At 38.0% G+C, this 71,501-nt stretch overlaps 5 protein-coding genes, 3 long non-coding RNA genes and 1 pseudogene across 9 annotated transcripts; 5 read left to right on the top strand and 4 right to left on the bottom strand.

Moving 5' to 3' along the window:
* The first annotated feature begins 10,525 nt into the window (after window positions 1-10,525).
* Window positions 10,526-11,902, top strand: LOC103400260 (probable glycosyltransferase At5g11130). The gene is made up of 2 exons (XM_029106368.2): window positions 10,526-10,872; window positions 11,240-11,902. The coding sequence occupies exons 1-2, from the start codon at window positions 10,528-10,530 to the stop codon at window positions 11,900-11,902; spliced, it is 1,008 nt and encodes a 335-aa protein (XP_028962201.2). The 5' UTR covers window positions 10,526-10,527.
* Window positions 11,903-22,597: 10,695 nt separating this feature from the next.
* On the top strand, window positions 22,598-24,362 carry LOC103441498 (probable glycosyltransferase At5g25310; annotated as a pseudogene).
* A 234-nt stretch (window positions 24,363-24,596) lies between these two features.
* Window positions 24,597-27,817, bottom strand: LOC103441484 (ACT domain-containing protein ACR2). The gene is made up of 7 exons (XM_008380171.4): window positions 27,679-27,817; window positions 27,144-27,215; window positions 26,884-27,050; window positions 26,672-26,739; window positions 25,720-26,463; window positions 25,344-25,448; window positions 24,597-25,214 (listed from the first exon to the last, which is right to left on the bottom strand). The coding sequence occupies exons 2-7, from the start codon at window positions 27,212-27,214 to the stop codon at window positions 24,858-24,860; spliced, it is 1,512 nt and encodes a 503-aa protein (XP_008378393.3). The 5' UTR covers window position 27,215; window positions 27,679-27,817; the 3' UTR covers window positions 24,597-24,857.
* A 1,420-nt stretch (window positions 27,818-29,237) lies between these two features.
* On the bottom strand, window positions 29,238-37,830 carry LOC103441483 (uncharacterized). 2 transcript variants are annotated; one of them, XM_008380170.4, is made up of 10 exons: window positions 36,273-37,830; window positions 35,255-35,728; window positions 34,860-35,161; window positions 33,254-33,976; window positions 32,896-33,174; window positions 32,552-32,713; window positions 31,499-32,437; window positions 31,186-31,401; window positions 30,234-30,494; window positions 29,238-30,035 (listed from the first exon to the last, which is right to left on the bottom strand). In XM_008380170.4, the coding sequence occupies exons 1-10, from the start codon at window positions 37,672-37,674 to the stop codon at window positions 29,688-29,690; spliced, it is 5,106 nt and encodes a 1,701-aa protein (XP_008378392.3). In that variant the 5' UTR covers window positions 37,675-37,830; the 3' UTR covers window positions 29,238-29,687. The 2 variants fall into 2 exon arrangements, with proteins under 2 accessions (XP_008378392.3, XP_008378391.3); XM_008380169.4 differs by having other exon boundaries at window positions 34,860-35,728; window positions 36,273-37,774.
* A 10,362-nt stretch (window positions 37,831-48,192) lies between these two features.
* LOC114826566 (uncharacterized) lies at window positions 48,193-49,005 on the bottom strand. The gene is made up of 2 exons (XR_003775482.2): window positions 48,824-49,005; window positions 48,193-48,378 (listed from the first exon to the last, which is right to left on the bottom strand). It is a non-coding gene; the product is annotated as an uncharacterized lncRNA (long non-coding RNA).
* Window positions 49,006-51,321: 2,316 nt separating this feature from the next.
* Window positions 51,322-52,341, top strand: LOC103441482 (uncharacterized). The gene is made up of 2 exons (XR_003775483.2): window positions 51,322-51,503; window positions 52,230-52,341. It is a non-coding gene; the product is annotated as an uncharacterized lncRNA (long non-coding RNA).
* Window positions 52,342-53,058: 717 nt separating this feature from the next.
* Window positions 53,059-53,338, top strand: LOC139198352 (uncharacterized). The gene is made up of 2 exons (XR_011583777.1): window positions 53,059-53,199; window positions 53,240-53,338. It is a non-coding gene; the product is annotated as an uncharacterized lncRNA (long non-coding RNA).
* Window positions 53,339-53,410: 72 nt separating this feature from the next.
* LOC139198050 (protein FAR1-RELATED SEQUENCE 6-like) lies at window positions 53,411-54,163 on the top strand. Its single transcript, XM_070826301.1, has one exon. The coding sequence runs from the start codon at window positions 53,411-53,413 to the stop codon at window positions 54,161-54,163; it is 753 nt and encodes a 250-aa protein (XP_070682402.1).
* A 128-nt stretch (window positions 54,164-54,291) lies between these two features.
* On the bottom strand, window positions 54,292-56,213 carry LOC103441481 (vesicle-associated membrane protein 711). Its single transcript, XM_008380168.4, has 4 exons — window positions 55,777-56,213; window positions 55,500-55,690; window positions 55,215-55,378; window positions 54,292-54,658 (listed from the first exon to the last, which is right to left on the bottom strand). The coding sequence occupies exons 1-4, from the start codon at window positions 55,991-55,993 to the stop codon at window positions 54,568-54,570; spliced, it is 663 nt and encodes a 220-aa protein (XP_008378390.1). The 5' UTR covers window positions 55,994-56,213; the 3' UTR covers window positions 54,292-54,567.
* Window positions 56,214-71,501: the final 15,288 nt, after the last annotated feature.

The raw sequence follows: 71,501 nt of genomic DNA, 5'->3' as shown, positions 1-71,501 counted from the left end.
ATGTGGCATCGTAAGTGCATGTTAGTTTTTCTAAGAGTAATGCTAGAGAGATTAAATTTGTAAACTAAATAAAATGGAAGTTGATGATTGTATTATTATTTAATCGTTGATAAACGTACTTATTTTTTATTGGTGATACTTCATTTGATTTGCTAATTTAGTTTTCCTACTATTATTATTTTTGTAATTATCAGTGCCTAGTATGGAAAGCAATTAATCCTTTTGATTATTCTAGTACAGGTTCTATTTATAGGCTAATTTATAATTTTGTTTAGCTACTTTACTACCTTAATGCCACGGCCACTCTTTTTTTTATTTTTTTATTTTTTTATTTTTATTTTTTATCTACATTAAGCGGATGAGGGAGTGGGCTAAACTTCGCAATGGGTTAGCAATAATGTAATTCAAATTCGTTTTTAGCGAAAATCGATCTTAAAATATCTCAGTTACAAGTAAAAAAGAATATCACTAGATCATAATACTAAGTGGTAATACCACCTTTAGACTTGGGCCAGCAAAATAGGTTTCCTTTTCGTCCCTAATCCCGATTGATCTTGTCGAGTTTGTTGCAGATATGGCCACGCGGTTAGGCTGTTTACAGATAAACGGGAACATATCGTGGATTTTTCTCTCACTCCATTCTTTGACAATATTCTAAAAGGATAATACTCGTTCAAAATCTCAACAAAGATAAAAATTAATGCATCTAGACTGTTAAATTTAAACTATAATATGTGTATATTTTTACAATCACAATACTAAAAGTGAAACATATCAATCGCAATACCGACCCATATTATAATGTATGAATACTTTGAATGCGGTCCATAGTCTCTAACATTCTTTGACTAAAACCTTAATAGTATTCAAAGTTTAATCAAAGTCCTTTGACTTTGTACACTTCATTATATTACTATTAATATTTATATTTTTATAGTTTTGACATTAATTGTTTGATATTTTATGAGATTTATAATCCTATAAATTTAAAATCCCTCATTATAATACTATTAGAAACGGCTACAATAAAAAAAATTCAAACATTTTAATTGAATAAATGGATAAAAACTATGTAACAATAAGATATAATAAATGGCAAAAGAGTGTATCCATAGTGTTAAAAAAATTGGTACATTTCACATATAACAAAGTGGTACATTAATAAAGAAGAATGTGTACATTATAAATAAATTAGGGTACAAATAAAAGATTAAAAAATTATGAGTACAAATGAAATTTTAAAAAATATGGGCGCAAAATGAAATTAATACATGGGTACAAATTAAAACTAAAAATAAAATACTACAAATTAAAAAAAAAAGGTTGCAAATTAAAAGTGGGTACAAACTAAAAATATAAATATATGATACAAAGTTTAGCCATAAAACATAAATATACCATATGTAAATTTTCTATCATTGATTAATTATACAATGTCACGTGACGGTAAAGACATGGGCACAAATACAAATAAAACTTTAAAAAATAAGGGCACAAAAAGAAATTAATATATGGGTACAAAACTACAAATTAAAACTGAAAAGAAAATTGGTACAAATTAAAAAAGGTTTGCAAATTAAAAATGGGTACAAACTAAAAATAAAAAAATATGATAACAAATTTAGCCATAAATATAAATATACTAATTGTAACATTTTTAACACTAAATGAATATTTTTAGGTAAAAATATTTTATTATTGAAATAATTAATTATGTTATTAATACTAAGGATCTTGATCAAAAATTGAAAAGAAATAAGGTTTTAATCAATGGAGTAGTAAAAAGAGGGATGAAAATCTAATTTCTCCTATAATGTATAAAGAAACATATAAAAAATTCTTCATCCGGTCCATTAATATTTGGCAGCAAAAGAGGGAAATTATGAAGAACAGAAAAAAAGAAAAGAAAATCATATTAGTTATCATACACGTGAAACCAAATCAATTTAGTCATTGCCGATGGGACTCATGGTAATTCACTCAACTTCCACTTCTTCTTTCCCTCCTCCTCATTCCACCATTGTTTTCCTATCAAAACCTAATGATTTAGGCTTTTAGCTTAGTATTCCCTTTTCTTTTCTCATTTTCTTTCAAAAGAGAACGTTATTTAAAGTTGGACAGAGTGAGCAGCCAGATTGTTTGGCCATGGCTGGCTCTGCTTACACCAACAATTGTTTGCTATACCCTTCTCTTTTTCTCATCCTTTTCTTCTCTTTCATGAACCACCAGCTCCACTATTTCCCATGTCCTCACAACTCCACAGTTCCAAACCACAGACAGGTCTCCGGCACGTACTGCAACGACGATCTCCAAAATGCCAGCAAAAATAGTACTATACTTGATCATGTGCCTACTGTAAGTTAGACAACTTGTATATATTCAGAAAGCTAGCTAGTGATCATATTCCTTGTGTGTGTGTGTGTGTCGGGTTTTCTGTAATGCGGGATAAATCTTGCGAGATGTAAGTAGCAGGTCGATCGCAGTGTGATTCTGCTTATTCCGCAATTATCCAGCAAGATTTATGTGCAGTGGGAGAATTTCCGAAATACATAAAAATGTGTGCTTCTACTCCATTGGTCTTATCACAGAGAATTAGCTATAATCTTGATTTTCGCTTACAAATGTATAGTGAGATCATTTATATGACATGGTGGGTTTAATCTTTGTTGGGTCTCTTGGCCAAAATTGAAAGAACAAAAATTTGGGTTTTGGAATTTTGTAAAGGATTTACACATGGTCTTTATAGATTTGGAAAAAGCGTATGATAAGGTCCCAAGAGACATTCTTTGGAGGATTTTAGAGAAGAAAGGAGTACGAGTAGCATATATCCAAGCTATAAAGGATATGTATGAAGGAGCAAGGACTGCCGTAAGAACTCATGAAGGACAAACCGAAAGCTTCCCCATAACTGTAGGATTACATCAAGGCTCATCCTTAAATCCTTACCTTTTTGCTTTGGTAATGGATGAGTTAACAGGACATATTCAAGATGATATTCCTTGGTGTATGCTTTTCGCAGACGATATAGTGTTGATAGATGAAACTCAAGAAGGGGTAAATGCGAAGCTTAACCTTTGGAGAGAAGTGTTGGAATCTAAAGGTCTTCGCCTAAGCCGATCAAAGACAGAATATATGGAGTGCAAGTTCAGTGCAAATGGAGGCCAAAATGAGTTAGGGGTAAGGATCGGAGATCAGGAAATACCAAAGAGCGATCGTTTTCGCTACTTAGGATCTATCTTGCAAAAGAACGGAGAATTAGATGGAGATCTTAACCATAGAATACAAGTTGGATGGATGAAGTGGAAGAGTGCATCCGGCGTGTTGTGTGACCGTCGTATGCCACTGAAGCTCAGGGGAAAATTTTATAGGACAGCAATAAGGCCGGCGATGCTGTATGGCACAAAATGTTGGGCGGTGAAGCATCAACACGTACACAAAATGGGTGTAGCGAAGATGAGGATGCTTCGTTGGATGTGTGGGCACACGAGAAAGGATAAGATTAGGAATGAGGATATCCGAGGTAAAGTAGGAGTAGCCGAAATTGTAGGAAAATTGAGAGAAAATCGGTTACGGTGGTTTGGACATGTGCAAAGAAGGCCTACTGACGCTCCGGTTAGAAGATGCGACTATGGGACAGAGGTTCAGGGCCGGAGGGGTAGAGGAAGACCTAGGAAAACTTTGGAAGAGACTCTAAGAAAAGACTTAGAGTATTTGGATCTAACGGAGGACATGACACAGGACCGAGCATAATGGCGTTCTAAGATTCATATAGCCGACCCCACTCTTTGAAGAAGGCTTTGGTGTATTTAACACAATACGTTGAAATGAAGCAAAACTTATTTATTGATATCTCCGATAAGTTACAAATATGTACATATACATGAGTCAAAATAAACAAACAAGAGGGAGCCTTCACAAAGGTTGCTTAGGAGAAGTCTCAGCAGTCGGTAGAGCCCCAGAAAGAGAAGGCACCGGAGGGGGATCATTCGGAGCCTCAGTACTGGACAGAACCCTAGAAGGATGAGGCATCAAAGGTTGATCATTTGGAGCTTCAGTACGCGGTACAGCCCCAGAAGACGAAGGCAATAAATGTCTTTGGAACAAACCCACAAACCGCTGATGATCAAGTAAAACCTGACCATCAGATTCCTTCATCTGGTCAAGCTTCCTTTTCATGTTTGTAGCATAGTCATGTGCGAGCCGGTGCAACTGTTTATTCTCATGCTTGAGCCCTCTAATCTCTTGTTTGAGACTCATCACTTCAGCCGCCAAATTCAACTTGGCGGGTTCGAGCAAATAGGCGTTGGGCCATATTAGACACAGAACCTGCACACTGAACACTTAGAGCCAGAGAATCCTTAACAGCCAACTCATCAGACCGTTTGGAAAGTAGTCTGTTATCTTTGGGAGTGAGAAGGTTCCTGGCCACCACCGCAGCAGTCATATCATTCTTCATCACGGAATCCCCAACGGTAAGCGGACCAGTAGGGGATAAGAAGGATGGGCGCCATATGTTGTCTGGAAAATGCGTGGCTGCCTCTTCAACGAGGTTCAAGTCAAAACGACGGTCGGAGGGGCCAGACATTTTCAAAGGTGTTGAAGAGAGAAGAGGTCGGACAAATCAAGATCTTAGAAGTGCAAGAAGGGAGCTTCTACTGGTGAAGATTCAAGTGTGCTTTGGAACTTAATGCCAGCCTCTATAAAAATCTGCACTCGACGGAGCTTCAGAAATCGAAGAGGCGCCGGCCCAGAAATCGAAGAGGCGTTTGCTTTCTCAAAAGCTGGGCTGCTCAGAGACCACGAGGGCCGATCTCAGAAATCGAAGAGGCGTTTGCTTTCTCAAAAGTTGGGTTGCTCAAAGACCACGAAGGCCGATCTCAGAAATCGAAGAGGCGCTTACTTTCTCAAAAGCTGGGCTGCTCAAAGACCACGAGGGCCGATCTCAGAAATCGAAGAGGCACCTGCTTTTTTCAGCCTTGTCAGCACCTGTCACATGCACACTCAACTTTGTTGAAATTACGGGCATTCTGTTGAAGATTTCTGGTGAAGTAGAAAGCACGTGAATCTTACTGTTCAATCATCCACTTTTCACGCGCACCATCAGCTCATGGATACCATAGATAACTTTGCCAAAGATCTCTGACAAAGTTTAGACACGTGAAGCTTGCAGCTCCCACTACATCGCTATGACCCAGAAGGGTAAAAGAATAGCAAAGAAACAGCACTAACAAAGTTTAGATACATAAATTTTGAAGGTATAGCTACCATATTATTACCTACAAGGGTAAAGGAACAGCACCACTGCTGGATAATTGGAAAGTCCTTGTGTGTCAACCTCTGTGCTCTGTGGCAAGGTAGACTAGCAAACATGCCAAACCTTTACTTACATTCGAGAAAACACTCCCAACAAGATTGCTTGCTCCAAAATCGAAGAGGCACCGTCATCCGAATCTCCAGAGCCAGACTCCCAACATGATTACTTTCTCAAAAATCGAAGAGACACCGCTCTCCGAATCTCGAGAGCTAGACTCCCAGCAGGATTGCTCTCTTAAAAATCGAAGAGGCACCGTTTTTCGAATTTCGAGAGCCAGATCTCCGACAGGATTGCTTGTACGAAAACCGAAGAGGCACCGCTTTCTCAACTTCGAGAGCCAGATCTCATTGGATAAAGCTTGTCTGTAATCTTCACACGCAACATCAGCTTTCCAGATACCACAGACCACTTTTTCAAAGTGCTCTGACACACGTGAAGCTGGCAGCTCCCACTACCGTGCTATGACCAAGCAGGGTAAAGGAATAGCATTACTACTTGTTGTTAGGGAAACTCCTATATATGTCGACCTCCATCCTCAACGAACAGGCAGACCTGCAAAAATGCTTAACCCTTCCTCATATCTGAGAGGGCACTCCCAACGAAGCCTCTCGAAATACTCAGCTTTCTTTCCCCCTGATAATACCTCTGCAAACAAGCTACACCAGAGCAAGAATATCTCATATCATCAGGGTTAAAAGCAAGAGTATCCCATATCATGCTTTTTCCCTGTATTTTCCTTTGGCCTTGTTCTTACCTGCAAGACAAGGAGAAAAAAAGAAATCAGTCAGCACTTGGAATCAAGCTTCCAGTCAGGAACTGACTGCCTGGAACCCCTGACCTGATTACTTACCTGGCATTGCTCTCGAGTACCCATCTTCAACATCTTATGCTTCCAGAGAAGATACCACATCTGCCTGAGGAATAGATAGGGAAAGTGAGAAGGATACAAGGAAGCATGTGGAGACAAGCGTAACAGAACACGTGCCGATACATCCACTACTTTGTCAACAGCAAAAGTATCCCATATCAGCAGGGTCGAACGTACTCTAGATTTGATGGACGTGTTTTGACCCTCAAATTCTTCAGTCGGCCTTATACTCTGGAGGAAACCAGAAAATCCTCCAGCCCAGTTCAAGAATAAGCCTGTGGAAAGTTACTTCTTCAAAAGCAAAAGTATCTCATATCATCTATTCTTCTTTTCTTCTCTTTATCCTTCATGCTGCCTGCAAGATAGGGAGAATGAGAACAATCAGCCGGAACTCGAAATCAAACTTCTGATCTGGGATTGATTGCTTGGAGCTCTGATTGCTTACCTTGTCTATCACCTCTTTCAGCAGATCCCCTAGCTCGGCGACTTGGGGGACTCCTACTACATGGTTTGTATCGCGCTTGACCAAGCCTGAAACTACAAGTAAGCTTCAAGTGAAATTGATACATTACCTTGTGCATCTCCACCAGTTAAAGATACCACCCCTGGATGGAGGAAGCGTACTTCCAGAGAAGATGCCACATCTACCTATGAGACAGTTAAGGCAAGTGAAGACGAGAGCCTGCACCTATGTCATTTGTACTAAATCATTCACTTGTACTCACTAAAGGAGAGCTTGAACCTATGTACTTGCGTAAACCCTTCACAATTAATGAGAACTCCTCTACTCCGTGGACGTAGCCAATCTGGGTGAACCACGTACATCTTGTGTTTGCTTTCCTATCTCTATCCATTTACATACTTATCCACACTAATAACCAGAGCAATCTAGTGAAGATCCCAAACTTAATACTCTCTATTGTACCAAAGTCCTCACTGATTTTGTGCATCAACAATCCTTAAGTCCTTACCTTTTTGCGTTGGTAATGGATAAGTTAACAGGACATATTCAAGATGATATTCCTTGGTGTATGCTTTTCGCAGACGATATAGTGTTGATAGATGAAACTCAGGAGGGGTAAATGCGAAGCTTAACTTTTGGAGAGAAGTGTTGGAATCTAAAGGTCTTCGCTTAAGCCGATCAAAGACATAATATATGGAGTGCAAGTTCATTGCAAATGGAGGCCAAAATGAGTTAGGGGTGAGGATCGGAGATCAGGAAATACCAAAGAGCGACCGTTTTCGCTACCTAGGATCTATCTTGCAAAAGAACGGAGAATTAGATGGAGATCTCAACCATAGAATACAAGCTGGATGGATGAAGTGGAAGAGTGCTTCCGGCGTGTTGTGTAACCGTCGTAGGCCACTAAAGCTTAAGGGAAAATTTTATAGGACGGCAATAAGGCCGGCGATGCTGTATGGCACAAAATGTTGGGCGGTGAAGCATCAACACGTACACAAAATGGGTTTGGACATGTACAAAGAAGGCCTACTGACGCTCCGGTTCGAAGATGGGACTACGGGATAGAGGTTCAGGGCCGAAGGGGTAGAGGTAGACCTAGGAAAACTTTGGAAGAGACCCTAAGAAAAGACTTAGAGTACTTGGATCTAACGGAGGATATGACACAAAACCGTGCGCAATGGCGTTCTAGGATTCATATAGCCGACCCCACTTAGTGGGAAAAGGCTTTGTTGTTGTTGTTGTATGTATACAGATGCAAGTGAAGAAGAACCAATTTGAGAAATTGGAAGATGGATTGGCAAGAGCAAGAGCTGCAATACGAGAAGCAGCTCGATCAAGGAGCTATATGTCATACAAGGAGGATTTTGTTCCAACAGGATCGGTTTACATCAACCCTTATTCCTTTCATCAGTTAAGTTTCTACCTCTAATTTGTTAGACTTGGTCTTTTGGGTTTAACCACTTTGGGTAAAATTCATGTACCAAATCTTCTCCTAATCAGTTGCTATAAAAATGCTTCATTTGTTTTTTTTCCCCTAAAAATGTTCCACTAGCCAAGAAACTAAGGAAAATTGAACGGAAACCCTAAGTAAGAATCCACTAGCAATCTGAAATCCATTAGGAATTGAGAAAATTTCAAAGTTCGTTGTTTAAATGATAATATGATAAAAACCTTAGCACCATGAAAGAATGTTTTATAATGTATCACAACTCTACGTGCTAGGAAACCTAATATAATTAATACGGAAATAACAAAATACTAGAAGTATCCTCGAATCTTAGAATGTTGTTTAGGGATTGTAAACGAAGGTATTCAATTGGCTAAAAATGCCCATGTTTCACGGCTATGTGGTGAGTTCAACTCGTAACGCCATTCTCTCCACGAAGCGACTGGTCACATGCCTAAATCACACTTCAGCCTAATTGCAATGCTTAAGCCTTGCTCTCGGTTTTACACTTGTCGAGCTGTTCCATTGATCCGTTAACTATCTCTTCCATATCAGAAACATTAAACTGGTTCACATATAATTCATGAAATTTTAAAATATCCTGCAGTTTTTGTTGGGTTGGTTGAAATTGACATTAACTTCAAAAAAAATTATGGATCAATATTTTCTGGCGCATGAAGACCTGGGCAGGGCTTATGAATTAGAGATGAACCGATTAATTGTAAATTTTGGAGTTTATGATCTATAGAGAGGCTAAAAAAAGTCGGATGAGAGTGATCCATTTTTGGGCTTTCCCTAGGTGTGCCATTGTTATTAGGGTGTGCAGAAACATAACGTGGGTGATGCATGGTGCACCATAGGCATTAAGTGAACGAGCTTTGCCTATTTTGTGCTTACACAGTTCTGGCAAACTTTCTTACAGACTGAAATCTTGCCCTATTTTGTTTCAAGGAATAAATATTTGATTTATAAGTGTTGTACTTAGATGTGGACTTATGAGCTGCAATTCTTCATCTGTCACAACCTTGGATTCTTCAGCCTAGTTCTGACTTGTGTACTGTATAGTACTCTAATTTATAGAGGTCCTGTTGAAATGTAATCTTGTCTTGGCCCAAGACAATTGATCCGGCCCATACACAAAGAAAGATCCATGCACATGCTAGAGAATTCTAGCAAAGTTCAAGTTGCTGGAAGAGTCTAGAAGAATTGTGAGGATTCCAACAACATACAAGATTAATGTAGATAATTCTAGCTTAGGAAGGTAGTGGAATTATCTAGATATCTCTAGCATGATGCTTCCATGCTTCTCCAAGGTTCCATCCATGCCTATAAAAGGAGAAGGCATCCACACCATTTGAAACAACAAAGAGAGCAAGAAGTGAGAAAAGAGTGAAGAAGTGTAAGAGTGTTTGAGTGTTTCCTCTTGTACTAGTTTGTGAGTGAATAAAAATTTTGTGTAAAAACTTTGAGTGTTCTTTCTTTTTCTTGCCTATCAATTCCGCTGCATTACATTCTTTTTTGTGAGATAAACGTCTTCAAAGTAGAGAAATCTTTTTAAGCCCCAACAGGTCCCCCATTCGGCTAGGCCTTTGACAATAGTCCTTAGCAAAACTGGGTACATCAGAGAGACATAAACATGCATAAATTGCAGTTGTAGACTCAATGGGTTCTAGGACAGGCACCAAAGTGGCAAAATGCTATCCTTAATTTGACCTGCTTTCAAATTGTTTATCTAGTAGGTCGATCCCTTCTTCAAGAATAGTTGATTCACATAAAAGGTTTTTCTATAATGTGTGTAACCACATTTTTTCCTAAATGTGGACATGTCTTGATATGGCTGACACCAAACAATTGTCGATATGTCACCAATAAAACTTGACCACAAGTGCAGTTTACTTTAAGTTACTGCACTGTAGAAGGAATGTGATTATAAATATCTACAATTGACTCAAATTCATGTGTGGATGTTCACAATTACGAACAAGATGTTGGCAGACTGGCAACATTGGTCATTTGAAAAGTTTATTAAATTTTAAGCGGTAAACTAACTACATCTGGGTTTTTACTGGAATTATTTGAGTTTAAACTCTAGGGTCTTGGGCGTAGCCAAAAACCCTAAGCACCAAGGTGATTTTACACCATAAGGTAATCAATCTTGTTAAACGGGATTAGAAATGATATAATTCACCATATGTATCCCACCGTGCTAACTTGGGTTGTGCTTAATTAGTAGGTAAAATAATGATGGACAAGCCTAGGGTTTATATGTGCAATATTTAAGCTTTTCGAATTGATGCGTTTAGGTTTTTTTGCAGGTATATCAGGTACCACATATAGTGTAATGTTTATTATTTAAACACATAAGCATCATCAATTAATATCTATAATTGATTCATTATCGTTTTGTGTATGTATGTTTTAGGAGCCACATAGAGATGGAAAAAAGATTTCGAATTTGGTCGTACGAGGAAGGAGAGCCACCACTCTTCCACAAAGGGCCGATGAACGACATTTACTCCATTGAAGGTCAGTTCATGGATGAGCTTGAGTTGAGTGGGAAAAGCCCATTTGTAGCGAAAGACCCCGACGAGGCTGTCGCGTTTTCTCTTCCAATCAGTGTTGTCAACGTTGTGAGATTCGTCTACAGGCCTTACACCACCTACTCTCGTGTCCGGCTCCAGAACATTGTCGAGGACTACATCAGCATCATATCGAAGAAATATCCATACTGGAATAGAAGTAATGGAGCTGACCATTTTCTGGTTTCTTGTCATGATTGGGTATGCCACTCTATTTTTGTCCACCTTTTCAGTTTGATTTTATAGTGCTACCACCAAAACTTCATTGTGATTCAGATTTCATCTCATAAATCTCTTAACCTAATCAATAAAACTATTTGCACCATATTTACTGATCACATCTAACACAAAGAAAAAACTCAAGTATGTACGTTAGTTTCACATGATTCTTGTACGTGTACAACATGTGATTAATGATCAGTTTGGTAAATGTAACATCACTCAAATGTGATTACTAACACATTTGAATTTGAAGACTTTTGTTAGTTATGACCTGAATTGTTGTCAACTTTAGGGCTTGGCCAAGTTGAATGAGTTAACGATTCTCCTTATTCGATTGCATTTTTAGGCACCTGATATTTCGGCTGGACACCCTAAGCCTTTCAAGAACTTCATTAGAGTACTCTGCAATGCAAATTGTTCAGAAGGTTTCCAACCAGTCCGAGATGTATCCCTGCCCGAAATCAAACTCCCTTTTGGAAAGTTAGGCCCTCCCCTCCTTACCCATTCCCCTAAAAACCGTTCAATCTTTGCTTTCTTCACTGGTGGTGGTCATGGCGACGTAAGAAAGATACTATTCAAGCACTGGAAAAACAAAGACAAGGAAATCCAAGTCCATAACTACCTCCCCAAAACCCTAAACTACACACACCTAATGGCGCAGAGCAAGTTTTGCTTGTGCCCTAGCGGGTATGAAGTTGCAAGCCCTAGAGTGGTTGAGGCCATATATGCAGGCTGTGTCCCAGTGATCATTTCTGATTCCTATGCGTTGCCGTTCAGTGACGTACATGATTGGTCTAAGTTTTCAGTTCATGTTCCGGTGGCAAGGATACCGGAACTGAAGGCAATTTTGCAATCAGTTTCCGACCATGAATATTTGAGAAAGCAAAAGAGGGTCATGCAAGTGCAGCGCCATTTTGTGATCAATAGGCCTGCTAAGCCATTTGATATGTTGCATATGGTGCTGCATTCAGTGTGGCTTCGGAGGCTTAATCTGAGGCTGTTGAAATGATGCCAAAGTGGGGGTTTTGTACAATTATGTAGAATTTATACAATTGTGTTTTTGAGTAAATAAATTTTGTATTATCTCAGAAACAACTGCGCTGTATTAGCCATTTAATTAGCAACGTGGAGAAACAAGAATTATTGATTACAATATTTGTTAACAATTTTTTGCGGAAAATTGAAATGTTAATATTGCAGCACGGTATGTGCATTTGTACGTTTTAGGTTATTTACCTACAATAATAGTGATTGAGCGAGTTTGGTGGCTACTTATTCCAATGAGTCCGATCATGTTTGGTAGAGCCTCTACTGTCGAGTACATATAAGTGGTGGTTTTAGTTCTTATCACACCATTAGGCGTGCAGAGAAGTGACGGAGTCGGGATTTCGTTGCAATGGAGCATAAAATATGAATTTCAATATATTGATTATTGTACTTTCATTTATTATATTTCGGTATGGGTTCTCATATTTTATATGCCAAGTGGGTCCTAGATATAAGTTTAATCTCGTCAAAGTTGAAAGTTATAAAATCATATATTTGACTCCAATTTGATGGTGAAGGTTGTACTAATTCCAACACGTACAGAGGCAAATTGGATCAGCTTTCGGGGCCAGCAATATTTGGTGGGGTTCGGGGAACGTGATCAGCTTTCCAAGTTTAAATTCGAGACGACCTTGTTTAGTATCGACTTGCAACTTTCTAATATACAACTCTATCACTCGATTCTTGTTCATGACAATCAGGAGGTGCACATGCGAGTTGATTATGGCAGCTCACAAAGAAGCAGAAGAAGAACAAGGAAAAAACCTATATGTGTGTATATACACACACACACACACACACACATATATATATACACACACACACACACATACATACATATATATATATATATATTATTAACTACATTGGAAGAGGCATGAAACTATCGAAATTACAAAGAAGAAGAAGATGAAGGTTTAGAAGGAAATCAAAGCTTGTATATCAAGTTGAACAGATTACAGAAAATGAGAGAGAATTTACAATTTATACTAGCCTACAAAGTAACTAACTCTAACCTTCTAACAAACTCTTACTAGACCAATCTCCACCATACATCTATTAATACTCCCCCTCAATCTCAACTGGGGTATCCCAGTTTGAGATTGCAGCATCTCAAATAACAAACACTAAAATATGGACTCATTGGAGAGTGTTCTTATTCCATTAAATGCATGCATAGGTACTGGAAGTGAAGTGATTTATGGGAGAGAGAAATTGCAGCTTTGGTGATGGTTTCTGATTAAAAGAATTCTTGTTGCCCTGAGATTGCAACAATGTGAGCTTGCTTTTGGTCCTCATTTTCTTCCCTAACTGTGGTCTCCCATATGTTAGACCCCCAAACCAAGCTCGTGGTCAATGGCCAAAATCAAAACGGATGTCCATTGCATATGTGGCACTTTGACTAGAGTTACCAACTTTTGGATTAGCCTGCTACAAACAAGAAAGCACCTTGTCTTCATCCCCAGTTTCTTCACACAACGATATGACATAGAGTAAGCACCCACAAAGCCTATCATCTGGTTTAACCCCTTTTTCAATTGCAATGCCAAATACTCGAACCATATCACAGAATCTTCCCAAAGAGTTTCAGCCGCTCAAACTGATTTCTACACCTCTGTAGCTACTGCAAACCAAATAGAAATTTGCACTACTAGCTTGAAGGCATTTTAAACCACAAAAATGTACATAACCAACTAGTGCTAAACAGAACCTTGTATCATCCTTTCAAACACAAAAACAGAATGAATTCTTCTAGGCAACAAGAGAATGATACTCTTGACAAAATCTAAGGCAACAAGAGAATGATACTCTTGACAAATTCTATGGAATTAAAGAAAGAATGATACTTTCTTAACCATCAAGAAAGAATGACACTTTCTTGAAATCTTGTAATTCAACAAAATCACTGAATGAAACAGTAGTTTATCTCATATATCTTCAACATAAACCCATATATCTTCAAGAAACTAACTATAAATTCCGAAACACAAAAATACAACAAAATCGCCAGAAAACCACACCAAGAATGTAGAGCAGATATCACCTGAGAAGATCCCATATCATAAGGCAGACACAACAGAGAATCAAGAAACTGACAACATCTTAAATTGCAAGATCTCTCCACACCAAAGAAGGGAACACGGAGCAGTGACAAATATACTCAGAGAGCTGATTTGCAAACACCACTAAGAAGAAAGAAATAGACCAATAATCTTGCACAATCTTACACCAAGAAACCAACAAAATCACTCTTTGACATTTCATCAAACAGATAATGTGCAAGAATGCACTTGCCAATTAAGGATGACATTTAAAGAAGTTCTTGATGCCGAATTTGATGCAGAGTCAATCATCATAAATTGGTGACCCAAATGTAATAACGACATTGTTGGGTGATCGTAAATTGGACACCAGAGCGCATTTAGTGTTCGAAGTTAGGAAGTTGATGATTGGAAACAAGATGAGTAGCAGCAGACACGGTTGAAGCACCCACCATAACAACACTCCAAAGAAAAACCAGTGCGAGTGGCTTCCCTGACTACGATCTGTGATCCGACATCTCAGTTCATAGCCCAGAAAAACCTTATCGGAATATATTGTTCACAACCCAGAAGTTACGAAACGATTGCGGAAGCACTAAGGAAATTAACGGAAGAAAAAAAAATGAAACTAATGAGAAGTGGAACCATCTGGTGGCTCTGATACCATATTAACTACATTGGAAGAGGCATGAAACTATCAAAATTACAGAGAAGAAGAAGATGAAGGTTTAATAGGAAATCAAAGCTTGTATTGATAGTTGAACAAATTACAGAAAATGAGAGAGAATTTACGATTTATACTAGCCTACAAAGTAACTAACTCTAACATTCTAACAAACTCTTACTAGACCAATCTCCACCATTCAATCATAAACCAATCTCCACCATACATCTATTAATAATATATATATATTTAACTCTTTATTTTATGAGAACTGTTATTAGCACTCCAAAAATCTTATTCTACACTCCTCACAGGTATATTTTTCTTTCTAATTAGAAAGTTTGGAGTGTCGAATGAGATTTTTAGAGTACTAATAACAATTCCCTATTCTATTCTTAAAAACATAATTAAAAAGCATTAAAGGGCTAGAATGTATGCTACACGCATAATGGTCGGCCAAGTTCTCGACAAAATACATCACCGTAAAAACTAGAATTTTTTTCCAGATAATTAGAGTTTAATCTTTACATAAGATATATTTTTTTATCATGCCTAGTTTTGTACTTTGTGATTTCAAGCCTAGTTTTAACTTGAATTTTTAAAATCTAATTTTTAGGTAGAGTCATATATGCACATAAAAGAAAAGCTTTATTGCATGTAAACGTACATACTCATGAATATGTTGATATGTCTAAAGAGCTAGATTTAATTATGTACTTACATACATACTGTGGATGCAAATTTCCACCTTCTTCTTCTTGGATGAAAATGCACTTGTAAAACAATTAACATCTTAGGTCAAGGCAAAGAGTCTCACTCACCCACTATGAATGGGGGGAGGGCTTTGGCCGAAGAACCTCTGATGCCAAAGTTAGAATTTGAGGGAAAAGTGTTTAGAAAAAATTGGAGAATTTTGCAAGAGAATTGGAATTAGGTTTTTGGGAGAAATGGGACCTATTTATAAGGCAATGTGGGCCTTGCCGAGGGTGTCTGCTACGGTTGCTTTCGTGGTGGCTGCCACAATGGAGCCTCTTGGTGGTGGTGCCGCTCCACTTTGTTAAACCCCACCCCCGAACTTATATGTAATTTTATATTTTCCCAAAGTTTTATTGAATTTATCATTTTGGTCCCCTAGCTTGACTAAATCTAGACCCTTTATCTAGATTCCTAAACTCCCTCAAACTGCCACGTGGCAGCACCCTAACAAACCTCATCTCTCTCTGTGTCCCCCCCCCCCCCGATGACTTCTTCTTCTTCTTCTTCTTTCTGTTTTTACTTTCGCTCCCTTCTCTCTTCTTTCCCTCTTTCACCGAGACACCCACACATACACCCACTCACACCCAACTGCATTCCCTGCTTGAGGAAGACACAACCATCATCATCATCAGAACCTCTTCAGTTCTCTCTCTCTCTCTCATGTTGTTGTAGGGATGACGAAACCCCAGAAACCTTCGGTAAGATTCCTTCATTGTTTCCGGTTAGGTAAGAATCGGGTCTCCTTCTATCCGTTATAGATCGATGTTTAGATGTGGTTGAGTGATTATATTTCATTATTTTCAAGGTTTAGACCGAAATCAATTCGGGAGAAAGCTTACCCAACTCCGGCGAGCCCGTGAGTGTCGAAGAGCTTTCCGTTCATCTCAGGCCGTTTCACGGTGAACCAAAGGTATAATCACATTCATCTCAACTTCCTCTTCTTGTTGGTAGCTAGATCGGACCCTAAAGGCTACGTTTACAGTCGGCTGGAGCTGTAGAAGCTCCAGCGTTCTTCTCTGTTGGTTCTCGTCAACACCAGGCCCTTCAGGCCACCCACGGGCCTTAGCCCGTATTTGGACCAGCCCAGCTTTCTTTGTTTTGGTTATTTGGCCTGCGGGCCGTGCCTTGCATGGGCTACGTGTGTGTGTATGTGTGTGTGTGCCGTGCATATGTGTGAGTGTGTGCATGTATGTGAGTGTGTGTGGCGCACGTGTGTGCACGTATGTGGTGTGTTGCGTGTGTGTGACGTGTGAGTGTGTGTGTGTGTGTGTGTTTAGTGCATGTGTATGTGTATATGTGTGAGTGCATGTGTCTGTGCATGTGTGCATGTGTGTTGTGCATGCATGTGTGTGTGCTGACGTGTGTGTATGTGTGTTGTGTGGGTTTGGGCTCAAGCCCAAACCACCCTCTTTGTTCCTAATCCGGATCCAAACCCAAGACCCATTTCCATTTCTTGAAATTCTATAGTTGGGTAGTTTGATAAATTGTACAATTTTGTGCTTAAGTGAACTTGCAAGTGGGGATTTCCCTAATCCTCTTCCGCACAATTGTGCTGCTACGGAGTACTGTGAGTGGACCCCTTCTAAAATTTACATGATTTCATAGTTTAATTGCATAAATGAATAGCATGTCTTACGAGTTTATGAACTGATTTTATGTTAAGCATGTTTATGGAATATGTTGTTTATCGTCTCGTTTTTTGTGAGGAATTAATTATTAGCCTATATTAAGCTATAGTTTGATATATCGTATTTTCTATAAAAACCATGAACTGGTAGACTATCTGATGGATGACGATAGGATGCTAGAACATGTTTTAGAAACCCCTATTTATAGTATAGACGATTAATGCCTTTATACTATGAAATGGTTATTTATGAGAGGCATAACTATTTGTGCGTACCTAGTGGACACTATGCCGCCTGGGGCGAGGATCTGGTGTTGGCAGATAGGCCGGGAGAAATAATCCCTAGCTACGGGCTGAGGGACACGGAGCAGGCATTGGCCCGAGAGTTGGTAATCTCTGGCTACGGGCACAGAGACCACGGTGTTAGCATAGGGCCGGGAGTTATATTTATTCAGTGATCTTTCTAGCAGCACATCGTGCTTACGAGACGATTTGTGAGACGATTGATGTTTTGATTTCCGCGATGTGTCATTAGAGATGTTTTTGGCATGCTAGGGTTTTCAGTAAAACTATTACTTATTATGTTAGTAGTTTTCTGTATATAAACTGTGGGGGTTAGTATCTTGATAACTGTTTTATTATTACTGTACATATGAACTTGGTCCACTCACCTTTGTTTTGCGCCCCCATTCAGGTCTTAGAAACAAGGATTACGACACAACGTACGAGGCATACAATCCCGGCATCCAAGCATTTCCGCATCGGTATCTTCGAGTCCTTTCGGTGTAGGACCCACTCCTTTGTTCAACCAATTTTTTATATTAATTCTTTTAGTGTTTTAGATTAGATGTGTGCTCTAAACACGTTCCTTAAATGCATATTCTTTATTCTTTTACATTTATAAACCTTATCTATTCCTTATTCTCAGCATCTGCATTCAATCAATGACTTTCATCACCTTCAGGTGTCGGCCAGCACGTGCCTATCCTGGTATTCAAGGAATATCGGGATCGGGGCATGTCACACTTGTTGTCACGTTTAGCCTCGTGGATCGTCATGGTCCAATTTCTTGAATGTTGGAATTTCCGTTCGTCGAGATTTCCGAATCTCTTGTCATTGTACTTCTCTTTTACATTTTATCTAAGAATTTTTATAAATAAAAATTCTAAGAGTAAGAACGTACGAAAAATCTACAATTGAACAAGAAAATGAAAAACCTTGAATGCGAGAGTCTTCTACGAGCGTGTGACTCAAGCTCTCAATGAAAGCACTAATTTGTGGATGCAAATTTCCACCTTCTTCTTCTTGAACGAAAATGCACCTGCAAAACAATTAACACCTTAGGTCAAGGCCAAGAGCCTCACGCACCCACGATGAATGGGTGGGGCTTTGGCCTAAGAACCTCCAATGCCAAAGTTAGAATTTAAGGAAAAAGTGTTTAGAGAATTTTGAAAAGAGTTGGAATTAGATTTCTGGGATAAATGGGAGCTATTTATAGGGGTGTGGCTGGCCCTATTTGGAGAAAAGGGGTCCGGCCACTTATGGTGGTTTTTGGGTGTAATTGCAAGGTATTATGTCAAAATAATATCTTGCAATCAATTAAGAAATTAATCAATTAATTTAGGTGATTAATCCTAATTTGAATGAATAATCGAGGGTTACCTTGTGGGGATGATTTGATGAGGATGGATGAAATAGGGTTATGCTCGTAAATTCGCTATTATATATTTAATAATTCTCCTTGTTTACACCTTTGTTTTACTATTCTATATAGAATTTACATTATATTTGTGTTTTGTAGGTTGTAACAAGCAAAGAGTGCAAAAGGAGCTAAAAAAGGCTTTTACAATCCTATGTCATCAGCACAGCCTGTGCAAAGCAGTCGAGTTCGTGAATTAAACTGTATTGACTCGGGAAGAACTAGGAGATGTTCCATATATGTTTGGAAAGCCACGGATGTCTATTTTCCGAAGAATTTTACGGTTCCTGAATATCATTTTTCTAGAGGGAGTTATGGCAGTTTTAGTACATGAAGATTAGGTTACGCGCGAATACGAAATTTTCTACATATGTGTTTCAATGTGGCATATTAAATGAAGATTAAAATTCCTATTCATTAGGAGTTTTAACTAGTTGGAAGAAGCTAAAAAGTCTGTAAGGAAATAAATAAGAAGACTAATAAGATGGGACTTTAAAGCCCATTGAATTAGAATTAAGAAAAGAAGGCTATTCAAGCCTTGGGCTGTTACAAATGAAAATGGGGGTTTTTATCCCTCTTCAGCGCAGCAGCAGGTTAGTGTGCAAAAACAATTAGAAGAAAATAAAAAAAGAGCAGCCATAATAGAAGAGAGAAAGAGGAAGGACCGGGGCACCATTCCACAATTCATCATTGAAGAGTTTTTTCTTCTCCTTTTACTTTATGTTTTGTTTGTCTTTGCTACCGATTTACATTATGAGTAACTAAATTTCATAGTTGAGACTTGGTTGAAGTCCTAATCATGTTTCCTTGAGTATTTTCGATACACTTTTGTTACAAGACAATTTATTGATGCTTTAGTGATTAATTCCAGTTTTAATTCCAATCTTATTGAGTTATTTTATGCTTGATCACCATAGAATAGCCTTGTAATTGAGTTTGTTACATGGGTAAATTTGGATGATCGAGTCTTATACCTATGCCGAGTAACAAGAGAACTAGTTACAGTTCTTGGAATTCATTATCACGGATAACCGGAATAGATACCATGTTCTAGGATTCGTGTGTTTGTCAATTTCCATTGTATTATGCTTTCTCGAAGTGCAACTTAGTAGATACCATGCTAAATACTTCAAGAATGAAAAGAGTTAGTGTAGACACCCATGCCTAATTCGTTGTTTACGGAAATCAATAGCTTAAGGAGTAGATACCATGCCTTTAGGTTGACAAACGTAAAGCATCAAAAATCTGTTTTGTATCATCGTGTGTATCGGTTGCTTAGGCGAAAAAGGTTAGAGATGGATACCAAAGTCCTAACCGTTCAAACATTATTTTCAAAACCCTTATTGCTAATTACTTTTATTTGCCTACGTTCTTTATATTGTGTTTTACTACTTAAACTTAAGACATCTCAAACTATTTGTTAAACCTTTATGTGCATATTTGCTAGTTTTTATGAATTAATTAATTTAAATTGTTAGAAATCATGCTCTAGATACATATTAGTGCAATCCTCGTGGGAATGATCTCGTACTTGCTTTCTATACTATGTGTTTGATCTTGTGCACTTGCGAGTTTAAAAGGTACGATTAGTAGCTTAATATTTAGGTTGTTAAACGCATAATAGCAATCAATTAGGAAATTAATCAATTAATTTAGGTAATTAATCCTAATTGGAATGAATAATTGAGGGTTACCTTGTAGGGATGATTTGATGAGGATGAATGAAATAGGTCTTGAATAAATACTTGTTTTGATCACTTTTGACCTTAATTGAGTCGTGATTGTCCGCTACTTGCTCGTGGGAGTTCCAGTGTGCATCAATGGTAATTTTGTCTTTTTAACCCAAGAATCCACGTGTCACCTCCATATTTTTCTTGATTATTTTTTGCTCCACACACACACACACAAGGCGTATCGGTGACACCACATTTTTGACACAAGTTTTGATATAAGTTCTAGGCCATTAGATTTGTAAACTTTTAATGGTTGAGATGTAATCCATTTAATTCAATTAATTTTTTATTAAAATAATTATGGATTAGGAATGAAATTCTAAAAGTCTTTTACTTAAGATTTTTTTTTATTCTCTCTCCATCTCATTAATTGTTTTTTATTAATTTTCTTCCTTTCTTCTTTGACCCTTTCTCTTCATTCTCCTTCTTCAAGGTTTTTTTTTAACTTTAATCCTTGAAGAAGATTGAAATTTAATAAAAAATTGGTGTTAGATTATATATTGATTATAGTCAGATTATATATTGATTATAGTCCCATGGTGAGTCCTTAATTCAAATTAATTAATGCGTATTTCATTCAATGTCTTCCATTAAATAATTAAATTTATTAATAGGGAAATGTTATTGGCACTCAAACAATCTCATTCTACACTCCTCACAAGTGCATTTTTCTGTCCAAATATGAAAGTTTGGACTGTAGAATGAGATTTTTGGAGTGTCAATAACAATTCCCTATTAATATACACATTTAAATTTATTTTTTGACCAAAAAAAATAGTTTTTTTAATTTATTAATTTTATTAAACATTCTTCAAACTTGAAAGACTCAACTAATGTACCTAAATGTTAGTATTGAAATGTATGTCCCAAAATATTAGTACCGGAATGTAATATACTCAATTAATGTACCTAAATGTTAGTACCAAAATGTGTCATATTAAATTAATGTACCTCAATGTGTGTACCGAAATGTATGCACTGAAAATGTATGCACCCAAAATGTATGTATCGAAATGTATTATAGAATTAATGTACCTACATGTTTGTATCGAAATGTATATACTGAAATGTGTGTACCTAAAAGTATGCACCGAAATGTATTATAATAAATTTAATGTACCTACATAAAGAAGACAAAGTGTATCAAAATATATTGTATAACAAAAATTAGTTTATTTAAAATGTGTAATATATTACGATGAATGAAATGAAAACTATAATTATAATGAAATATAATCAACACATTAAAATTAGAAAGAAAAAGAGAAATAATTAAAACATCAAAATATAATTAATAAATGAGGTGATTAATGTATCAAGGGACTAAAATTAGATTTTGATCTTACTCATGGTTTTAATCTAAATGTCATATTTGCCAAGATTTAGAATGAAGTTTCTTCTCTTTTCTTTCTTTTTAAAGTTCATCTCGAGTTTATTTTCCTTTTCAAATTAACTGGAATTTTAGTTATTAATCTTTTGTTTACAATCATATTCACGTCCTTTTCTTTTTTTTCAAAAGTGAACGACATAAGTCATACCCTAGTCTGGGAAGAAAGAAATTGATGAATGTTTGCACTGCAGATTTTTTTGGTTTGCAGAGACTTGAAACGAAAGAGACGAGTGGAGAGAGAAAGAGAGAAAACGAGATGAGGAAATAGGGACAAGGATTGTCTGCCCTCCATTTCCGGTGCCCTCTCCGTGCCCTCCTGTTTGTGTAGTCACAGTTAAGCCACGTCAACATTTTATATTACTATTCATTTTTGTCTTATTATCTCTATAAAAAAAACAATATAAAATGTTGACGTGGCTTAACCGTGACCACACAAAACAGGAGAGCACGGAGAGGGCACCAGAAGTGGAGGGCAGACAATCCTTGTCCAGGAAATAGAGGGGAGGAGAGAGAAAAATGTTTTCCTTTAATAATTTGTTTAAATCAATTTGGATTTAATAAAGAAAATTAATAGAATTACATCTCAACCATTTAAAGTATACAAATCTAATAGCCTAGAATTGTCAAAACTTGTGTAAAAAACTTATGTGCCTATGTATATATTTGCGCACCTATAATGCCTATACATATCTATTTGTGTAGCTATATATTTTTCTTTTTTGAAAATAATTTTTGTACCTATATGTATGTATGTGTATGAAAGTTACATTTGTGGCGCCCTTGACCTAGCTCATCCTCTGAGGGACTTTGTGTCCGATTATTTGAGGGTGGTTTCTGTGAGGCACAGTTTTGGAATAGGACTCTTGGGGCGGACCACTTCATGCTCGCCTGTCGTGACTGGGTTAGTTTCTCTCTCAAGCCCTCTCTCTCTCATCTCTTCCTTTAATCGATTTGTTTTGCTTGTGTAATATGCTTTGGTGATCAGAACTTTCTTGGCATGCTTGAATATATAGTTATGGGGTAGGATGTAAAATGACGTCGTACTTTGAAGTTTCTGAGTTTGTAACTCGAAGCATGGGAAAGTTTTTAAGTGGAATGGTCATCTAATTAGTAGGGCTCTGCAATGGGGCCGAAAAGTCTTGCGCCCTTCCATATTATCATTAAAAATACTGAAACTAAATTAACCAAAATTGTTTGAAACTAAAAAAAGGGAGGAAAAAAAAAAGAAATTTGGTATACCACTCTCACATGATCATAAGTAATTATTAGTACTGTGTGAGATGCTTGAAGCTCATGTATTTAAGAATATTTATTCATACATTCAACGTCATTATTTTATTTCTCTTTCTAATATCGCTCATATAAAATAAAATAAAAAGGGGTACGTTATCTAGTGGAAAATTATTATTTACAACCAAAACTAGTCGTTATGTACATCATTATTGAAAATTGCGTCATTGAAAAGATTAAGTGCAATGAGGACTATCTTAGGTCATATAGTAACTTATGGAACGCGCTTACAACCATTGTGATATTCTGTTACAATAATAATTTGTCATATGAAGAGAAACTACACATAAAAATGTATTATTGGAAAAACGTCACATGGCGATGAATTTGTTGCATATAATTATGTCATTCTTTTATCTTAGATTGTCAATCATAGCTTTCCATTTTGATTTTGATTAATTGGGTAAAAGATAAAAAATCAAATCGAGCCAAAGATAAAAGACTTGGAGGGGGATGGGAGGGATAAAGGGTTTGCTATTGGTTCTCATGAAATGAAACTATTTTACAAGAGATTAAATGAAAATTTTCCAACTAAATTTCAGGCACCGCAGCAGGAAACCCACTCCTCTACGACACATCAATCCGAGTCCTCTGCAACGCCAACACCTCCGAAGGCTTAACCCTCAAAAGGACGTTTCCTTCCCTGAAATTACGGCAGCAAAGTCTCCTTCAAACTCATCTCACCGCCGCCGCTCCACACTCCGCCACCCTACCTGGCCTTCTTCGCCCGCGGCCTCCACGGCCCGATAAGACCAATCCTCCTGGTCCACTGGAAAAACCGCGGCAAAGACCTTCAAGTTCCCGATAAGACCCATAGGCCTCGACTACGACTCCATGATGCTCAAGTCCAAGTTTTGCCTGTGCCCTAGCGGGCATGAAGTGGCCAGCCGTAGAATTGTTGAGGCCATTAATGCCGAGTGCGTGCTGGTGATTGTATCGGAGCACTATGCGCTGCCGTTTAGCGAGGTGCTGAGGTGGGAGGTGTTTTCGGTTAAGGTTGAGGTTTCAGACATTTGGCGGCTGAAGGAGGTGCTGATGGGTGTTCAGGAGAAGTATAAGTGGCTGGTGGAGAATTTGAGGGTTGTGAGGAGACATTTTGAGTTGAACCAATCGGCTAAGAGGTTTGATGTCTTTCATATGACATTGCACTCCGTTTGGCTTTGGAGAATTAACATTGGACTTGCCGAGATAATTATCTTCTTTTGTTTATATATATGGTAATTGAGTACTGAATAACATCACATGCATATAGGTGCACGAATTAAAAGATATAGATTTTTACTTTCCTATATAAATCCGACATGTATTCAAATTTACTAATTACTTAGGGTTGTAAATAATGCTCTTAGGATATTGAAGGATAATGCTTCCCTTAGGATATGCTCAATATTCACATTTACTAGTTACAACCCTAATAAGAGCATTATCCTTCAATATCCTTCAATTATCCTTCAATAATTTGAAGGGTTGTATACAATTTTCACTATTGATAAAGAAAAAAGGTTTGTACAAACCTTTGACATAAAAAAAAAATTAAAAAATTAAAAAATAAAAAAAATTAAAAAAAAAAACTGTTTTTGTACAAACCACATATTCAACCTAAGAGCCTAGAAATAATGCTTCCCTTAACACGTAATGTATATACAATCCTTGGAAATGGCCTGAGATGGTGATTTTGTACGTATATACATCGTGTATTCAATAGTTCAACTCCTCCTATTTGATCTTGACAAACTTGTACGAAAATCGCTCAATCTGAGATTTTAGCATGTCTCCAAAATTAGAGAGAGGGGACGACCCTTTTTCAAGTGAGTTCGGTCTCATCCATGTGTCATTCTTGACTTGAAAATCTATTGGATTTTCACCCACTAATTCTCTCTTCATCGACTCGATCAAATCCATGTCTACTACTTCTTTGCCTGAAATATCCCTGACGTAGAAGGCGTTTACGGCCTTTTTTCCTTGCGTTGCTACATCTGCTCGAACAACCGCAAGTCCATTCTCCCGTAGAACCCTAGTTATATCCGAGAGCAACCCTATCCTATTGTCTGCGCATAGTTCTAGCCGAACACCCTGTTAAGTTATATACATAGAAATCAGTGCTGCTTCTAATCAGTATTACTAGCTACTATCACATAGCGCATATATATATATATATATATATATCATCTCTTATCTCGTAAATGCGAGCTCCGTACTCACCTCACAAACCCGACGCTCAATAGCAGCCTCTAAGCATTTTATTACTCTTTCCTTCTCACTTTCAGTACACAGGGCATCCCCGTCGATGTGTCGAATAAAATACTCCTATACAAAGAACATTCGTTAGTTAATTAGTCTCCATTAACATACTACATTGTGGTCAATTTACAAGTAAAAGTACGAATTCAAGTGCATAGGGTATACGAAACTATTTGAACAACATATATCGACCACAATATTGCTGATCACTTTTCTAATTGAAGTCAGACTCAACTTCTACTAATTAGGTTGGCTGTGAGGAACGCGGTTATTAGTAAATGTGGTACAAATAGCAACACTTGCTTGTAGTGCAGGAATCGTGATGATATGAATTTACCTGAAAGGAATAACCTTCTTGGGCACTAGCAGAAGCATGGAAAATTACATATTGCATGTCAGTGAGAGTGCACACAGTATCAAACATGAGCCTCGGCCGATCCTTGCACTCGATAGTCACCATTGAATACCCTTTTTCCTTACAACTCTCAATCCAAACCACTGTCTTCCGACTCTCCTCCTTACTATCCAACCCCAAGGGCGTCCTTGGCGAGCTTGCAGGCCTCAAGTGAGGCCCATCAAAGTCCCTCACAGAGAGCATGAGCTGGTGCAACCTACGGTCCACATTAGTACTCATGCTGCCTTGGTGAATATTATGATTACTATCTCCTCCTCCCATAAGCCCAGAGGTCTTCACTTCTTGTTGACAATTGGGTTCCTTCCCAAACGGGCTGAGGGCTGTGGTGGCACGGAGGACGGTGATGAGGTGGTCTTCTATGGTGGCAATGCGTCTGGGGTCGTCGATTGGAGTGTCGGTAGATGTATCAGATATTTGAGCAACACATGCCAGGCGAGCATTGTGGCTCCATGCATGCGCTTCTACTATGTTGCATTGGAGATCCGCCAGGGCAGCGGAGATCTCTGAAAACAAACCGGGCCGGTCTGTACCGGTCATTTCAATGGTAGTGTGCTCGCCAAGATTTTCACTGGTGTGTTCAATAGGGTTTTCGGGTTCGAATAAAATAGGGTTGTTGTTGGCGTAGGACTTGGCCAAGTCTGGGGGGCCTGTGGCTGTACCTATGGCCTGCATTAGTCATTTTATAACTTTCATCAAATTGATAAGCATATTTGTGTGTACTTGTGGTTCTACATAGATAAATCATCTAAGGGCCGGACTCACTGCTTAAGAGATACTCAACAATGTATTCAATAAGTATGATACAAATAGCATTAATTATTCGAAATGTGATTCATGAACAAACCAAAACAAACCAATTAACCAAATTAATTACCTGTTGAATATAGTTAAGGACATTCTGGTCTGTAACTTTGTTGCCATGTTCATCTTTCACATGAAAAACTGCAAAAGCGTGCACAAAATTAGTGATCATAACTAAGATAGTGATAAACAAATTAAAAAAAATTATACAGGGGGTTTCTATATATATATATTGAGAAATTAATTTACGGGGTTGATGGGTGATGAAGTTTGATATGTTCATACCATCCATGAACCATCCAGCATCAGAAGAAATGTAACTTTTAGTGATGGTGAGGTTCATGTCTGTCAAAACTTGCACCACTTCCAGGAGAAGCCCTTCCTTGTTCACGCTATCCACCTTTACTACTGTGCAATCTTCCATTCCTTCGTTGTCGATGCATACTTGACAACTGCGGAAATTAATTACCGAGAGATCACTTGACGATCAAGAAGTCTTGTATGTGAATGCAATTAGTGATCAAATTAATTAAGAGATTACTTACGCAGGGCCATATATCCTCTCTGGGAGATTATCAAAGTCAGGATCAAAGTAAGGCCAACAAACTTTCTTCATGCTGCACATATGAGAGAGAGAGAGAGAGAGAGAGAGTCAAAACATGAGGGACCAATAATTGGTCAAAGAATTTTCAATAAGGGTTTGAACTTTGAGGCTGTGAACTATTCATGGTTATAGCGCACCACAAATATTAGCCAAACAGATCAACAGATGCTTAAATAAGAAGGTCAATAAAAGTTAGAGCCAAACTACAAAAACTTTCACGATAATTAATGCAACAATTTCGGCCAAACTTAAGAACAAAAATTGGGACGATATCCAATGCTCCAGTAAATCCTCCATGCTAACTATACTTTTTTTTTTTTGGCCTAGAAAAACTAATAACATTTCTTTTTTGTTGCAAATGACGGTATCGAACACTGTATCTCTAGCCTATTTCTACTCCATGCATCCTCTAAACTAATAACTATTAAATATTGAAGAAAAAACTAAAAGGTCCAAGTGAGGTAACAGCAGCTTACACAGGTAATCAAGCAATAGTGGAACAACAAGCGAAGCTTAGCTGATGACCAATTAACCAGAAAAATATTGGGAATGCTAAAAGAGAGAGAGAGAGAGAGAGAGAGAAAGAGAGAAAGAGAGGGAGAGAAAGGGAGATAATTAAAGAGAGAATTTCTGGTTCCTAGTTGCTGGCTGGCGATTAATATTTTGGGGTTGTGGATGATTAGCTTAAATAGGTTGGAAAACTGATGACCGATTCGTGTGGAAGAGATGAGTTCGAAGAAAAATCTATATAGAAAAGATTAGGACACGTACAAAAGTCAAATGAGATTTATCAAGTTATGTTTGTTTTGATTGTTTCTTCTTCCCAGTTATCGTATATATATATATAGACCTAGCTAGTTAACCTCCATGCACATATTTTCCACGTTCGTGTATCCCTTCTTTCACATACATGGAAACCCTCATGCAAATAACTCACACACGTCACCAAAACACGTCAACGAAACATGTCACCAAAATACCAAATCACGTTGCAAGAATCACTCTTCCTTTTGATAAACTTCAAACTATGGATAATACTACATGCATTAACTATATCCCAACTATGTGACACATAATTATTGTTATTTATTGATATTGAATATATGAGGTTCACATGCAGTAGGTGCAAATATAGCCGACACACGTCACCATACTATGTTGCAAGAATCACTCAATTTGTTTTTTTTTTTTATAAACTCCAAACTGCCTCATTATCGGATAATATAACGTTCATCAACTATTATCTTAACTGAATATGACACGTAACATGATAATTACTTGTAAATATATCAAGTATCAACCCTAGGCCTATAGCTTAAACATAGTAGTACAAATTTGTGAAGAATATGTCCATAATTCAAATTGAGATAGACCGTTGACTTTTTGCAAAAGATTAGGATGTAAGGTGTGTTGCAGAATATTGCACTAAAGCACTTTTAATTGATAATGTCTTTGACAAAAGCACTTTTAACCAAAGCCTTAACCAGCTGGAATTAACCAAAATTTCCGATTAATTATATATATGTTTATCTCTATTTGCATCATGGAAAGTTTAACTTGTCTACCTTTTAATCATTACCCTCGCGGTACGCTAGCAATCTAGTCAAAGATAATGCAATCCAATCCATCTGATCTGTTGGTTATCGATCCATCCGGTTGAGTCATACCTTAGCCGTTGATTAGTGGCGATAATATATTAATATATTAGACCTAAGTCTCTCATTTGAACATAGCCTAAAATTACTTCAAAAGAATCTTCCCGACTATTTCTGGAAGAGTAGTACTATTTGAATACATGGTACTGACCACTTGAAAAGACTAAATTTTGTAAACTAAATAGTATGAAAATTAATGATTAAATTACTACTTAAGTATTGATTAACGTACTTATTTGTTATCGGTGACACATTATTTAATTTACAAATTTAATTTATCTAGCATTACTCTCTTCCTAATGAAGATAGACCCCGTTGATGCATGTTAGACATTAGGACATGGTCTGGTTCGGTTTGCCTTATCAAAGTGATCAGCAACATAATCAGTAAATATGTCATGTCGCTATTCTAGCAAAAAGGCTTTATGAAGCGGTCGATAAACCAGTTGATTTGCCTCTGTAACACAACAGAAGAACTACATCACACCCAACAAATTTAAATAAACCGAACACCGGAATAACAAAAAATTTAAATGAATAAAAAGCCTATAATTGACTTCAAGGGAACAAAAAGGGGGCAAATGAGTATTGGCATTTGCAACTGTTACTTCTATTGGACTCTCTTCCTCACATTTTCTTAAACCCTAAACCTAACTTTCATCATCTTATTCCTTTTTCCTTCTCCTTTCTCTTTTCAACTCGGTTCCGACAGTTCCAACAGCCAAAATGCCAACAAACCGATGCAAAAAATAGCAATTTCACCCCATTCCGTTGGGCGAACCAATGCCGACATTGGAACAAAACAGAGCTGTGAGTCTATGACCCAACCATCTACGAATGGTGGAACCAGGGTCCAACATTACCATTCACATGCCCATTGCTGTGGATTCCGACACCATTTGGGATCAGAGGACGAGGCAATCCTACGGCCATCTGGGGTGGTGTTGAAGGATATAACCCATGACCGTGTTGGAGGGCGTGAGGGCTCACAAGGGGACTGCCGGCTGGACTGCCTTTACGCTGCTGCTGAAGGGTATGGATCTGCCTGAGGCCTTCTTCATGGATGCTTGAAAGTGTCTCCAACTCCTTCATTGATAGAGCTTCCAAACCAGCCCCATACAGAGGAGCATGCCGTGACATTTCTTCCTGAAGTGAAGCCTCGAGGGTGTGAATATATTGCTACAGAAGATATGGAGAAGCATTAATAAGAGCGATATTATCCTGAATATTAGATAAATCAAAATATGAAGCTAAATTCAATAAGCACCAAAGCTAGCTGCTTCTGGTGATATACAAATAATTAGAAGACCGGGAAGATTATGGTGACTCAAAATGAACAAAGGAAAAATAGAGCGTTTGCTATTTTGAGGCAAAAACCTGGCAGGCCTGTAATTTTGATTCCATCCCATCAATATACGCCTCACACCGAGCAACCTGCTCTTCCTTCGCCCGTTTCTCTCCTTCTGTTTGCTCCACTGTTTGTTTCAATCGCCGTACTTCATCCTCAAGAGACTGTCGAACTTCCTCTCGGGTTACATTCTCTGTGGCATACCGTTTAAGTTCTTCATCAAATCTTTTACGTGCACCTTCAGTGCTTTTCAACCTTTCAGCAAGAGCATTTTTCTCCTTCACCAATTTCTGTCACATTCATCCATTGTAGTTAGAAAAAGGTATGTCTTAGTAGAAAAAGCACGACAAAAACATCAAATGAAGAAATAATAAAAAACAAGGATCAAATAATTATGCCTACTAATACTTTCTGCGAGTTCAAAATGAATGAATACTCAAAAGACTTTCGCATGAAAATCATTTAAACATGCAGCTTCTGTAGACGAGATACTGAATCCAAGTTCATATTACCAAAACATGCTCCAGACATAGGAAGGCAAAATCCCTATTGCACAATCCAAAATCACAATTCATAACACGATGTCAACTGAATATTTCAAAACTCAAATGGCATGCACACAAAAATTGAGCGCATATCATAATATATATATATATATATATATGCTTAAATATAAAGAAAAACTAATGAAAAGGGTTTGAAAACTTTGAGTTTTAATGTTAAGGACAAAATAAAGGGTAAAGTGAATAGTACCATGTTTGACTTTTTAGTGTAAAAATGTGGTTTTTCGTTAAAATGAACAGTACCATGGCTTTTCGTTAAAACTCCCAAAATATAAAAAGCTAAAACCAATTTTTGATGCATCAAAAACCTGATATGAGAAAGAGCCTTTTGAGAAACTATCAAATACATAAGAACACCAGCTTAGATAAAAGGTGTGAGCTCATTTGAGATGACAAGAAAGAAAAGCAAATTTGACACCTTCAATTCATCACGTTTTCGGGACTTCAATTGAGAGAGTTGTGTCTCTGCATCATGAAGACGATCCTGAAGCACTTTCCTCTCTGTAGTGAGCTTTCTGATTTCATCATCTCGCTCGGAGCGGTACCACTCAAGCTGACTCTCAACTTCTTGTATTTGTTCGGATAGTTCCTTCTTTTCTCGAGCAAAGCGGTCAATCTCAGCCTTCATTTCAGACTGCCACATCATGACATGCATCAATTCTAATATTCTCCGAAAAGAATAAACAAGATGCAATAATCGTAGCCATATCACCAGTTAAGACGACAAGTACCTTAAGACGAGTGTTAGTAGCTTCAGAGTCACTTAGTTTTTGCGATAGAACAGCTTTTTCTTTAACCATAGTAGCATTTTCGGCTTTCCTTTCTTCACGCATGCAAATTATTTCATCTTCACTGGCACATAACTGGTGCCACAGAGCAGCACGATCAACGTTTGCAAGCTCAGCAACCTCCCGCATCATACTCAAAACTGGTCTGATAATTTCTTGTTCTTCAGAAGCCAAGGTCACCAAGATATCCAAATCTAGATCAACTTCACGGCTACTATCTGTAGTGCTAGTGGCTTGATCTACAAGTCTCTTTAGCATTCTCCCTCGATAAGTCTTGTCAGCATACCATTTAAATAATAACGTATACAGCATCTTCACAAATCCCTTAATACACGGATCTCTAGAGAGGGCCAATGTTTCAGCAAGACCAAGAACGGATGTAAAATCGTCTCGTTGGACTCTCAGCTGTTCATTGGCATCTTCCTCTGCTGCAACATCAGTCTGCTGAAAATTATCCCCAACAAATCTAGCATCAAGATTCAATCTTTGAGCAAGGCGCCTTTCCAAAACCATGGCCACAGAATGAGCCACAATGGCACCACGAGCTACAGCTCTCTCAAATGTTTGAGAGGCTTCAACAGCCAGACAAGGTATGGATAACATCTCAATCAAGATGTAAATGTCAGAAAAGTGACGACTCGCGTGGAAAGTCTGCTTATCCACCAAATGAAACCGTTCAGAAATTGGTCCATGTTCACCAAACAAGAAAAGACCAGAATACAATGTCGAGCAAGTGTCACCAAAATCATCGTCACAATCAATATCTCTCAGTATGGTTTCAGCAACATCTCCCCAGCTATTTACAGTTCTACTCAAAAATTCAAGAACACAAGGAGAAACGTCGGCACCCAAATTCCTTAGCCTAACACGAACCGATCTGACCTATAATAGAGAATAATGATGATTACAAATGTGAAGAGAAAGGAATGCCAAAAGTAATACAATAATATAAGTGGGCTTTTTAATTTTGAATTAAGAATTACAGCATACGCATACCGCTTCAGGCAGGTGTTGGCACTGGGATGCTGCTTTAAATATAAAATCTATGGTTGCAGCAAGAGGCTCATCATTTGAATCTGGCAAAAACTCAAGAGATTGAGATAAAACTCGTTCCCACACTACACTGCCACAGTCCAGTTGACTAAGAGCACCAAAAACCTGAGAAACAAGATAAGATACCTTAACAGAAGAACAACGTCGCAATAGGCTAAGCTGTGCAAAGTTGCACATGCTAGCTAGATTCCATAGTATATGTAAGATGCTCTGTTTTAAAGAGATATAAATACACATCTGGGGAAAGCAAATTATCTTTGAACGACAAAAAGTAAATAAATCTTAACAGGTGTCCGCAAAGCAGGTTCTGCATCTGGTTTTTGAAGTCGTTCTATAAGTGCAAAAGCAGCAAGTGGATGCTCTGAGTGCTCAACCAACTTGGGCACCAAAGCAACAAGATCGGGCTGCAGATGCTTCGGCGCTTTATCCAGTACAAGAGCGATCTTTTGTGCAGACTGAGGCCGACGTCTTGGTTCAGGACATCCTTGTGGAACAGCTCCATCTAGAGCTCTCAATGAGTTTACAATCAATCCTAAGAGCTCCTCTGATTGCTCAGGCCACTTAGTCTACAATTCAATTTGTTAAAACAGGTCAATACTATCACTTAAGCTACATATTAAATACTAGAGCAACAATGTACTGTACCTTTGAGCGAAGGGTGACATTTTCTGACACCCCGGCAGATGTTTCTGGAAGAGAAATTGGTTTCCCAGGAAGAGTTTTTCCAGGTACACCAATCCCATTCACGTCAGAGCTCTGAACAGCCGAAGTGCTGCTGCTAGTTTCATCAGCGCTAGTATCCAATCTTTCACACACAGGACAATCCGAAGATTCTGTAGCTCCATTTTCTCTATCAGATTGCAGCGGACTAGCAGCTCCGCTTCCATCTGGAGACTTTGAGTTTGCATCAGACAAGTCACCATTAGAAGTCCCTTCTGTAGGTTGGCAACACTCAACCATAATGTCCAGAAGTAAATCAATGATCGCCTGCTGCAGAACTTTGACTCCCATTAGCAAATTCATCAAACTAGGGGAAGATTCATCATTCTTTATGACCTTCATTCCATCGCCGCTACTAGAAAGCTTGGTTGGAAGAAGCAGGCGTTTTACTTTAGCAGGGTCATCAAGATAAACACGGAGCCCAGTCAGAAAACCAGCAATAGCACCAGCATCCATCAGAAGCTTTTCTCGTAGAGTGACCTGTGGCTGTGAAGGATTATCTCCGTATGTGAGGTGAAATCCAGCTCTAGAAAGTAGGTTTCTAAAGATATCTTCTTCATCACCACCAACTCCTTCACTATCTTCAGAATCAACTAGCTCATCAGGATCTGTTGTTAATGCATCCTGATCATCATCCAAAGCAAAAACCTGACAGGCAAAATGCATATCAATAGGCAACCACTATGAAAGCATAGAAGGGAAAACCACTCTTAGTCAAATTCAGTGTTCTAAAAAATGAGCCTTGAGACACGCCTAGGCAGCCTTTGAGGCAGGGTGGTGAGGAAAACACCTCTGCCCAGGGGGAGTAGGCTTCAACTCGCGCAGGCCTGGTCAAGGCGCACGTCAGCTGGGGCTTTTTTTTTTCTTTTTTCTTTTTTTTTAAGGTTAGGGTTTCCCACCTACAGAGAAGAAATTTTTTACTTGACTGTTGATTATTCTTCTATAATGTTTGATTTCAACTCTATTGTTGATTATATTATATATATATATATATATATATATAACATATATTAATAATTTAACGTCCCGTAAGGCTTCGCCTCACACCTCAAGGCTTTCGCCTAGGCGGGGCTATCCACGAAACGCCTTGGCTTCATCTTCACATTTTAAAACATTGGACAAACTCATTGCTACAGTGGCAAGTTGAAACGTATAGACTGCTTGAAGTTAAACAGAAATTTTATTGCTCAAGGCAGACAGAGACAATAACAGTTAAAAATAAATAATGTACCCTTGTTCTAAATTAAATGTTACACATTTCTATTATTTATTGTTTTTCTTCAAAAAAAATTAAATGTTACACAGACAGATGACGTAGGCAAACTGACATCGTATATCTCAAACAATGTTAGCAAAGAAGAGTAAAAATTAAAGAACCACAAAATACTTCCCAGAAAATTATAAATTCCTTATCATAAGCTCAAGATGGGTGAGCATTAAGAATCAAGAAACTTGAACATCAGATAGACAATATAAATACAACCATGATTAGCAGGCAGAGTGTAACTGAAACAGGCATGTAAACACTAACCTCTAGATCTGAAAACTCAAACCAAGGACAGCAGTCCAATATTTCGCAGACAAAAACAACAGTATCACGAACAAGAAACCCTGCATCTGCTTCCAACATATCTGACACCTTCATGAATTGCAAAACAGAATTGTTCCAAGTCTTTGTACATATAGATGATTCCTTCCACACAGTTTTAGCAGGGTTCTTTTGATTCACAACAGCCATCCTGTATCTAACCCAAAAGTTTTTATCCAGATCACTACCAACTGACTGGTCACTCTCCAAATAAATACATATGGTGTCAAAGGACTCGTATACACCTGCATCAAGGAAAACACATGTCAGTAAGATTATGAAATGCAAACAAATGCGACCACCCTTTTTAGTGGAGAAAATGTGTGACTGCTGCTTACCAATTCGAATTTCACATCCACCAGCTTGGAAGAATTTGCTAAAGATTTTTCTAGTCTCCATTATTTCCTTAAAAGACAGGAAGTTCTCCACCTTCCATGTGAAGGAACTTCTTCTCCCATTCTTATCAATCTGCAAACCGGCATCGCTTGACACATTATCCTGATCAGTAAACTCCTGCATTATTGATGTCTCCTTCAATATAAGGACCTCCGCGGAGAATACAACAGTGTCCTGAACTAGAAACCCTGAATCTTGATCAAATAGACTAGTAAGCGTCACAAATTCACGCCAGCCCCAGTCCTTTGCAGCTTTGGAGTAGCGGTTCTGAGACTCCTTTGTGACAGACTTCTCCTCCATCCTCTGGTTAACAACCGACAAACGATGGCTCACAAAACAACTCCAGTCACTGGAAGTATTCCGTGAATCAGTAACTTCAAGAAACACTGAAAGGTGGCATGGTGGCTGAGACTGCCCTGATACCACCAAAGATATGGAAAATTTTCATCAGTTCACTCTCTAAAACACAAGCTGAATAGTTGTTATGTTGTCTAACACATTTATAAAACTGTATCATTCCACCATATGGAATTTCAAACTGTTCATGACATACACAATCCTAGGAAAAAATGAGCACGCCTAAGCATAGCTCAAGTAACATCGAGCACGAAGAGCAGATTATAAACAATATATGCAAATCATGGTGGCTTACGCTAACTTGGCTGCATTCATACATACCATATTTGCAGTGGCCCATGATGCCAAGTAACTACAGATGCAGCTCCCCTACGTTCCCCTGCGTTCAAGTGCTGGGATTGTAGGGAAGGACATGTAAAACCATTTTCAAATAGGATGATAAAGGTACAACTAGTCCTCAAATATCTGTATGAGAATGGTGTATCGCAAGGTTTCATAGCTTTGTAACACATTAAATTCACAAAAGAAAGAGTTATTGATGGTGACAACCGATTATTGCGAATAAAACAACAGAGAATCCTCTTGTGCAATAATGAAGCATACCTCGGGGATAAACTATGAGTCGACAGTCTCGATTTCCAATCTGAAACCTCCTGCTCTTGATGCAGAGACCTGTTATCTTCCTCTTCTTTAAAAGATCCTTCAACCTAGTGAAGTTTTCAATCCTCCAATTGAATTTCCCAATGTGACCATCCAACTTCCTTGCCCCACTACCACTCCTCCCAGTAATTAATCCTCCATTCTTCGAAAAGCTACTAAATTCCTTTATCACATGAAATGATGTACTAAACACTGCAGTATCATCCAATAAAAACCCCGACTCAGTCCCAACAAAATCCGACATCTTCATATAATCATTCCACCCCAAACTAGTGTTATCCCCACTCTTATTATCGGCAGCAAATCTCCCATACGAGTCCCTATGCATGTGATTAGTCGCAGGCTTTTGGTTCAACACCGACATTCGAAACAAACACCAACAACTCCTATCAGACAACACAACCGTCTTGTCCGTGTCCTTGCTCTCCAAACACATTGACAAATACTCCACGCCGTTCACCGAGCTCTGGTACACACTAATCCTCAAATTACACTCTCCAGCAGGAAACACCGGGCTCATTATCTTCTGATTCTTAACCATCTCCTTAAACAAACTAAAGTTATGAACTTTCCATGTGAACTTGCCACTCAACACATCGGAAACCGGCCCGGCCACGGCGGAACCAGACATCATCGAGCCGGCGGACGATTGGAGCTCATTGTTATTGTTATTACTATCTCGCGTAAAATTAACGGACTCATTCAATATCAAGATATCGGCGGTAATCAAAACGGAGTCCGTATTGAACAAATAACCTAATTTCGATTCAAAGACAGTTGAAGAAGGCGTAAAATCGCACCAACCGTGAGATTTCTTCTTGCTCGAGAACCGATGCCAAGAATCGCGATGAATGGTCTTGGAATCGTCGGCGAGGTTAACGATGGCGAGCCGGTAACTCGCGAAGCAGTCCCATTTGGACGACGACGTGCCCCGCGGGTCCATGATTTGGAGGTATATCGAGATGTACCCCGGCAGCGCCTGTGAGTCACCCTTAGGGTATATTAGCAACCGGCAATCGTATCCCCCTACCTCGAAGTAATTGCTCCACAGTGCCCTAGCCTTGATTCTCGGAAAGTTCTGGACCGTCCATCGGCAGACCGCAGAGTACTCGCCCCGCCGATCGACGGTCACGCTCTCTTGTGCCCCGCTGCCGTCCCTGGACCCCACAGCGAGGTCCTCCTGTGCCGCCGCAGGTATCGACGAAAGCTTTTCGGAGGCTCCCGAATTCGGCGATGAGGTGGCGGGCAGCGAATGGTCGGCTGCAGTGGATACGGCGGAGGAGGAGGAGGACGACGATACCGCCTCAGACGATGATGAGCTCTGCTGCTGCTGCTGCTGCTTCATTAGGGGTTTCGTTTCGTTTCGTTTCGTTCGCGTTTCTCTTCTCCTCTCTCTCTCTCTCTCTCTATCTTTCTCTCTCCTCACTCTCTGGTTTTTATATTCAATTTTTTATTTTTTATCAATTTTTTGGGAGAACAAAGAAGTAGATGAACGGAGGGCATTTTGGACAACAAGCGGTGCATCGTAGTTAACCTGCGCCGTCGCTCTGCCTTCCCTTTCCTTTTTTTTTATTTTTTATGTACTAGCCACACATTCCTTTTTACTTCTCACATGCCTCTTGTTAATTTTTGTCATTTGATCGTCTTCAATTCATCTGATCCGATGGTCGAAAATTAAAACGGTGTATAAGAAGTAAAAAATTGTGTGTGGATATCACACCTTTTTTTTTTTATCTTTTTTCCTAATTTTGCGTCTTTAAGGTTTGGCTAGTTCTGATCGTCTACATCCAGGTGTTATTTCGCTACGTGTAAGGCCGTTGATCTGATGATGTATTTGCACGTGCGATGGGGCCCACGTGGGCAGTAGGTCCAATCAGGGGTTATTACAGCACGTGCTGCGGAAGATCCGCTACGGCCATAGCCGTTTTGTTCCTGCTGCTCTAGGGCAGTCATCAGTTCTAAAAACTCTTTTTTTTTTAGGTGTGATATTCACACACCATAAATTAACAAAGGGTATATGAAAAGTAAAATAGAATGTGTGGATAGCATATCTTTTTTTTTTTTTGGGAAAAAAGTAATTTCATTACCAACGGGAAAGGGATCATTTCCAGATCGCTTCCACCAAATCCTACCAATCAACAAATTTGGGCATTGAAATTTAATCCAACAGCTAAAAACATAGAGCTCCTTTAAAAATTGGCTAAATTGGATTAATAGCCCCCGTGGTAAAAAAATTCGGATTTAAACCCTCGCGGTGAACTCCGTTAGAATTTAAGCCCAAAATTAACATCTTTCTCGTCCGTCTCTTAACCCATTCAACCTTTGTTTATACCATATTTAGGGCCTCGTATTTAGATCTTGTACAAATATTTGAGGAACTTAAATGTAATTATGTGATAAAGGAATGGGCAAATATGTAATAAGTGAGGAGTCCTTATTCTATAAAAAGACCCCTCACCCTCACAATTAGGGGAGGCCATTTATGGAGCCTTCTCACCCCTCTCATTCCCTCTCAAAGCTCTCACTCTCATAACTCTCTCTCCCTCACTTCTCAGAGAAATACAATACAATCAGTGTGGACGTAGCCCAAACCTTGGGGTGAACCACGATACATCTTGTGTTGTTTACATTTCTGCAGATTCACAGTCGGATTTACGTTGTTCCAAGACCTCCGGTTTTGTGCATCAACATTTAGCACCGTCTGTGGGAAACGACACGAAAAGCTATGTCGGTTCTCTTTTATTTTTTTCACATCTACCGTGAATCTGCAGAAACTCAAGAAATAAAACATGGGTTCTCCTGCAGTGTTTGTGCAGCTCTCAGTCCTATTGAGCTGCTTCACTGTCTTCGGTAATGCAATTACCACTTTACCTGCCATTCTTGCACACCACACAGAGCTATCCCAATCGGGGATATCCAAATCAGGGTTCGGACTATCCTAATTGGGAATATCCTAACCAGATTAACCAGAGTCAGAGCTACCCACAACGCGAAAACTCGAATCAGTGGAGTTCGGCTCAAGGGGCAAGGAAAGGGCACTCATCAGTATCAAAACCCTAACCCCCAAAATCTACACTCGTGCAATCTCTCTCGCTCTCTGAAGTCATGGACCGCAGTTTCACGGCCAAGGATATCAGACAAGCCCAACCGAACTCCTGTTTAGGATCCCGACTCGTATCCCTTCGTATGGCTTCAGCACATAACTGCCGCAGTTCCGAGGTGAGAAGAAAGAAAAAGGGAATGTTGAATGTTTTCCGTCAACTAGAACTTGAAAAAAAAAAAAAGCTTGTTGAAGACTCCCTGAGTCTGACTTAACCCAATACTTCAGCTTCAAAGAAGAAGGAATCTGCTCTGCTCGAGATATTAGATCCCTACTTCAAGAAATCAAGCAGCTCCCCACTCTCAATGGCCTCTTCCGCTCGACCCGCTTCAGGCCGGGGCTGAAACTGGACGAAATTGTGTCCTCGTCGTCATTCACGTGAACGTCGAACTTCACGATGTCGTCCGCTACGAACTTGAAGCCCTGAATCGCCAACACCTCCTCTTCCGCCCCCTTTTCCGCCTTGGTCCTAGACTTATTTGGCCGCGGCACGATCATGCTGATAACCGAGTCCAGAGTGAACGAGAACTCACTGAGTTCGACGACCCTGTTTGGAGTAGTCTCGACGGTTGCCGATTCGCCGGAATTCCCTGTGATTTCACTCATCTTTGATCCGCCGTTTATTCCTAGCCCTCCGATGAGAATGTCTCGCCTTGCAAATTGTGGTTTGTTCGATGACGCTTTGGATGCAAAGCAAGGATTGGGATTTCGAATGAAGGAAATTTGGGAGTGGGTTTTGGAAATGGGAGAGATTGAAGAAGTGGGTAGGCTAGGAATTGGTGTAGAATGCAAGGGCATTGAGAAAGAAGCCATGGATGATAGCTCGGTGATAACAGCATCTCGGTCCGGCGTTCTCCATGGATGTCGTTGTTCTTTTCCAATACCTACTTTAGTACATGGTGCACATGCATGATAGCTTAGAGACATAAAGAGAGGAAAGTGAAAAGAAAAAGCAAAAGCAAATCTGCTTCTGCTGTTCCACAGGCTCGCAAAGCATCCTTGGTTATGTTTTTGGAGATACGCGGGGGAAAGAGAAAAGCAGAAAAGAGGTGAGCCCTATTAGGAGCGGGGAGATCAAGAAAAGTAGCAGTGGAAAACAAAGCAGAAAAGAGAAAGCAAAAAAGCAAAAGAGAAAGCAAAAGCAAAGAATAAACACCCCACCAGAATGATGTGATTTGCTTTTCTTGTTTTTGTATAATGTAATTTATTTTTCCTATCTTTCGGAAACATCTGTATAAACCCCATCAAAGGGTAAAAAAAACAAAAAGGCAAAGCCCATTTATTATGGAGGGCGAAGGCCCATAAGCCCAAAATAGCACCAACCAGGTGATCAAAAGTACGCCCAGTACTCCAAAATTATTCGACAACCTGCCACTATTACCACCAACCAGGTGATGAAATGTACAACCCGTACTCTCCTTCATGCCACCAACCAGGTGATCAAAAGTACGTCCAATACTCCAAATTATACATGAGCATTACTCATGTCATTTATACATAAACATTTATGAGCATCACTCATGACAATCATACATAAACATTCATGACCATCATTCATGACCATCACTCATGTTAACATTCATAAGCATCACGCATGACAACATCCATGAGCATCACTCATGTCAATCAACATAAACATTCATGAGCATCACTCATGTCAATCAACATAAACATTCATGAGCATCACTCATGTCAATCAGCTTCAAAAGCTTTATTCACAGAGCTCTAGCTTCAAAAGCTTCATTTACAGAGCTCTAGCTTCAAAAACTTCATTTATAAAAGCTCCAGCTTCGAAAGCTTCATTTACAGAGCTCTAGCTTCAAAGCTTCACTTGCAAAGCTTCACCTACAAAGCTTCAATACAGGGTATACAAATACCGCATTTAAACAATTGCCACTTCGGTCCATACATGGATTCAATTTGAAGTCTCCAGCCAACAAACTCTATTGACCGAAGACTTGGGGACTACATTATGTACCATACATTGGGCCTCAACTGGGCCTCATGAAAAATACTTGGGGGACTTAGCCCATCACTTGTGTCTTGAGGAGCGAGCCTTTATTCTATAAAAGGGACTCCCTCACCTTCATTAGAGAGCAACGCCGCCAGCTGAGCAACCACCTCGCCGCAAGCATCAACTCTTAGCCCATCACTTATGTATTGAGGAGCGAGCCCTTATTCTATAAAAGGGACTCCCTCACCTTTAACGCCACAAGCCGAGCCAACCAAGGCAACATAAGCCACGAGCCAAGCAGCCTCACAGCATGTGCTACTTCTAATTAAGCATCATATCAGATTGAGCATTGCTTCATATTGAGCATCAGTTTAAGACAACATCTAGTTACTTCGGCCCACACATGGACTGAATTTCAAGTCTCCAGCCACAAAACTCTCTTGACTAAAGACTTGGGGGACTACTGTTTATACCATATTTAGGGCCTCGTATTTAGATCTCGTACAAATACTTGAGAGACTTAAATGTAATTATGTGATAAAGGAATGGGCAAATATGTAATAAGTGATGAGCCATTATTCTATAAAAAGACTCCTCACCCTCACAATTAGGGGAGGCCATTTCTGGAGCCTTCTCATCCTCTCATCCCCTCTCAAAGCTCTCACTCTCAGAACTCTCTCCCCCTCACTTCTCAGAGAAATACAATACAATCTGTGTGGACGTAGCCCAAATCTTGGGGTGAACCACGATACATCTTGTGTTATTTACATTTCTGTAGATTCACGGTTAGATTTACGTTGTTCCAAGACCTCCGGTTTTGTGCATCAACAACCTTCATAACCAAAAGAGAAAAAAACTCATTCATCCAAGGCTATGAATTCGTTGAACCATGCTACGATTCCATTCAAATACTGAAAAACGAAATATTGGTTGTGAAAACTAACTTACAGATTGAGGATGGTGTGGTTGGAGCCTCTCTCCAGTAAAAGAACCTTCAGGATTTGTAAAAATAAGAAAGAACCACAATTTTGGGTGGTAAATATAAACTTACTCAAACTTTACAAAATCTAAAGGTTAATAAATTACAAGGGATTGGAGCCAAAAGCTTGAAACTTCACAACCCATATCAAATCTCAGCCGCAGATGCCACCTGAGCGTGAAAGGAAGCTCATTTTTCTGGTTTTACCGTAAAGAAAGCTCCTTTTTTTTTCTTTTGGGTATCCTACTTAGAGAAAGAGCTGAAATTTAAAAACTTGCTCGGATTGAATTAACCCAGAGAACACAAAAAGTGATACTGCTTTGGACCAGAAAATTTAAAATCCAATGAAATCTTTGGGGGAAGGGTGAGATTGTTAATTTTGGGTTAACGGAGAGTTCACATAAATGTTAATTTTGGACTTAAATCCTAACGAAGTTCACCACGAGGGTTTAAATCTGAATTTTTTCACCACGGGGACTATCTTCCGATTACCCTCTCACCACGGAGACCATTAATCCAATTAGTCTTAAAAATTATAATAACTTTAACCGTTGAATCAAATTTCAAAGACCCGAATTTATTGATTGGTAGGAATTGGTGGAAAGGATCTTGAGAGGATCCCTTTCCTTACCAACACATCAAATATACAAGGAGGATGGCAAAAAACATGATAAGCATAAAAGAAAAAAGAAAAAGAAAACTAACGAAAAGTCTAAAAAAACTTTAGTTTTAATGAAATATGACAAATAAAGGTGTAGTGAATAGTACCAAGGAAAGGTAAAAATGTGGTTTTTCGTTGAAAGTGAACAGTACCGGAAGTGTTAATAAAACTTCCTAAGAGAAATGGATCTCCAACAAAACAAAGTAAAAGCCTAAAACAGACACTTGAGCCCAACAAAACAACCAAAACAAACCCTAACAATCTGCACACAGCACCGTCGTCAATGCACTGTAGTCTTTTTTGAATGAGATTAAAATTTCAAAGCATATTAAAAGTACCAAAACCATAACACATTATAAATTTATAATATTGAACAAGTGTGAAAAATGTCAAAAAAAATATGCAAACGCTCGTTATTGCATCCTTTAAGCTTTGACTAAGCGTTTGGATTTTTAAAACCCAATAAACCCTCATGAAAAGTATTTTTTTTGGAGTTCAAAATAAAGAAAATTTCATAATAATAATGTATAGGTGTGCAAAATGTTAAAAGAAATGCAAACCCACATGATTGCATTCTCTACGCTTAGATAATGGTTACATTATTGTTTAGATTTTTAAAACCCTCCAAACCCTCATGAATAGTGTTATTTTGTCACATCCTGGCCCGGGTCCACCACATCCCGGGTCCGTTCCACCACTATAGCACAATATTGTCCACTTTGGGCTTACCATTCCCTCAAGGTTTTGTTTTTGGGAACTCACAAGCAACTTCCCAGTGGGTCACCCATCCTGGGAGTGCTCTGGCCTTCATCTCGCTTAACTTCGGAGTTCCTACGGAACCCGAAACCAGTGAGCTCCCAAAAGGCCTTGTGCTAGGTAGGGATGGAAATATACATTTAAGGATCACTCCCATGGGCGATGTGGGATGTTACAATCCACCCTCTTAGGGGCCGACGTCTTCGTCGGCACACTTCCGGCCAAGGATTGACTTTGATACCAATTGTCACATCCCGACCAGGGTCCACCACATCCAGGACCCATTCCACCACCGTAGCACGATATTGTCCGTTTTGGGCTTACCATTCCCTCACGGTTTTATTTTTGGGAACTCACGAGCAACTTCCCAGTGGGTCACCCATCCTGGAAGTGCTCTGGCCGGGCTTACCATTCACTTACGGTTTTGTTTCTGGGAACTCACGAATAACTTCCCAGTGGGTCACTCATCTTGGGAGTGCTCTAGCCTCCTTCTTACTTAACTTCAGAGTTCCTATGGAACCCGAAGTCAGTGAGCTTCCAAAATGCCTCGTGCTAGGTAAGGATGAGAATATACATTTAAGGATCACTCCCATGGACGATGTGGGATGTTACATATTTGTTTTAGTACAAAATTAATAAAAATTCATAGTAATTAATGTAGAAATATGAAAAATGTAAAAATATATATATATATACACACACACACACACACACAATCATTCGTAATGACATGCTTTACAAATTTGTGAACAAGTCAACCCTAAAATTCAACATCATAATCCATAAACTCTAGATTTTTATTTAACCCCTACGCTCTATTTTTCTCACTGGATTTTATTTTTTAGATTTTATTTTTTTAAAATGAGATCTTTTAGCGGATGCAGAAAAATGTTCGATTCATATCGTTGATATCACGTTTCAATGTTTACAAATATGAGTCAATGTTATATAGTTTCTAAAGACTTATAAACTCCAAGCAATATTTTCACTAACCGTAAAAATCTGAACGTGATATTAATGATCCAAACAATTCTTCTTTCCGCATCCACTAAAAAAAATCATGTTATCAAAACGAAAATTTGAAAAAAAAAACGAAATTCAGTGAGTGATCAAGCGAAGCTTCATAAACTCTATTTACATGCATGTCACTTAATTGGATGATCCATATGCTTGCAATCTTCCTCTTCATGATTGATCACATAAAACTCCCCAAATGTTGAGACTCTTAAGTGTATCTATACTGATAAATCTAGCAACGAATGATGGAGTGATAAATTTGATGTGCTAGCCCCTTGGATCAATATAGAATGCTTAAAGTTTTTCTCTCTTTTCCCTAGTGGATAATTAAAATGAACAACCTTTGCATTATCTTTCTGAGAGGAAACACACGAAGTATTTAAAGACTCCTTGCCGCGCCCCCTTTAGCCGTACCTCCCTAGGGTTAGGTGACATGGACTTATCATATAAACAGTGCCTGACATTATACGTCAACCCCACATTTCTTGTATTCCACATAGAAGCACCTAGAGAACTGATCGTTATACTTGAAAAACAACCACTTGAACTGATCGATATACTTGAAAAACAACCACCTGAACAATAAGCACAAATGGATCCAAATCAAAATAAACAACAATGCACGAAACAACGCGAATGGCTTGTAGCTTAGTTTGTTTTTTTGGAAAAAAAACTTGTAGCTTAGTCAAGAGAAAAATGAAAAAAGGAAACCAATTTATCTTTGCTCTAAATATGAAATCCAAATTCAAAAGAAACCCATCATAAAAAAAACCAACAAATTTCAAGAACTTTCATTCACAAATTTTAGAAATAATGACTTGCCTGATAAAAGAATAGCTTTAGGGTGTTGTGGAAACGCAACAAAGTTGATGTGAGTTTTAGGAGAGTAATCTGAAATCTTACTTTGTCAAATGCTTAGAGAATTACACATTCAACACACCATAAAAATTTTAAAACTCTAACCTATAAATAAACAAATAAAACAATCTATAACCAAAATATGGGATAAAGTGTCGATGGCTCTTCGAGCTTTTACAACATTTTTTTACGGTTGAATCAGAATATTCAAAAGAGAAAAACAATACAATTAGTTTTACATTAATTTAAGCTAGCTTAGATATAATTGTAAGATTTGAATTGAAAAAATAAGAGACAAATCAAGAATAGGTTTTGCAATTAAAAGTTGAAATAATATCAAGGGTAATTCTCATTTTGAAATAAGATTTCAAACTTTCATACATCAAGTTTTTTATCCCAATTTCATACCTAGAGTGAGAATTGTGGGACATTTTCATACTTTTGATAGACTTGTCGTAAAAAAAACTCCGTCAATGTGTGACGTAACACCTATGTGGACAATGAATGGATGCCACGTATCATTGTGGGCACATGTGCACATTAAAGATTAAAACTAAAATAAAGAAAAGAAAATAGCAACAACCTCTCTTCCCTCCTGCCTTTCCCACTGCCACATCTCTCTCACCCACCGTAAACTGCAAACCACATTAGTCACACCATTTTCAACCCCAATTCAGCCCCACCCTCATTCCCAAACAAATTCCTCTATAATAAACAACCAAACCCATAGAACTCCACCTCAGAACTCCAAAAATTCAAAACTCAGAATGAAAAACTTCCAAACCCTAGTACTACAAAGAAGCGGGAGGAACTCCAGGAGAATGCAGGTGATTTTAATTTTCAACACAGATTCCAGGGAGGATATTGTTCCTATTTTTTTTTTCTCTGTTTGATTTTTAATTTTTTTTTGTTTTTTAATTTTTAATTTTTTGATGTCCACATGAAGCAACAGTGACACGTGATGTCCAGTCATTTTCTAAGTGGATGCCACGTCACGTATTAAAGGAGCTTCTAACGAAAGCCTAACAAAAGTATGAAAGTGTCTCACAATCCTCACTTTAAGTATAAAGTTGTGATAGAAAAAAAACTTGATGTATTTAAAGTTTGAAAATATTAGAGAATATTGTTTCATTTCCATTGATAAAAGATGACAAAAGTTGTTCACTGAAACACCAAAAGAAGAAAAGAAGAAAAGAAAAGAAAAACAAAAAGAAAAGGGTGTCATCCATCTACTTGGACAACAAATAAAAGAAGGAAAGAAAAAGGGTTTTTTATCATAAATGATCCCTGACATTGATCAAACACATCATTTTGGTCCTGACATTGAAAATCAATAGAAATGGTCCCTGACATTGATCAAACACATCACAAATGGTCCTTCCGTTAAAAACTTTTTGGGCAATTTTCAAAGCTTTGTAATTCAATCGTTTCTTAACCAAATTCGACTCATGATATATCAAAATGAAGATAGAAAAGTGTAGAACAAGATTATACCTATTTGGAAGCCCAATGGTTGCCGGAGATGTCCGGAAAATAGCCTCAAATGTGACTGGTCCGCGAAAAAACTGAAAAACTCGCCTGAAATGGGGTAAACTTTAAACATTCATAACTTCTTCAATACTTAACGAAATTGAGTGATTCAAAAATGAAAATCATACTTCTCAACGAGAAAAAGAGAATGGTACCTTTATTGACTGCTAATTTACTGTGGTTTGACCGTAAAATGGCTCGAACTTGGATAACCATTTTCGAGTTAGCCAATTTCGAGTCATTTTCCGGCCAAACTACAACGAGTTAGCCATCAAGAAAGATACCATTCTCTTAGTCTCGTCTAGAAGTATGATTTTTGTTTTTGAATCACTCGATTTCGTTGATTATTGAAGAAGTTATGAATGTTTAAAGTTTACCCCATTTCAGGCGAGTTTTCCAGTTTTTTTGCTGACCAGTCACATTTGAGGCTATTTTCCGGCCATCTACAGCAACCATTGGGCTTCCAAATAGGTATAATCTTGTTCTACACGTTCCTAGCTTCATTTTGATATATCATGGGTCGAATTTGGTTAAGAAACGATTGAGTTACGAAGTTTTGAAAATTGCCCAAAAAGTTTTTAACGGAATGACCATTTGTGATGTGTTTGATCAATGTTAGGGACCATTTCTATTGATTTTCAATGCCAGGGACCAAAATGATGTGTTTGATCAATGTCAGGGACTATTTATGATAAAAACCCAAAGAAAAAAGATAAAGAAGATATGGTAGCTAATGACGTGGGATTAATGTCCCACTTTTGACATGACCTCACTTGATTCTTCTTCTTCGCCCGGTCTGATAATTGAGAGAAAAACATAGAGCTCTCATTCTCTCATCCATATTAGAAATAAGAGAAAATTTGAAATTCTCTCCATACCTCACTGAATTTGGTCTACAAATTCATGGGGAAGAGTAGTATACACGAAGGTAAATTAATCTTGGTTTCGGTCCAGTTTCAAATTATGCTCAATTTCAAATTAAAACGGCCCAGTTTGGAAAAAGAAAGATGCTTTAGCCTTCAGAAATCTGAAAGCCTCCAACGAATTCAAAGCATAGTTCCTAAAAAAACAAGAATCATACATACATGTCAAACTGGGAGTAATCTGGTTGAAGATGTGAGAGACCATTCATTTATGTGAAACCATCACAAGTCTTACTCATCTGCCTCCCAATCTCTTCCACTCCTCCATCATCTATATTAATGAAACAATCAAAACTTAAGTGACCTTCTTGCAGGAACTCAAATTCAAAACAAAATATTAAGTCTCATAAAAAAATATATGAAGTCTTCCTAAAATTCATAGATGTAAATGTGAACCCAGATAAAAATTATTCAATTAAGATAAAATTCACAAATGGGTCATCTAGAATCAGAACTATAAACAAACAGCGTACGCAAAAATAAAAATTACTAATAAATTTATAAACAAACATCATAACCCACAACCAACTAACCTAAAAATGCACAAAATCAAAATAGTAATCCAAGAAAAAAAAAACGAACAAATCGCACAGAAAACCCAGTAAGAAACAAAACAATCTAACAAATCCCACACAAAAAATCCAAATAAAAAAACCTAAAACAACAAATTATTCACTAATTATTCATACAAAGCTGGACAAAGGTATTTAACATACCGATTGAAGTGAGAAATCCGAGTCCTAACGCTTGCTGATTTTAAAAATTTGTATATACACGAAACGAATTTGTGCATGCAAAAGCTTGAATGTTGACAGAAATGTCGAGGATCGTGGTTTTTTTAGAAAGAAGAACAACGGCGATGGCTTAGTTTTGTGAGAGAAGAAGAGAGCAGCGCCGATTTAGTTTTGTGTGTGGAACAAAACTCAAAGAGAAGCAAAAGTTGGAGAATAAGAGGTGAGTAAAGTGCCACACGTCCCACTAAACACGCGTAAGGATTCCCAGCCAACAACTCACTTAAGGGAAAAATCATAAATTCACTGTGTAACAATATGAAAATGCTGGGTATGGAAGCAGTTGGATGGGCTTTGTGAATGCATTGTTGGTGAATAATGTTTCTCAACTGAGTTTTAGTATAGTTATAATGTTGTGACCTAAAATTTAGAGGGTGAAGAATAGGGGTGCGCCAAGAAGGAAGGGAGGGGTGTGAGGAATTGTAGTTCTATTCCTCATGGCTTGTGCCTTTATTTATAGTAAACAATAGGGAGAAAGAAACTTGCTTCCCAAGAATACAAAGTATAATAGGAAAAGACTCTCCTAGACTACATAGTTTCTAAATCAAATCTATTATGAATTTACACAATCATATCATATAAAATATATTTATAACACTCTTATATGCAAATACTTAAGTAGTAGTCGGATCAGATCTTTATGCAAATGTAGAATTAGTTGATGAAGTCGTCTCTTCTAGTTGAAACCAATGGCAGAGCTAGGAAATTTTTACCATATGGGCTAGCTTAAAGATTTAAACAAAGAAACTTAATATTGTATTTTTCAGAGTATGCTCTAGCTTAAGAAAATTTCACAAGGTGAGCTGAGAATTTTCGTTATTAAACAAACACGTGTTAAAATTCAAACAAATCCAAAGTTGTACATGTACAATAAGCGATGAGAAAAAGGATGTAACAAAAAGAGATCGTTTGTAAACTATATTACATAATTTTATATGGTTAAACCAAGAGAATTAAGATTAGTAACTAAATATATAATGGGTTACATTCGAAAATCAATAAAAATTACATGTAAAATATTAGTTTTTTATGAAAAGCTACCTGGGCTATAGCCTAAGGTAGCCCTTAACATGGCTACGCCATTGGTTGGAACAAGTAGCAAGCGCGAGTATCATATATAAATTGCAAGTAGGAGCAAGTCTCACCAAAACATTATATAATACAACCAAACGGGACAAAACCGGACATAAGTACCCAAAAAAGCATACAAGGGTATGACCATCCTACAATGATGTCTCGCCAAAACCTCTTTGGGTTAGCAAAAACCCAGTGGGAAAAGCTCATGATCTAAGGGAAGAAATGTATTAAGGTCAAGTAAGTATACTTCCGGATACTCCCCTTGAGAACTACAAGTATTGAAAATGAGATGGTTACGAATGCCAATTCCTCGAACAAGCTTCTGGAAGGTTGATTCCAGCAGTGACTTCATAAAGAGGTCAACAATATTGTCTCTGTTACAAATCTGCTTGACTTCAATCTTCTGATGGTTTGTTGATGTGATGTAAATGCAATAAGCTTGGTGTTGACTTTGCTGATGCATCATTTCTTGATCACCATACATGCAACATTGTCTTCATAAACCGTAGTTAGGACTTAAAGATGGATGAAAATTCCGTAAGTGCTTCAAATATGCTCAATGACGGCTAATATCCACTCACGTGTGGCATTGTGAGGAAACCTATTTCGTCAACAGTGGAATAATCTGGACGTCGTGATCAAGGAGCCATGTACTACACCTGCAGGTGTAGTGATGGTGGTGCTCAAGGTCTATACCTATCTCGAAGCCTAAAATTTGGTTGAGGAAGATGGCAAAAAAAAAAAAAAAAAAAAGCACGGATGAAGCATTGATTCGAACTAAGGTCTATTTCGTGGACCTCCAAAATATTGCTATGTTTGTAATGGTAAATACATAAACCAGTTGGGAACGTGCCTTGTGTTGATTAGACAAGTAACTGGCGTCAACAAACTAACAAGACAAACATCATTTCAGAGACCAAGAGGGTGTGGTATATTTTGAGATGCAGGGGGATAAAATAAGCCTAAATTTGTAGTAAAGGAAGAATGTCTTTAACACTAATTCAATGGTTTCATATGGAACTTCGGGCCTCATAACCTCTACAAAAGTTTCATTTACATCTAGCGTACGAACAACAATGGATTTACTCAAAGATGACACCTACTGGGTGTAGTTCAACTTGTAGACCAGAATACCATCAAATAATAGTTTTGTTAAGTACTTGTAAGCATTGCATTCAGTTCACAAATGTTAGACAAAAAGGACAAACTTCAAATGGAAAAATGAAAACATACCCAGGGCAAACAAACTTTGAAATGAATAATTGAAGATTAATAGACAAAAATTAACAAGGTGTGTGAATAACACTGTCTATAAAAGCGAATCCTATTGGTAGAGAGAATATAATGAGGTTTTAGCCCACGTGTCAGCGCACAGGGTTGATAGATTTGTGGAAGCTCTGCAATCCCTAGTGTGACTCGCACTTTTCCTTCACCAGCAGCTAACTCGGAGCGCCCCGACTCAGCCCTAATCCTACGAGTCTCTGACAGTTGGTTTCCCGCCCCGGCGACTCCGACCTGGTAAATCGCTGTAAGATCGCCTAAATTCTCACTTTATTACCCTAATTTTCCGTGTTTTAGCATTTAGTTATGAGATTAAGTGGATCGTTTTGACCTTGGACTTGGATTATTAGCAACTGTTTGGATGCCGAGAAAAGGTGGGAAAGTGAAAGAAAGTTAAATTGTGTGTTTAATCTGTATTTTAGGTTTAGAATAAGCAAATTCAACGGTAAATAACGGCTTTCAACTTCTTTAATCCTTAATTATGGGGTTATCGATTGTGCATTTGTCTGTGAAATTGTAAATATATTTTAAATTTTTTGGTTGTATATCTTACTGTAATGTTGTTACTGCTGCTGTGGATTGAAAGAATTGTTTGAGTGGATAAAAACTTTTACCCTTTGTTACTTTGGAGTTTTCTGACAAATGCATGCTCAAAGTGATGAGATTTTCATCCTTTTACTATTTTGATTTTACTACTGATGTACAAAAATGGATGTTTTGTATAGGGTTACTTTTATTGATTCCGTCGTGCCTTAGCCTGAAAGGGGAGGAGGGTTCGTTAGGCACGACGGAATCACTTTCCTGTTAGGCATGACGGAATCACATTCTGTCATGCCATATGCCGCTGGGCACTCAACTGTCTTCGCAATTCATTGTAAATCGTGAAACTTTGAAATTCAAGGTTGCATATGTCGTTCAAACTTTTGGTTTAATGGTGTCTGAAAAGATTTTTCTTGTATGATTGTTATTTCAGATGGAACAAGTTTCTCTTAACACCGAGCCTGTATTTGACGAAGGGGATGACCATGAATTGAAGGGAGATTTTACCGAGCATGATAATGGAACTGGGGAAACACACAGAAAAAGGACCCCTGAGAACCTACGGTGGGTTTGGAGTTCGATTCATTTGATGAAGCCTATGATTTTTACAATATCTATGGGAAAGAGCCGGGATTTGGCATCAGAGTAAGCAATTCATGGTTCAGATCAAAGAGAAAAGAGCGGTATCGAGCAAAGTTAGGTTGCAGCAGTGCAGGTTTCAAGAAAAAGAGCAAAGCCAATAATCCAAGACCCGAAACAAGAACTGGTTGTCCTGCAATGGTAGTTATCAGGCTGGTGGACTCCAAACGGTGGAGAATAGTCGAATTAGAGCTTGAACACAATCATCAGGTTAGTCGCCAAATCAAAAGGTTTTACAAGTCACATAAGAAAATGATCCTTGCTGCCAAAGTGCACAACCGCCACCGGAGCCTGTTACAGAAGTTCATACTATCAAGCTGTATCAAACACCTGTTATGGACGTTGGGTGCAGTGGATACTCAAAGTTTAGCGAAACTGAAGGTTTGAATTCGGCTGATCTCTCTAATCACTTGGAACTTAAAGAAGGAGACGCTCATGCAGTTTACAATTACTTTTGTCACATGAAATTGACGAACCCTGATTTCTATTATCTAATGGATCTTGATGACGACAGATGCCTGAGGAATGTGTTTTGGGCTGATGCTAGGTCCAGGGCTGCATATGGCTACTTTTGCGATGCAGTTGCAATCGATACAACATGCTTGGCAAACAAATTTGAAATCCCCCTGATTTCATTTGTTGGCGTAAATCATCATGGAAAATCAGTTTTGTTGGGCTGCGGCTTCCATGGGCAAGAGTCAGCGGAAATTTTTGTTTGGATGCTCAGGGCGTGGCTCAAATGCATGCTCGGGGGCCCTCCACATGTCTTCATTACCGATCAATGCAAGCCCCTTCAAAATGCAGTGTCTGAGGTTATCCCGAATGCTCGCCATTGCTTTTGTTTGTGGGATATCATGCAGAGAGTTCCAGAGAAATTGGGAGGGCTGAGGGGATACAACGAAATCAAGAGACAATTACACAACGCAGTCTATAATTCCTTGAAGATGGCTTCAGACATTGTATGAAGATCGGCAGATGTGGGTTCCAGTGTACGTAAAAGACACATTTTTCGCAGGAATGATCCCTATCCGAGAAAACGAGAGCTTGACTCCATTTTTTGATGGTTATGTACATACGCATATGTCGTTTAAGGAATTTGTTGATAAGTGCGATCTAGCGCTACATAGGAAGCGCATCAAAGAGGTGGCGGCAGATGTGGAGTCGAGAAGTTCAATCGTTGAACTAAAAACGAGATGTAATTTCGAAGAACAGCTACGGAAGGTATATACGAAGGAAATTTTCCAGTTGGAGGTTGAGGGCATGCACTCCTGTTTCAACACAAGGCAGGTGAATGTGAACGGGCCTATGCTAACCTACATAGTCAAGGAACGGGTTGAAGTTGAAGGAAACGAGAAGGAAGTCAGATGCAATGAGGTTTTGTACGAAACAACACAGGTCGATATCCGATGCATCTGCAGTTTGTTCAACTACAAACGTTATCTATGCAGGCATACGTTGAACGTTCTTAATTATAACGGCGTGGAAGAAGTCCCATCGCGCTACATTCTGCCGCGTTGGAGTAAAGATTTCAAGTCCAGGTATCTTCTCCATCACGGCTCCAGTAATATCAATATGTATAACCCAGTGTACTGGTATAATCATCTCTATAAACTTGCCCTTCCCGTTGCGGAAGAAGGGGCACAATCGGAAGAACATTATAAGACTACCTTACAAGCATTGGTGGAGTTATTAAACAAGCTTCATCTTGTAGAGGATATCCAAGTGTGACATACAACGGTATGTAGAAATATCCTCTTGAAAGATGACTCTGCTGTTTCTTTTCAATTGCATTCATATGCTCACTCACGAACAAAGCTCTTCGGTCTATTAATCGAATTCATAATGCACGAAAGAACTAGATAAATAAGACCAGCCATAAATATAATAAGCTCATCAAGCTATAGTTTTCAAGAAACATACAACCTTGCGGCCAAAAGATAAAAAAGAAAATACAAGCCCAACCAGTTCAAAACTCCCACGGACTACACACACAAATGAGCGATTTGAAATCACATAAACACAAGAATCTCACAACTTACGTCAGTGGAAGTTCAATTTGAAAAATCTCATATACCCAGATGAGGAAGAAAACGAAGAGAAAGCACGTTCCAATCTCACTTGTTTGTCATTCACTACTTCAAGCAGGAGGGTAGTGCGAGGCCATGGCAAACGAAAGCCAGCACAACATAAATTACTATTAGCACAAGGAATATCAATGCAACCCTGCAAAATTCAAAGCACTTAGGTAACTTGCCAGAAAATTTACGATAAACTGAAGTTTGAATACGTAGTTGAATTGACTTGACAGTCAAGCAATCTAATATGCCAGAGTGTCAGATATAAAACATTACCCGTCACACAAAAGTATAAAACGCTCTTGCCAGCCAATCTAACACAAACTGTGGTTTGTATACATAGCTGAATTGACGGTCTAGTCTAGCAACATAACATTCCATACCGGCTGACATAAAAGCATCACGGTTGCATAAAACACTCGTGCCAGACAATAGCACAAACTGTGGGTTGAATACATAGTTGAATTGACAGTCTAGCAACGTAACAATTACATAAAACACTCTTGCCAGATAATCAAACGCAAACTATGGTTTGAATACATAGATGAATTGACAGTACAGTAATGTGACTGTCTGACATGAAAATGTAACCATTGCACAAAGTACACACAACTCTTTCAAATCATAAGATGAAAAGAAACGAAAATTGATAATTTCGAAGTTTCTGTAGCTATTGAATTGAGGTTTGAGCTTAGAAAACATACGTGAGCTTAACATTTCTCCACCACACAGTGCTTCTGAAACGGCGAGCTTGCTTTCTGAACCGGAAGGTATTGCCTTGCATATTAGCAGTTTTATCAACCAGCAACTCCAAGCGATCCCCTCTTTCCAAAACTTTGTCAATGTTCTCAATCATAACATTTCGCACCTACAAATCCGAAAACTGAATAAGAAATCAAACCGCAATCAATACGAAAAAGAACAAACAAATTGGAACCAAATTCCACAATTGAACTCGATCAGTTGGTGACAAATTGACATCTTTTTACCTGGCTCATTTCGCCTTTGAGTCGATTGATCCTATCGGCATTAGGATCATTGGAGTAATACTCCATCTGCTGGCTCAAAACCCTAGAAAACTCATCGTTCATGCCGTAAGCCTGGGCCGAATGAACAGCGCGGCCGTAGGTCCTCACGAACCTCTGATGAATGTCTTCAAGAAAAGCGAATGGCATTCTCCCTGCACAAAAAAATCGAACAAAATAAAAAAAAAAAGAAATTTGGAGAGGGGAATTGAGAATTGGGTCAAACAAAACGACGACGTACGGGCGGCGGTCTCGTCGGCCATACAGAGGACGGTGAGGCCATCGGTGCGCTTGACGTGGAAGATGTAGCGATCTTGAGAGTAGGAGACGTGGGTGTCGCTGTCTCCGGGGATTTTTTCGAGAATTTGCCTGGAGATTGTGCTCGCGTTCGTCGACGTGCCGCTGAACTCCGCCAGCACCACCGATCCTCGTGCTACCAGCGCGTACAGTATCGCCATCTCTCCACCACCACAACCACCGCCAAGATCAGCTCAAATCTCTCTCTAAAAAATTATGGTGAGCTCGCGACGTCGACCGATTTTGTCGTAACTGAATCAGCGATCTTCGAAAACGAAAGTTAAGAACTTTCACACACACACACTCTCTGTAAACTCTGTTTTATTTTATTTATTTATATTTTTCGGCGGAAATTGGTGAAATTCTGGTTGTTTAAACTTTATAGAGCCGGTTCGATACGGTTACTTTATTAAATTTTTTGTACCAATTATCGTATTACATTTTTGATTTGGCAAAATTTATTACTATTACCGTATCAAACTTTCCGTATACTGAAGTTCGGTATTGCTAAATAGTTCGGTTGATATGGTATGTCAATGATAATTACCACTTTAATGGAACAAAATCTGTTTTGTTTTTTTAACCCAATTCAAGGGCAAAACTTTTTTTTTTTGCACCTTTATCTCATACATTGTAGCCTAAAATCATCTATTATTCATCATTTGTAATTCACACACACAATAATTCAAATGATACATCAAGATTCATAATGAAAATTAAGCTTACAATCCAAACAGAAGTTACGAACCAAAACAAATAGAAGTTAACAATTCAAATAGAAGTCAAAGTTTCAAACCAAATGAAATTGGAACTAAACTTCAAAAAGTAAAATTCATTAATCAATTCTTCAAGCTTGAGATGTTGAAGCTTTTGGAGGAGGCATTGAACTTGTAGAAGATTGAGTTTGTGTCAAGTCTACATTACAAACAAAGAAAAGATATTAGTAGCAAGAAGAATTAAAGTTGAAAACCATTTAATAAATAATTTACTAAAAAAATCAAAGCATATCTTACTTGTTTTCACTTCTTCCATTTCCTTGTAAAATTGAAGCATATCTTCCGTTGGTTCCTTGTAGAAGTTTACTTCATCCGCCCTAAGTCAATAGCTAGTACACACTAGTGCATCTACCATTTTAGGAGTCAAGGATGCCCTAAAAGGGTCCACAACCCTCCTCCCTAAGTTAAATGCATTTTCACTAGCAATGGTAGAAGTGGGGATTGCAAAGATATCCTTGGTTATTTGTGAAAGAATTGGAAACTCTTTTATGTTTGATTTCCAGCAACTCAAAAGATCAAAGTCACCAACAACAATGCTAATATAAGTAGAGTTTTTTTTTTCTTTCTAATTATAGAAAGTTTGGAGTGCAAAATGAGATTTTTGGAGTACCAATAATAATTTCTTATTATAAATGTGTGTTACATAATTATATATTATATTATATTTTCGGTACGGTATGGTAATACCGTGGTAATGGTATCCATTACCAATACCGTGCCATAAAATTTGGTACGGTACAATACCATACCATTACCAATTGGCACAAAATCAGTATGACATGGTTGACAATTCGGTTGGCACGACAATGTGGTAAAAAAAACCCATTTTGTAGTGTTTGGCTAATAATTGGAATAATAAAACAGAAGATTCAACGAATGATATGTGAACTATTAAATTTTTTTTTTTAACAAACAATATTATTTACACTAAGAGAGTGGGGAATGAACTAAACTTCATAGCGGGCTAGTAATAATGTGGTTCAATTCTCATTTGACGAGAATCAATTTACTTACCAGTGAAGAGAAATATCACTAGATCATAGTATTAAGTGGTGACTATCAATGATTTAAATTAATGAATTTGATGCTTGTCGAACCTTAGTATCTGAAGCCTAAGGACAAGGACATTTGGTCCTTAGTTTGTGTGAGAAAAATTGGAGCGCTTGGTTTGTATAAGGCGGACCAGCAGAAGTAAATGAAACATTCAAATTTAATTTGAGTGGTCTAAATTGCACTATCCTTAAGCTCCGAACAGTAAAATTTGTGATGAATATTTGTCCTAAAATCATCTTAAAAGACTTGCTAAACATAGCGGTTGTCCAACTTTATGCGGATGAATGTATACTGTTGATTGAGTGAGTCAATACAAACGCCTAGAAATTTCCATTGGCCATGCCTTTTGGAGGTTTGGTCCTACCTCACAATGAGTACTTGTTTGGCGGTCATGACTAATGCTAATAACATTTCAGATAACCAAATTACTTGTCACTTCGAACTATAGTTAGTGATATTTTTCTTCACTTAATAAGTGAGAGATCACAAATTCTAATGTCGTGAATGATAAATTAGATACTAATCTATTTTCCTGCTCGTAGCGTAAATATATCATCGAGAGCCCCGTATTGCCTTTGAATTAGGATAATAGGACTGAGAGACCTAGGGGTGCAAGTAAGAGTGGTGTTTCCGATTCCAACAATAAAATTTTCGAATTTGAATACTTTCTAAAAAAATTAGAATGGAAATTGGAATGCATTAACATATTCTGAAAATTCTGAATTTTTCTTTAATTGTTCCAAACTTATCCTAATAAAAAAAATCTGAAATATTATGATTCTTTATACTTATTTACTCAAATTATATATTTGTAACCAACTTTTGTATTTTATTATGAGTTTTAGATGCATTTTGTTCATTATTTTTATATTAAACATACACTTACATATTAAAAAGGATAAGCATACTTTGCTATTAAATATATGAATTCCGAATCATGTTTTGAAATTTTGAAATTTAAAATTTGTGATCCGATCTAATTCTAAAATTTTGGAACAAAATTGAAAATGTTTTTTCTGTTTCGAAAAACACTCGTAGAGAGACCTGTACGAATGAATAATACTATTTATCTTTCAATAAATAATAAGCAACAACACGAATTAAAATTGATTTAATTAAGCCACTTCGTATAAATATATAATTGTGTAAAATAATTATTTAATTATTTTCACAAAAAATTTACTTAATTAAACAGAAAAAAAAGTGTATTTATTTATTTGTGGGGTAAACTGTCGGTTTACCCCCTGAACTTTCACCTCACTTTCGATTTCCCCCCTGAACTTTTCTATTGGAAAATTAAGGACTCAAACTAATTTTTTTAGCCAATTTGCCCCCTACCGTTAGTTTTTCATATATTCCATCCATATTTCCGTTAAGTGAGACCATGTGCATAACATGTGAGGATAGTTAAGTCATTTCAATTTAAAAATGATTAAAAACTGAAAATAAATAATAATAATAATAATAATTTTCCCTCTATTTTTTCCCACTAATTCCTATCCTCAATTTTAATTTTCCCTCTCATTCCTATGCATGAGAAATAACATATGGTGTTATTGTCTTCATAAGTAGCTAAGTTAATCTTTTTTTTGAAGCATGTACTACCATTTTTATTTTCTCTAACAAATTAATAATTTGACAAATGCTTATGGTGTTATTGTCTCCAAAGCAGTGCATTAATATAAGAAACATGTCCATTAAAAAGACTAGGGTTTCTTATATTAATGCACTGCTTTGGAGACAATAGCACCATTAGCATTTGTCAAATTATTAATTTGTTAGAGAAAATAAAAATGGTAGACAATAACACCATATGTCATTTCTCATGCATAGGAACGAGAGGGAAAAATAAAATCGAGGATAGGAATTAGCGGGAAAAAATAGAGGGAAAGTTTTGCTTTTTTTATTATTTTTAGTTTTTTAATCATTTTTAAGAGTGAAATAACTTAACTACCCTCACATGTTGTGCACATGGTCTCACTTAACGGAAATATGGATGGAATATATGAAAAACTAACGGTAGGGGGCAAATTGGCTAAAAAAATTAGTTTGAGTCCTTAATTTTCCAATGGAAAAGTTCAGGAGGGAAATCGAAAGTGAGGTGAAAGTTCAGGGGGTAAACCGACAGTTTACTCTTTATTTGTGTGTTTCTCTAGTTAATTACACATCAATAAATAATCACAAAATGGAAAAATAGGTAAGAAAAGTTAAGTTTGAAACGTCTGGGCGGCCAGCTCATGGTTGACTCTCACTGGCCCAATTCCAAGCGGAAAGGCGGGTCTATGAATGTCATGGTCCCATCCCATGGCTTTATATTTCTCCCTGGCTGTCAAATAACCCGCGCATGCCCCATCCAAAAGGTCTTCAGCACCCTCTACAGTGTAGATATTTTATGTAAGATGTTCTTTTATAAAACGATATATTTTCGCTAAGAGATTTTAAAAATTGACTTTAGCAGCTCTTTTACGAACTTACAACCAAAAGTCTCTCTCTTAGGCTTTTCTTAATGAAAAATACCCCCAAATTACTGTTAGCTTCATACCATCGACAGATAAAAGTAAGTAAATACTTCGTAAGACCAAATATTCTTGCATTTTAAAATCATTCATGTGTCACTTAATACTACGGTCTACTGATATTCCTCTTCAATGATAAGTGAAAGGTCTTAAGTTCGATTCTCGTTAAAGGTAAATTTGAACAACATTATTGCTAGCCTATTGTGAGGGTTTAGGCCACTCTCTCCTTCTTAGTCTAGTGCCATCAATGTGATGACAATACCATCTTTCTTTCTTCTTTCTTTTCTCACACGTCTTGTTCCATATCATCTGACCTGTCTTCCTTCGTCAATCTTTTGTATACTTCTCTATATATTTAGGGGTTAGGGCTCTAGTAATTGTATCCAACCAAGGCTGCCGTGATTGTTTTTGTTGTATCCTTTCCTTCCCCTTTGTCTCGGAAAGAGTTGCAATGCTTCCGGGCCATATGACTACTACTTCCAGTTTGTTTAGCAATCCCCTTATGTATTCTCCTTTAAGCAATCGAAACTACAATAACCGGCCTCTGCCATTTTTCTTTACAATACACGGCATGTAGCTTCGATTGCTTAAGGTGATCGGAGACTGCTAAGTAAACTAGAAGTACTCGTATGGCCGGGAGGCGTGGCAGCTCTTTCAGACAAAGGCGAAGCAAAGAGTGACAAACCAAACCATCATATACCATAAGGGTTCGGTTTTAAGAATTAGTAGGAAGGAAAATTTTGGAACAAAACAGGACTATGAAACAAAAGGTAAATAAAAATCAATTGGAACAACCAAATACAAGGTTACATGTTGTGTATTTCTAGGTGTGAAGAAATCAAATTGTATCCAACCAAGAATCAAAATCATCGAGTTCTTTAGACCTTGTACCTGAAATAGACGATGACGGAAAATCATGGATAGCCTTTTCTTCTTGAGTTTGAGACGGACCACGTTCATTAATCAGTATCGATGTTTCATTTGTCAAGTTGTCAAGCTCATCATCAAGGTTAGCAGATGAATCTAGGACTTTTCTTTGAGGCTGAATTGGCGTCAGGGAAGCTTCTACTTGTACAGAAAAAATACTACGAGACTCTAAACCAGATGAATCGTTTATCTTGGTCTCACCAAATGAATCACGAAGCATATCCAGTTCCGCCTCTGCAGTTGATGACTCAAATGATTTTACGCTGATTTGTTTTTCCGACTCTGGCAATTTGTGTTGATACCCTGATCTGCCAAGTTTAGGATCTGATGACAACACTGCACAAAATCAAAGACAGGGAATGAGATTACCAGGAAAATTGAAGAACCAAAGAACACAGAGATATCTTGGGTTGAGTCGCGGACAATGTCACTTTCTTTAAGACGTTTTGCGGCTATGCCCAAGGTGTGCAAGCAGTCACAAGTGCCACGCCGTCCCCAGGATAAAACAGCCTAGAATCACAACTGAATAGACCTTTCTTTGCATTGAGAAAGATTCAATCAAAGCTTTCACCCACTCTACAACTCAATGTTTTAAAAATATTTTTCGTTTTTCAGTAGTGTATTTCCCGACTAGAACCCTAGCATTTATATACTACTTAGAGAGATATTAACGTTGGGATAGTTGAGGAGAAAATGCTCACAAAATCCGGCCATTAAATCAGGAAGCAAATCAGTTAGTTGAGAAAGAATAGGTATTCTTAACAAAACAAAACTTTCTGTTGCAAAAAGATTCTCCATAAAATTAGGAATCCAACGTTAACCTATCTGACTAATTCTAAGTTTTAAATAAACATACAATCCTAACAATCCCCCACTTGGTTATTTAAACTTGAACATTGAGTAAACTGTGATAGAGTCGTGCATAAATGATGGTGTTATTCAGCTTGAACCAAAACATAGTGACATTGCTCCAGAATAACAAGAGTAACACTTAGTTTGGAACTCAATCTCTGACAACAAAGCACACACGACTCCTCTTGGGTGAAGCTCGAGGCCAGCATAGTTTGGCCATGTGCTTGTATCCCAATTTAGTGATAGTGCTAGAAGTTAGCCCTAGGAACTTCATAGTGGCGGCCTCACCTTTACTATCACAAAGGTGAAACTATCAAGGATACTCCTATAGTTAAATATCCTACTCAACTAGAGTATAGTTTTCATTAAGAGTTTCATAACTCATCCTTTACTCGTGCTACATGATTTCATGCCTTTGCAGACAACTTCTACAAAAAAGTATGGCATGAGTCCATATCACTTCATGACTTGTTATTACCTATTGAACCAATTTCTTGGGATCTCCAGTCCAAAGGTTAGGTTACCATCACAAGTGACTCAACTTATCAAGGGCTTTAACCCCATTCCTCTAGAGGTTTTCCAAACTTTTTCTCGTGCTAATCCTTTCGTCAAAGAGTTAGCAAGATTATCTTCAGATCTGACATGATCTATCATGACAGTCCCTTTGGAAAGAAACCCAGTTACCTTGCTATGTTTTTGACGAATCTGTCGTATTTTTCCATTAAAATATCGATTTTTCACTTTTGCAATAGCTACTGTGCTATCACAGTGAATAAGCATAGCAGGAACTGGTTTCTCCTACAATGGAATGTCTGACAGAAGATCTCTTAACCATCCTGCTTATTCACTAGCTATTGCTAGGGCAATCATTTCAGATTCCATTGTTGATTGAGCAAGTATGGTCTGTTTCTTAGACTTCCACAAGACTGCAGCTCCAGCTATATTAAAAATATAGCCACTCGTGGCTTTAGAGCCTTTTGATATTGTATTCCAATCAGCATAGCTATATTCTTCAAGAACAGTGGGAAACTTTTCATAACATAGACCAAAATTGATGGTCCTCTTAAGGTATCTCATTACCCTTTCAATTACATACCAGTTTTCCATATTGGGACTACTCGTGTACCTACACAGAACCCCAACTACATAGGTTATGTCTAGCCTAGTGCAATCAATAGCATATCTGAGGCTACTAATGATGTTCGCATACTCAATTTGCCTAACACTTTCACCAGTGTTCTTAAACAACTTCACACTAGGATCAAATGACCAGCAGGCTTACAATCAAAATATTTGAACTTCTTCAGATTTTTTTCTAAATAATGTGACTGACTTAGAGAAAACCCCTTCTTAGTTTTGTTAACCTTTATTCCAAGAAGTAAAATTCCCTCTCCTAAATCCTTCATATCAAAGTTATTGCATAGCATGGCTTTTACTTCATTTACCAGGTGAATATTAGAGCCAAAAATAAGCATGTCATCAACATATAAACATATTACAACACGTAGATTACCCTCAGTTTTAATATACATGCACTTATCACTATCATTAATTTTGAAACCATTATCAAGAAGTAAACAATCAAATTTGGCATGCCATTGTTTAGGTGCTTGTTTTAAACCATAAAGTGACTTATTTAATCTACAAACTTTATGCTCTTGCCCATGTATTACAAAACCATCAGGTTGATCCATGTAAATTTCTTTCTCTAGTTCTCCATTTAGAAAAGCAGTTTTAACGTCCATTTGATGCACAACAAGATTATGTAAAGATGTTAATGCAAACATGACTCGAATGGATGTAATTCTAGAGACTAGTGAGAAAGTGTCAAAGAAATCAACATTCTCTCTTTGCCTAAAACCTTTAGCTACAAACCTGGCTTTAAACTTGTCAATTGTGCCATCGGATTTTAGCTTCTTCCTCAACATCCATTTGCAGCCAATGGTTTTGGATCCTGGAGGTAGCTCAACCAAATGCCAAGTTCTATTCGATTCTAGTGAATCCATCTCATCATTTATGGCTTCTTGCCATGAGTCTGCATCCACAGAAGACAAAGCCTCTTGGAACGTTGAAGGATCTTCTTCCAGTGCATAAGTTTGGAAGTCTCCCCCAAAATCCTTAATGACTTTGGTTCTCTTAAATTAGTTGAGGTTAAACCCCCACTATTCCTTGACATGAAAGGAAATTTGTTTTCAAAGAAATCAGCATCATTAGATTCAATAACAACATGGTTCTTTAAATCATAAAATCTATATGCTTTACTATGGAATGCATAACCAATAAAGACACACTCAAGAGCTCTACTCTCTAGTTTTGACCTTTTTGGGTCAGGATTTCGTACATAAGCTAAGCAGCCCTATGTTCTTAAGTAGGACACATTAGGCTTCCTATTTCTCCAAATTTCATACGGTGCAACTTTAGTTTTTGAGGAGGGAACCTTATTGAGAACATAACAGACAGTTAAAATAATTTCACCTCACCAATATGAAGCACAACTAGAGTTAAAAAGCACATCAACTGTTAATTCACAAAGTGTCCTATTTTTTCTTTCTGCTTTGCCATTCATTTCTGGGGAGTAAGGTGCAGTTGTTTCATGTAATATGCCTAGATTTTTACAATGATCATTGAAGGCAGCAGATTCATATTTAAGTCCCCTATCACTTTGAAGCCTTTTAACTTTTCGATGAAATTGATTCTCTACTTCAGTTAAGAGAAGTTTAAACATGTCAAGTGCTTTACTCTTGTTTTTCATCAGGTAGACAAAGCGATAGTTTGAACAATCATCAATAAAGGTGATGAAGTAACGTTTCCCATTTCTTGTGATTACATCATCAAACTCACATATATCAGAGTGGATTAAGTCAAGTAGTTCAGTTTCTCTATGTACTGAATTGTGTGGTTTTTTCATGATTTTTGCATGACTACAATATTCACTTTTTTCAAAATCTTTTATTGAGATTTTAGAAATTAGTCATAAGCTACTCATCTGATTTACTAACCTTTTATTTACATGACATAACCTAGCATGCCACAAATTGAAAGAAGATAACATGCAAGCAGAAACAACAGTTTTATTCATAGCATCAATATTGAGTTTGAACATTCCATCAGGGGCATACCCCTTTCCCACAAAGACACCATTCTTTGTGAGAGTATACAAGTCAACCCCAATAGTTTGTGTGAACCCAGCCTTATTGATAAGGTAACTGAGACCAAATTCTTCCTGATCTCTGGAACATGTAACACCTCTTTCAATATTACAGTTTTTCCTGAAGTGAACTTAAGCTCCACTTCTCCAACTCTAGCAACATGTGTTGAGTGAGACTCATGATGCGAAAATTATCTTAACACACAAATTTAACCCTCTTTTGATAATTGTAGTACAAGTATAAGTAGGGATCGTTCTGGACCGGGGATTAGGAGGCTTGCTAATAACCTCTAAACTGACTCAAAAACATAAAACTAAACTTAAAAACACTTAACAAGACTCACAAGACTCAAAGCAAACTTAAAATATTCAAAACAGCTTAAAACAACCAAATAAACTTAAACTAAACACTAGGAATGACTTTGGACGAAAATTGACTTTTACTTGAATCAAAACACTTAAAAACACAAACTAAAACAGATTTGAAACACTTTGAAACAAGAAACTAAAAGGGGGGTTTTGATTTGGATGAAGTTGAAACAAACAAACAAGTATAAAAAACTAGACAGATTGTAAAACAAATGTGAGAAATAAGATGATGGATGGGATAGCTAGAGACTTTTTCTCCACACATGACATGTATGCAAATAACTCGATTTCTAGTTATTACTTCATTGACTTATGAATGACAATGCCTCAAATTAACCGTGACATCACTCGTTAACTCTCAGATTTTCCTTGTTTTATTGGATTGGATGACATCATTCGACAACCCAAAACATTCTTCAAAAGTTCCCTACATGACATCATAATAGAGATACAATCAAAGATCATTACGTCTAATGAAAATCATAAGCATTGACAAAGCACTTACAACTATGACATCATGTCACTCATGCTAGGAATTGAACTTAACGTGATCGTTTATAAGCGACCTTCACTACATGTGAATATAAGTTTGTAACGATTATGTGAAACTTCCTTATATTCTAGCAACGGATTTATGCATGCCAATTAAGTGTCGACCCTTAATTAACAAGTACAAATAAGTTATCAATCAAATAGTTAAGCCAATTGCATTCACGATTCAAGAGTTCATAACTGGAATTTATCAAATTATATTGCACACATAGTATTGGCTTTGAAATCACCCCTAGCCAAGAGGGGTTTAGCCACTCATATTTACAACAAAATGAAAGGAAATGAATTTATACATTAGAAACAAAAGAAAGAAAACACCTAAACGCTCCAACGATCCAAGTTGGACGGCAAGCACGTCCAAGCACTTTCCTTCCCTTCCTTTGTTACGGCACAAGGTGTTGGTGAATGTTTGAAGGTTTGTTTGTATGGAGGAATGGATGTGAAGATGAATGGATGTGTTTGGATGAAGGTTGTGTTGAAATGGGAGTGAATGATCTAACTAAGTATGAACTAAATTTATGTTACACACACTTTCTTTTATAGAGGAAGTGCATGGCAATGGAGGGGAACATGGAGTGGTGTAGCAATTGAGTGCAATGATGCATGAAATCTGAAATGATTGAGGGAACAAGGAATGGTGTAGCAATTGAGTGCAATGATTCAATGTAATGATGCATGAAATCTGAAATGGTGGAGGGAACAAGGAATGGTGTAGCAATTGAGTGCAATGAGTGGTGTTTGAAATGATTCAAGGGTGAAAGTGAAGTGATGATGCAAAGCATGAGGGTAAAATTGAGTGGTGTTGCAGCTAGGGAACATGAATGATTGTGCACATGGTAGAGAAAGGAAAGAGAGGTGGAATGATGCAACAAATGAGTCAATGGAGGGAACATGGATGATGATGCATGGCATAGGAATCCAAAAGGAGTGCAATGGTGGTGCACGTCAATGATGGAAAGGTGAATGGTGGAGTGACACCCCTTTGTGGCTGAGCTCTTTATCATTTTTATATTAATTCTTCTTTCTCTCTAACACATTCCTAGCCTCTTTAGTCTTCAATTTCTTCCATCCACCTTGCTCCATGCATGTACTATTCATTCTAAGCCCAAAACTGCTCCAAAATGCACCAAAATGCATCTTATTGCTTCATAAGACTTATAGACCTACAAACACACGAAAATAGCTTAAAATACATAATTAAATAAGAAATAACAACATAAATGCATGAGAACAAGCTAACTTAGTCGCATAAATATGCTCTTATCAAATTCCCCCACACTTAGCTTTTGCTAGTCCTCGAGCAAAACAAAACAAACGAAACAAACAAAACCCAACCTAGACCTTCCAACATTTGCCTCAGGGATTTTTAATGAAACATGACATGTTAAAAATCATCATTCCCACACATTTTGGTCATATTTACACTTGAGCACATACTTAATCACAGTCACCACTTACTAGTTCACAATTAACCAATTAAAACGATGTTTAGAATGTAGTAACATGCCTTAGAGAATTTGCTCATTTTTTTACAAGATACTCTCTATTTTCACTCACATTTTCTGACTACACACCCTACACTAGTATATGTGAGAAGATTAATGTAAACACGAAAGACTAGGACTCACATATGTTATAACAAAGAAAGCAATTTTCTGGAGTTATTAAGCATGTTTAGATATGATCTCATGAATGAAATGCTACTACTTAGATGTGAGAACCAGTGACACCATATGCTCATACCAATTTCGAACTCCACAAATTGAAACACACAACACTCAAGATTGAAGTTAAGGGTTGTAACAGGGCTTGGGGGTAATGGCTAATAAAGAAAGGATAGGAATAACAAACGTTCTTAAAGCGATAGCAAGCAAAGCAATGAAATAGACACTTGGAATTCACTTTAGAATGCAGAATCAACTTTTAAATACAAAGGGAAGATTCATGCAACACTTAGGGCCGAATTCAATGTTTTGGACCCTTTTTTAACAAACTTTTTTCTTTTCACTTTTTTTTTCTTTTCTACCTGTGCCTTATTAAGGACTTTGGCACACACACACACACACATAAGAATCACTTCCCCCACACTTGTTTTCTGCAATACGTTGATAAAAAAGGAGTTCATTTTAAGTCATGCTTTACTATGCTTCAAGAACAAGGGTATGGATGGTCCTAAAACTAGGCTAGGTAAGGATAATGTGGATTAACAAAGAACATAGGCTTAACAAGGCTCAACGAGGTTAAACTTAAACACATAATGAAATAGGGGCACAGCAATTTGGCTTTGGTGGTCACTACACAACTTCATCTTGAATATGTGTTATGAAAATCAATAGCATACTTTGAATGAACTAGGCATGAGTTCTAGCATTTGGAACTAAATGATGAAACGTCTTCTAAGTAGCAACCAAGCAAAGAATAATGAGATCATGCAACGACTTTAGAAAACAATGATGCACAGATTATTAACTCTCCAAATAAACGTTTAGGCTCAAATCTTACAAGGTTGTAACGTTCATTTGAGTTCCTTCCTTCAAGCATGTTACAAAAACTGATTTTTCCTTTATGATTGCATGTGAATTCATAAATTATAGTCACAACCAAGCATACACCAAAGAGTAAATCAAATTTTCATCCATGTTTATAACTCTCTTTAACAGTCATGTAATTAAAAAGCAAATCCTCATCATTGTGTTGGAAGGTACCCTAAGACACAAATAAACACACAAAAACAACTCTCACAAAAACAAGCAAACAAACAAACAACGAATAAACATGACAAGTATAGCAAAGTAAAAACCAGACAGAGTAGAGTTTAAGAACACAAATATGGTTTTGGAGATAGATGATCTTGTTGACTTTCCACAGCTTTGATCTCAAATTGGTTTGGAATTCTGAGTGTGAAATATCAGAGTTTCTTGGTTGTGCAGTATGCATTCTTCTCTGCTTGTTTCTTCTGCACGGCAGGCAGACACAAGGTAGAGGTGATGGTCTGTTTCTTTCTTCAATCTTTCCAAGTGCCCACCATTTGCTTTCTTTCTCCTTGTCCCTAGCTGAGGATGAATTAACACATTGTCTCCACATGCTTCGAGGTATCATTTTCACTTCCCTTATCTATTCCCCAAGCAGATGTGGTAGACGAAGAGGAAGCATAAGATGTTGAAGATGAGTACTAGAGAGCAAGGCTAGGTAAGCAATCAGGAAGGGGTTCCAGGCAGTCGGTTCCAGATCGAAAGATTCATACCAAGTGCTGGCTGATTGCTCTCTTTCTCCTTGTCCCGCAGATGAAAACAACAACAAGGAGAATGACAGAGAGAAAAAATGATATGAGATACTCTTGCTTTCAACCTTCATGATATGAAATACTTTTGCTTTGGATGAGTTGTTTGCAGAGGTACCCTAAGGAATAAGGAACACTGAGTGACTCGAGAGGCTTCGTTGGGAAGGCATTCTCGGAGATGAAGAAAGGTTATGTATGTCTGCCTTGCAATGGAGGGTGAATGTTGACATTTATAGGAATTAATAACTGGTATTATTCTTTCACTCTTGTCGGCAACCGTTGGATGATTTAACAGTAAACTTCACATGCTTTCTACTTCACAAGAAATCTTCGACAGATTGCCTGTAATTTCCGCAAGGCTGAGTGTGCATGTGACAGGCGCTGACACGTCTGGAAAAGCAAGTGCCTCTTCGATATCTGGAATCGGCGCTTAGACAAACTGTCCGTGATTTTCGCAAAGCTGAGTGTGCATGTGATAAATGTTGACACGTTTGGAAAAGCAGATGCCTCTCCGATTTTGGAGCTTGCCTCTTCGAGTTCTGAGCTAGCCTCTTCGAGTTTTAAGCTCCGTCGAGTGCAGAGGTTGCATGTGACAAGTGCGGACAAATTTGGAAAAGAAGATTGGCCCGTTGTTTCTGAGCAAGCCCAGCTTTTGAGAAAGCTAGCGCTTCTTCGATTTTTGAATTGGCTTCTTCGATTTCTGAGCTCGCTTATTCGATCTCTGAAATCCCGTCAAGTGCTGATTTTTATAGAGGCGTGCAATTCGTTTCAAAGCACACTTGAATTTTCGCCTGTAGAAACTCCCTTCATTGCACTTCTAAGATCTCGATTTGTCCGACCTCTTCTTTCTTCAACACCTTTGAAAATGTTTGGCCCCTCCGACCGTCGTTTTGACTTGAACTTTGGTGAAGAGGCATCCATGCCTTCTCCAGACAACATATGGCGCCCATCCTTCATATCCCCTACTGGTCCTCTTACCGTTGGGGATTCGGTGATGAAAAATGATATGACCACTACGGTGGTGGCCTGGAACCTTGTCACTCCCAAAGATAACAGACTACTTTCCAAACGATCTGATGAGTTGGCTGTTAAGGATTCTCTGGCTCTCAGTGTGCAGTGTGCAGTTTCTGTGTCCAATATGGCCCAACGTCTATTTGCTCGAACCCGTCAAGTTGAATCATTGGTGGCTGAAGTGATGAGTCTCAAACAGGAGATTAGAGGGCTCAAGCATGAGAATAAACAGTTGCACATGCTTGCACACAACTATGCTACAAACATGAAGAGGTAGATTGACCAGATGCAGGAATCTGATGGTCAGATTTTACTTGATCATCAGAGGTTTGTGGGTTTGTTCCAACAACATTTGCCTTCGTCTTCTAGGGCTGTACTGCGTTGTGAAGCTCCAAATGATCAGCCTTTGATACCTCCTCCTTCTGTGGCTCCGCCGACTGTTGAGGCTCCGTCGACTACTGAGACTTTTCCTAAGCAGCCTTTGTAAAGGCTCTCTCTTGTATTTTTCTACCTCCTGTTCATTTTCCATGAATTTTAATGTAAAAGTACCTTGCATATCTGTCAATGTTTCAAAAATAAACCCACACAAAAAACAATTAAACAAGCAACAAATAAAAATGACAATCATGGCAAAATAAAAATGCAGAAAATAGAAGGTTTTTAGGAATGCAAAACATGGGTTACCTCCCAGGAAGCGCTTGCTTTAACGTCTTGCAGCCGAACGAAACTTCCTTCTAAGCTTGGATAGGGCCCACGGCACTGAGTGTGATTTCTTCCACAATTTGCCCCACATCACTCTCATAGTATAGCTTCAGGCAATGCCCGTTCACTTTGAATTCGTCGCCGTTCCTTAAGCTTTTAACTTGGACTGTACCATGGGGAAAAACATTAGTGACAACAAATGGCCCAATCCACTTAGACCGTAACTTACCAGGGAACAATCGTAGACGGGAATTGAATAGTAGCACTTTCTGTCCAATTGAGAATGTTTTTCCCCGAATCATTTTGTCATGAAACGCCTTTGTTTTCTCCTTGTAAATTCATGCATTCTCATAGGCTTCGTTCCGTATCTCCTCAAGTTCATTCAGTTGGAGCTTCCTATTCATTCCAGCAGCATTTAAGTCCAAATTGAATGTTTTCATTGCCCAGTGCGCTTTGTGCTCCAATTCCACAGGTAGGTGACAC

The sequence above is a fragment of the Malus domestica genome, chromosome 08 (genome assembly GCF_042453785.1).
Source record: "Malus domestica chromosome 08, GDT2T_hap1".
NCBI lineage: Eukaryota > Viridiplantae > Streptophyta > Magnoliopsida > Rosales > Rosaceae > Malus > Malus domestica.
This window is presented reverse-complemented; position numbering and strand designations above follow the sequence as displayed.

Excerpts from the sequence above, each read along its gene's own strand:
- LOC103400260 (XM_029106368.2), top strand. The coding sequence starts at position 10,528 with ATGGAAAAAAGATTTCGAATTTGGTCGTACGAGGAAGGAGAGCCACCA. Across the intron at positions 10,873-11,239 it reads TGGTTTCTTGTCATGATTGG|GCACCTGATATTTCGGCTGG; the intron begins GTATGCCACTCT and ends TTGCATTTTTAG.
- LOC103441484 (XM_008380171.4), bottom strand. The coding sequence starts at position 27,214 with ATGAAGAAAGTTTGTTGGCCTTACTTTGATCCTGACTTTGATAATCTC. Across the intron at positions 26,464-26,671 it reads TCCTTAACTATATTCAACAG|GCCATAGGTACAGCCACAGG; the intron begins GTAATTAATTTG and ends TGACTAATGCAG. Across the intron at positions 25,215-25,343 it reads TTGAGCGTCGGGTTTGTGAG|GGTGTTCGGCTAGAACTATG; the intron begins GTGAGTACGGAG and ends ATAACTTAACAG.
- LOC103441483 (XM_008380169.4), bottom strand. The coding sequence starts at position 37,674 with ATGAAGCAGCAGCAGCAGCAGCAGAGCTCATCATCGTCTGAGGCGGTA. Across the intron at positions 32,714-32,895 it reads AACCTGCTTTGCGGACACCT|GTTTTTGGTGCTCTTAGTCA; the intron begins GTTAAGATTTAT and ends CTTGTTTCTCAG. Across the intron at positions 30,495-31,185 it reads GAAAACGTGATGAATTGAAG|AAATTGGTGAAGGAGAAAAA; the intron begins GTGTCAAATTTG and ends TGAATGTGACAG.
- LOC139198050 (XM_070826301.1), top strand. The coding sequence starts at position 53,411 with ATGTGGGTTCCAGTGTACGTAAAAGACACATTTTTCGCAGGAATGATC.
- LOC103441481 (XM_008380168.4), bottom strand. The coding sequence starts at position 55,993 with ATGGCGATACTGTACGCGCTGGTAGCACGAGGATCGGTGGTGCTGGCG. Across the intron at positions 55,691-55,776 it reads GGCCGACGAGACCGCCGCCC|GGAGAATGCCATTCGCTTTT; the intron begins GTACGTCGTCGT and ends TTTTTTGTGCAG. Across the intron at positions 54,659-55,214 it reads TGGAGAAATGTTAAGCTCAC|GGTTGCATTGATATTCCTTG; the intron begins GTATGTTTTCTA and ends TGAATTTTGCAG.